General features: G+C 46.3%; 3 protein-coding genes across 3 annotated transcripts in view; 2 read left to right on the top strand and 1 right to left on the bottom strand.

The window, feature by feature from the left end:
- Positions 1 to 4,069, top strand: part of LOC134395776 (vomeronasal type-2 receptor 26-like) — a 17,402-nt gene extending 13,333 nt beyond the window's left edge. The window contains exon 6 of the mRNA XM_063121938.1: positions 3,159 to 4,069. Coding sequence (XP_062978008.1) covers positions 3,159 to 4,069 — 911 coding nt within the window. The remainder of the gene's footprint in view (positions 1 to 3,158) is intronic.
- Positions 4,070 to 15,132: 11,063 nt separating this feature from the next.
- Positions 15,133 to 22,255, bottom strand: LOC134395775 (vomeronasal type-2 receptor 26-like). The gene is made up of 4 exons (XM_063121937.1): positions 22,100 to 22,255; positions 21,295 to 21,522; positions 16,474 to 16,477; positions 15,133 to 16,043 (listed from the first exon to the last, which is right to left on the bottom strand). The coding sequence occupies exons 1-4, from the start codon at positions 22,253 to 22,255 to the stop codon at positions 15,133 to 15,135; spliced, it is 1,299 nt and encodes a 432-aa protein (XP_062978007.1).
- Positions 22,256 to 43,488: 21,233 nt separating this feature from the next.
- LOC134396447 (major histocompatibility complex class I-related gene protein-like) lies at positions 43,489 to 63,706 on the top strand. The gene is made up of 7 exons (XM_063122948.1): positions 43,489 to 43,537; positions 50,460 to 50,729; positions 52,937 to 53,209; positions 56,163 to 56,447; positions 60,727 to 60,807; positions 63,504 to 63,536; positions 63,626 to 63,706. Exons 2-7 carry the CDS (start codon positions 50,495 to 50,497, stop codon positions 63,682 to 63,684), a joined length of 966 nt encoding a protein of 321 aa, XP_062979018.1. The 5' UTR covers positions 43,489 to 43,537; positions 50,460 to 50,494; the 3' UTR covers positions 63,685 to 63,706.
- Positions 63,707 to 71,362: the final 7,656 nt, after the last annotated feature.

Raw genomic sequence — 71,362 nt, 5'->3', positions numbered from 1 at the left:
GTGAACACCTTTTTATTCTCCCAGCATTTTAACAGTCTATAAATTAATTTGAACTTGCTGTTTTAAATTTGTATTTTAAATTTTTATTTTTGCATTGCTGCTGTTTTTATCTTGGTTGTGCTTTTATATTGTATTTTATATTATGGTTTTATCTTGTTGTTTTATACTTGAATTGTCTTAATTTTGTAAACTGCCCAGAGAGCTTCGGCTATTGGGCGGTATAGAAATGCAATAAATAAATAAATAAAGATTCTCCTAGAAATGTTTGGTGAAGGATTTTTTTAAAAAATCTGGATCCTTTCTGGTTTGTTAGATGTGTAGTATCCATAATGAATTTCACAAAGTTGTTACAAATATGTCTTCGAGGATGGACTCACTTAGCTTCATCCCACCAGCCTTAAATTTTGCTGTTGCAGCGAAATCTACGCAAAAGACTCAAGTGACACCGACATTATAGTCTAATTGTGAAGGACTCAGATGACGTTGACTATGTACTGCTGTGATTGCATTTCTTCCCCCCTTATAGTGAAATATTTTGGAGCGGGGAAAGTCTGGTTCTTCCAGGCATGCGAAAACACATCGCTCAAATTACATGTGTTTTCATCCATAATTTTCAATGCGCTGTACTGTGGACGTGTTTTCAAGGGGTGGTATTGCTGATGAAGGAGAGGGGTAAACAAATTCAAATCCTTTCCTCCTCGTGGTTCTGAACTCCCTTGCTCCCTCCTGGCAGGGAACCAGGAGTGGCGAAATCCCCCAGCCGAACAAGCAAAAAGCAGCAGCAGCAATCCTCACCCACATATATACAAATCAAGCAGACAGGACATCAAGGGAGGAAAGGAAGGTGGGGGAGAGACTCTTTCGATCTGTGTATGTTTTTAACCATTTTCCACTGCAAAGGAACAAGTTCTTCAGTAGGTCAGTAAGAGCACTCTTCAAAGCAAGACAAGGCGGGTCAGTTTCACCCAAATGTCTTGTCAGTTTCAAGCAAAGTCCTTTGGCTGCTTCTTAATCAGTGTGTGTGTGTCCGTCTGTCCTTTCCTTTGAGCATGTGAAGCTGAGTGGGGGGTGGCAGGAGACACAAACAAGGGGAAGCATAGAATCATAGAGTAGCAGAGTTGGAAGGGACCTACAAGGCCATCGAGTCCAACCCCCTGCTCAATGCAGGAATCCACCCTAAAGCATCCCTGACAGAGGGTTGTCCAGCTGCCTCTTGAAGGCCTCTAGTGTGGGAGAGCCCACCACCTCCCTAGGTAACTGATTCCATTGTCGTACTGCTCTAACAGTCAGGAAGTTTTTCCTGATGTCCAGCTGGAATCTGGCTTCCTTTCACTTGAGCCCGTTATTCCGTGTCCTGCACTCTGGGAGGATCGAGAAGAGATCCTGGCCCTCCTCTGTGTGACAACCTTTGAAGTATTTGAAGAGTGCTCTCATGTCTCCCCTCCATCTTCTCTTCTCCAGGCTAAACATGCCCAGTTCTTTCGGTCTCTCTTCATAGGGCTTTGTTTCCAGACCCCTGATCATCCTGGTTGCCCTCCTGGAAACGTTCTCTATGGGGGTTTCCTGCATCTCCCCACCTTTTTCTTTTCTTTTTTTTAACAGTGGGGGAGTCCAGTTTTTATTGTGAGCCCCCACATGGGAAAGGATGGCTTAATCCTCTCACTAACTGTGATTTCCCTCTCAATTTCTCTGTAATTGGTGGTCCTGGTGCTGCATTTGAACTCTCCTCCGCCGTACACTGGGAGTTGAGATGGCCACTTCCTACCTCGTTTTGCTCCCCGACTCCAGCCACCCCCCTGGTTTTTTTTCCCTTTTCCACCCACCTACATTCAAAATAAATTACAAACTGCCCTGAGAATGAGGTACAAAAAATGGAATCCCCTTTCACGTGGACAGAAAACTTTCAGGAAATTCCGGAGGTTTTTCCTTTCTTACATCCTGGAAATAAAAAGATACTTCTGTTCTATATCCATATCCAATGGTGATGCCTACCTGTGAGAAATTGTTGGAGAAATTCTGTGAAATTGCCTCCTCCCACAAATTTCTCTGCACACAAATAGAATGGAGAATTATGAAAGTCCCCTTGCGCACAGCTCTAGCCCATTATTCCTTGTGAGTCCACGGAATAATGGGCTCACATGGAATAATGGGCTCAATATACTGGAAGCCAGATTCCAGCTAGACATCAGGAAAAACTTCCTGACAGTTAGAGCAGTACGACAAGGGAACCAGTTACCTAGGGAGGTTGTGGGCTCTCCCACCCTAGAGGCCTTCAAGAGGCAGCTGGACAACCATCTGTCAGGGATGCTTTAGGGTGGATTCCTGCATTGAGCAGGGGATTGGATTCGATGGCCTTTGTGAACCACCCAGAGAGCTTCGGCTATTGGGCGATATAAAAATATAATAAATAAATAAATAAATAAATATAAATAAATAAAGGACCTTTCCAACTCAACTGTTCTATGATTCAATGGAATATAATATATAAATATTTGTTTCAGACGCAAGACTTACATTTTCGTCCTAAGAAATAGGGGAAATGTCATAGATGTCACCTTTAATGTAGCCAGGCTGAGAGTGGTACTGCTGTTAATAACTGTGTGTGGTACGTGTGGCTGTATTCCCTATCTCTTCTCAATCCTCCCAGAGTGCAGGACATGGAATAACGGGCTCAAGTTAAAGGAAGCCAGATTCCAGCTGGACATCAGGAAAAACTTCCTGACTGTTAGAGCAGTACGACAATGGAACCAGTTACCTAGGGAAGTTGTGGGCTATCCCACACTAGAGTCATTAATTTAAGTTTAGCTACACTGCTATTTGAACAACATGCAAAACAGCCTTATTCTGATTCAAACTATGGTCCATCTATCCCCAGGGCAGTCTACCCTGACTAGAAGGGGTTCAGTGACTTGGGAAGAACACCTCACTGCCCTTGTTGCCTTCCTAGGTGCAGACGCCAAGCATGTCCTCCACCAATGAAGTGTTATCCCTTGCCAATTCTGCCATATTTGGTCACTTCAGGTATCTTCCATCCACTGTCATTGGGCTTTTCTGGCTGTCACCCTGAAAAATGTATTTGATGAAATGCAACTGAATACCCACTACTATGAATGCAATATTAACATTAGTTACATTGATGTCATTTCCCTACTTTTCAGATGCGGATGATTGTACCAAGTGCCCAGAAGATCAGCATCCAGACAAGAACCAAGTTCAATGTGTCCCCAAGACTATAACTTTCCTTTCCTATGCAGAATATCTGGGGATCATCCTGGCTTCCATTGCCCTGTTCTTGTCTTTAACCACCATCTCTGTGTTAGGAATCTTCATTAAGTTCCTAGAAACTCCCATAGTCAAAGCCAACAACCGGGACCTCTCCTACATCCTCCTCGTCTCCCTCCTGCTTTCCTTCTTATCCTCCTTCCTCTTCATCGGCCGGCCAAGGAAAGCCTCCTGCCTCCTCCGACAAACTACCTTCAGCATCATCTTCTCACTTGCTGTCTCTTCTGTGTTGGCCAAAACCATCACTGTGGTGTTGGCCTTCCTGGCCACTAAGCCAGGGAACAGGGTGAGAAGTTGGCTGGGGAAGAGTTTGGCCAACTCTATTGTCATTTCCTGTTCCAGTGTCCAAGTTGTCATCTGCACCATCTGGTTGGGAACTTTCCCACCATTCCCAGATTCTGACATGCACTCCCAAGCTACAGAGATCCTACTGCAATGCAACGAAGGGTCTGTTGCTATGTTTTACACTAGCTTTAGCTACATGGGCTTCCTGGCTGCCATCTGCTTCACGGTGGCTTTCCTAGCCAGGAAGCTGCCCGGATCCTTCAATGAAGCCAAGCTGATCACCTTCAGCATGCTGGTCTTCTGCAGCGTTTGGGTGTCCTTTGTGCCCACCTACCTGAGCACCAAGGGGAAATACATGGTGGCCGTGCAGGTCTTCTCCATCTTGGCCTCCAGTGCTGGGCTCCTGGGCTGCATCTTTCTTCCCAAGTGCTACATTATTGTACTAAGGCCTGATCTAAATACAAAGGAGCATCTCATGATGAAAACTAAAGATGGCATATGATTCTTATTTATTAAATATTACATTCATATTCTGGTTCCCTCCCCCCTCCTTTTCTGTCTTGGGAATCTGTGCCCTGTATGGCAATAGTGATTAACCAGCAATTTCTTCCAGCGGGAACCAAGGATTACTATTAGAACCTATCTCTCTTTCCTTTCAAAATGAATTCATGAAGGTGAATGCAGAGTAAAGCAACAATAATAACAACAGAGAGATGCAATGGGCCTGTTCAGACAACACGCTAAGCCATGGTTTGGCTGCTACCCTTTTGAAGTAAATGGTTAGTGAGTATGTTTAAACTGTGGTTATGTAGCTACCATGGTTAGGAATGGTTCACATGACGTGCAAAGTCATGGTTCACATGATATGCTAAGCTGTATTGTTTAGCTCAAAATGCCTTACCACCATGGCTTAGCATGTCATCTGAACAGAGTCAGTGTTTAATTCCCAATATATTTGGGTTCCCAACGTCTTAGGAGAGACTTCTTCTATGACGGTCAACTGAAGGTTAAACGGAATGTCACAAATTGTGGTTGCTTACAACTTACCCTTCATGCACCCACGCATTTCCGGGGTCTTTCAGTCCCAAATCCAGATGGGGAGGATGGAGTGCAGGAGACCAGCAAAGATGGTCCGTGTTGTTCTGGTCCTGTGAAATATCTGGGCCTTACTGTATTTATTTATTTATTTATTTATTTATTACATTTTTATACCGCCCAATAGCCGAAGCTCTCTGGGCGGTTCACAAAAATTAAAACCACAGTAAAACACCCAACAGTTTAAAACACAATTACGAAATACAGTATAAAAAGCACAACCAGGATAAAACCACACAGCAAAGTTGATATAGGATTAAAATACAGAGTTAAAACAGTAAAATTTAAATTTAAGTTAAAATTAAGTGTTAAAATACTGAGTGAATAAAAGGTCTTCAGCTGGCGACGGAAGCAGTACAGTGTAGGCGCCAAACGGACCTCTCTGGGGAGCTCGTTCCACAACCGGGGTGCCACAGCGGAGAAAGCCCTCCTCCTAGTAGCCACCTGCCTCACTTCCTTTGGCAGGGGCTCATGGAGAAGGCCCCCTGTAGATGATCTTAAGGTCTGGGTAGGTACATATGGGAGGAGGCGTTCCTTCAGATAACCTGGCCCCAAACCGTTTAGGGCTTTAAATGTTAATACCAGCACTTTGAATTGGGCCCGGACCTCGACTGGCAGCCAATGAAGTTGTAAAAGGACTGGCGTAATGTGATCTCGCCGGCCAGTCCCTGTTAATAACCTTGCTGCCCTGTTTTGCACCAGTTGAAGTTTCCGGACCGTTTTCAAAGGCAGCCCCACGTATAACGCATTGCAGTAATCCAAACGAGAGGTTATCAGAGCATGGATAACTGTAGCTAAGCTATCTCTGTCCAGATAAGGGCGCAGTTGGTATATCAGCCTGAGCTGATAAAAGGTGCTCTTTGCCACTGAGTTCACCTGTGCCTCAAGTGACAGTTCTGGATCGAAGAGCACCCCCAAACTACGGACCCGATCCTTTAGGGGGAGTGCAACCCCGTCCAGGACAGGGCAAACATCACCTCGCCGGACAGAAGAACCACCCGCTAACAGTACCTCCGTCTTGTCTGGATTGAGTCTCAGTTTATTAGCCCTCATCCAGTCCATTACCGTGCCCAGGCACTGGTTCAGAACAGCCACTGCCTCACCTGGGTTTGATGAAAAGGAAAGGTAGAGCTGGGTATCATCCGCATATTGATGACACCTCAGTCCACATCTCCGGATAACCTCCCCCAGCGGCTTCATGTATATGTTAAACAGCATAGGGGATAAGATAGAGCCCTGCGGAACCCCATGGCTTAGGTGCCACGGCACAGAGCAATAATCCCCCAGCACCACCTTCTGGAATCGGCCATCCAAGTAGGAGCGGAACCACTGCAACGCAGTACCTCCAACTCCCAGCTCAGACAACCTATCCAGAAGGATACCATGGTCGATGGTATCGAAGGCCGCTGAGAGGTCTAGGAGAACCAACAGGGTCGCACTCCCCCTGTCTCTCTCCCGACAGAGGTCATCCCACAGGGCGACCAAGGCAGTTTCCGTTCCAAAACCAGGCCTGAAACCCGATTGAAATGGATCTAGATAATCCATTTCATTCAAGAGTGCATGGAGTTGTCCTGCAACCACCCGCTCAAGCACCTTGCCCAGGAAAGGGATATTAGCCACCGGCCTGTAGTTGTTAACATCCTCCGGGTCCAGATTAGGCTTCTTCAGGAGTGGTCTAATTACCGCCTCTTTTAAAGAGGCCGGCACCACTCCCTCTCTCAAGGAGGCATTTACAACCTCCTGGACCCAGCCGGCGATCCCCTCCTTATTTGATGTAATGAGCCATGAGGGGCAAGGGTCAAGCACACAGGTGGTCGACCGGACTTGGCCAAGCATCTTGTCCACATCCTCGGGCCTCACTAACTGAAACTCATCCAATAAAACTGAACCGGACGGCGCTCTGAACACCTCTACTAGTGGAGCTGCATTAAGTGTGGTGTCCAATTCATGACGAATCTGAGCGACTTTATCTTCAAAGTGCCGTGCAAATTTGTCACAGCGTGCTACCGAGGGTTCCACCATCTCTCGCCCTGGCCCAGAGTGTAACAGGCCGCGAACCACCCGGAAAAGCTCCGCCGGACGACACTGAGAAGACGCAATGCTGGTGGAAAAGAACTGCCTCTTTGCCACCCTCACCGCCACAGAGTAGGCTCGATAGTGAGCTCTAACCCGTGTTCGATCAGACCCAGCACGAGTCTTCCTCCACCTGCGTTCTAGCCGTCTCCCCTCTTGCTTCATCGCCCTCAGCTCAGGTGTATACCAAGGAGCTGACCGGGCTCTGCTCAGAGGGAGAGGACGCTTGGGCGCGATCGTGTCAACCGCCCGAGTCATCTCTGCATTCCACAGAGCGACCTGGGCTTCGACAGGCGCACCGGCCATATCAGCAGGAAAATCCCCCAGAGCCCTCTGGAATCCATCGGAGTCCATTAGCCTCCGGGGGCGGACCATTTTAATAGGCCCCCCACCCTTGCAGAGGGGAAAGGCCGCCGAGAGTCTAAACCTCAGTAGGAAGTGATCTGACCATGACAAGGGGGTAGATGTTAGTTCCCCCACTTCCAGATCACCATCCTCCTGCCCAGTCGAGAAAACCAGATCAAGCGTGTGTCCCTTTGCGTGTGTTGGGCCGATGACATGTTGAGACAGCCCCATGGTTGTCATGGCAGCCATGAAGTCCTGAGCCGCTCCGGATACAGCAGCCTCGGCATGGAAGTTGAGATCCCCCAGAACCACCATCCTGGGGGTCCTCAACACCAGGTCCGAGACAACCTCCGTCAGCTCAGGCAGGGAGACTGTGGGGCAGCGGGGTGGACGGTACACCAGCAGAATCCCTAATCTGTCTCGAGTACCCAACACACAGTACAGACACTCCAGACCAGCACTCGACTGAACAGGAAGCCTAGAGAGGGAGATTGTATTCCTATAGACCACGGCAACCTCCCCTCCCCAGCCCTCGAGTCTGTGCTGGTGCTGCACCGAGTACCCAGGAGGGCAGAGCTGGGTGAGAGCAACCCCTCCCAGTTCCCCCACCCAGGTCTCAGTGATGCACACCAGGTCAGCCCCCTCATCCACAATCAGATCATGGATGAGAGAGATTTTGTTTTGGACTGACCTGGCATTCAGCAGCAGCACCACCAGACCCGAGAGCAAGCTGATAAGGCCGCCAGGAACCATCTGGTTGGGGGAAGGACTAGAAGAGGGGGTAGCTGTAAGGAATCTGTCCCCTCTTCTCCTCATCTGGCCTGTTCCTCCCCCAGCACCATACCTCCCCCTACCCGTGACCACAGTTATGCAGGCACCCCCATATTCCCCAGAGCTCCCCAGGCACATATTAAAAATTATTTAAAAATTGATTAAAAGTTTTTTGAAAAATTGCTGTTGGTTGCTGGTCGGCTGGTGTTCTTCAAAACAGGGTGGCTCCTCTGTGCGACGCAAAGTGCGGCGCCAAGTGCGCACTCGGTGCCGCACTCTGCGCGTCGCCGAGGCGCTGCCTCTGGCCGGCTGGAGCTTTACCTGTAAGCAAGGCGGGGCACTAGTCAGCAGATGTTCAGCAGCTGGGGGAAAGAGACTGCAGAGCCCAGGCTCCTGCAGCCCCAAGGTCTTCTCTCCCCACTGCAAGCAGCAAGCACACCCCACTGCAAGCAGCAAGTATTGCTAAAGTAATCCTCTATGAGGTGACTCTCACCTTTATTATGTAAGTTGACCCATGCCTTTATTGGGTGAGTTGATATTGAGACATAGATGTCACCTTTAATGTAGCCAGGCTGAGAGTGGTACTTCTGTTAATAACTGTGTGTGGTACATCATGGCCTGCTCCTGTTGGACTCTTCCCCCATCCCCACAGGGCAAACTGTCATCTTGGCCCTGTGGGGAAGAAGAAAGAGCAAGGGGACAGGAGCAGGCAGAAGAAACATCATGGCCTGCTCCTGTTGGACTCTCTCTCTCTCCTCCCCCACTCCCTCCCTCCTGAACTCCTGTTCCTTGTGTGTCATGTCTTTATTAGACTGTAAGCCTGAGGGCAGGGACTGTCTTTTTTGCTAAGTGTAAGCCGCTCTGAGAGCCTTTTTTGGCTGAGGAGCGGGGTATAAATATGATAAATAAATAAATAAAAAAAATACATGTGGCTGTATTCCCTATCTCTTCTCAGTCCTCCCACAGTGCAGGACATGGAATAACGGGCTCAAGTTAGCCAGCTTCCAGCTGGACATCAGGAAAAACTTCCTGACTGTTAGAGCAGTACGACAATGGAACCAGTTACCTAGGGAGGTTGTGGGCTCTCCCACACTAGAGTCATTCAAGAGGCAGCTGGACAACCATATGTCAGGGATGCTTTAGGGTGGATTCCTGCATTGAGCAGGGGGTTGGACTCGATGGCCTTGTAGGCCCCTTCCAACTCTGCTATTCTATGATCAGGAAAAACTTCCTGACTGTTAGAGCAGTACGACAATGGAATCAGTTACCTAGGGAGGTTGTGGGCTCTCCCATACTAGAAGCCTTCAAGAGGCAGCTGGACAACCATCTGTCAGGGATGCTTTAGGGTGGATTCCTGCATTGAGCAGGGGGTTGGACTCGATGGCCTTGTAGGCCCCTTCCAACTTTGCTATTCTATGATTCTATGATTCTATGATGGCTGCTGCAGGTAATGGTGAGAAATGTGAAATCAGGTTTGGTGAGGGGGACTGTTTCAAAGGTTTTTAAGAGGCACAAAGAAAAAGTGCAATTTAGTGGCATGGGTGGGGAACATAATGATTTTGAGCAGAAATCAATTGCTAAATTTGTTAAATTGAAGTATTTTTTGTAAAACAGTGCCTTTTCCTTCTGAAAGGTACACACAGAGACTTGCATAGAATATGAGAGCTTCGGCTATTGGGCGGTATAAAAATGTAATAAATAAATAAATAAATAAATAAATAAATATGAAGTTAGACAATTGAGCTCACAAACCTGAACTCACATTTTTTGGGGGGGGCGGCGAAGTGATTTTGGGAAGATGCCATTTGAAACGAACGAACAGTGTGCCACTTACCAGTTCTTTCAAACTACAATCCCCAAAATTACCAAAACTGTTTTATCTACACCAAGCATCTCAAGATCCAAAGCAGTCACGGCTTGCTCCTGCAGTAGGCAGGCTGGTGGAAATCTCAATGAAGACAGAGAATGAATATTTTCCTTTCAGACTCCAAACCCTTTCTATTGTAACCAAACACCTCCTCTTAAAAAGCAACCCCACAAATCTTGCAGCATGCCTGCTGTTAGAAAACTCAGTGTGATGCTGAATGGATTTTTTGGTTTCATTCATGATGAGAAATGTAAATCATCATCATCATTTTCATCTGCTCTTTGCCTTGGAATTATCTGGTAACCTTTAACATCTGTGGAGCATTCGATCTTCCATAGCTGAGATTGGCTGCTTCTAACCCCATCAAATAATTTCCGAGTGGAGACGGCCCAATCGGAGCTTCTAACATCTCTGAAATTATTAAACCATTTTGTGTGTGTGTGGTGTGGTTATACATCCACACCAACATCCAGAAAGCAGCCAGTGTGGTGTAGAATCATAGAATAGCAGAGTTGGAAGGGGCCTACAAGGCCATCGAGTCCAACCCCCTGCTCAATGCAGGAATCCAGCTTAAAGCACCCCTGACAGATGGTTGTCCAGCTGCCTCTTGAAGGCCTCTAGTGTGGGAGAGCCCACAACCTCCCTAGGTCACTGGTCCCATTGTCGTACTGCTCTAACAGTCAGGAAGTTTTTCATAGAATAGTAGAGTTGGAAGGGGCCTACAAGGCCATCGAGTCCAACCCCCTGCTCTATTTATTTATTTATTTATTTATTTATTTGTTTATTTATTTATTACATTTCTATACCGCCCAATAGCCGGAGCTCTCTGGGCGGTTCACAAAAATTAAAACCATTCAAAGTATAAAACAACAGTATGCAGTGTGGGAGAGCCCACAACCTCCCTAGGTAACTGGTTCCACTGTTGTACTGCTCTAACAGTCAGGAAGTTTGTGGCTAAAGTGTTGGACTGGGGACCGGGAGATCTGGGTTCTAGTCCCCACTCGGCCATGGAAACCTACTGGGTGACTTTGGGCCAGTCAAATCCTCTCAGCCCAACCTACCTCACAGGGTTGTTGTTGTGAGGATAACATGGAGAGGAGGCAGATTATGTACGCCACCTTGGGTTCCTTGAAAGAAAAAGGTGGGATATAAATGTAATAATAATAAATAAATAAAATACTTAAAACATGTTCAATAGTCAGGAAATGTCTGAAGCACTAAAAGGCAGCATGACAGTTAAAGCTGCAGGAGCTATACTAGAGTGGCCAGATTTAAAAGAGGGCAGCTTTAACTGTTGTGATGAAGAGGGAATTTCACCAGGTTCCCCATATATACAAATGACACATGCATAAATTCCCTTTTCTGTGCAACTGTTAAAGATACAGGAGCCCTGTCCTCCTTTCCATAGGGTCACCCTAGTGGTAAGGAAGCACCATTTGTGACATTGCACAATATCATGATGGATCATGGGGCATGTTAGATAAGGCATCACGCTTAGCGTCCTATTTCCTGGCTTTGTGGAGTTTGGACTAAGGTGAGAAAGAATTCTTGTCTGGCCTTTTAAGCTAGCAAGTTTTTTGTTGATTGACTCTATATACCGTATTTCTTCGACTGTAAGATGCCATTGATTGTAAGACGCACACTAATTTCAGTACTACCAACAGAAAAAAAACCCTAAGACACACCCGCGATTCTAAAACGCAACCAATTTTTAGAGGTTTATATGTGTCTTAGAATCAAAGAAAGAGGGTAGTTTACCACTTAAGAACATATGCAAATAATTTACATTTTTGAAGAGAGAGAAAAACCCTTTGAAAACAAACCAGCAAGTATAAGTAATTATGAAAAAAGCAGGTCAATTAAATCACTTATAAACTATTCCGTCAGACACTGATGTACCCAAAATCATACAACAGTTTTAAAAATGCAAAACTTCCTTAAATTCTTCAAAGCTTCCGACTGATACTCAGACCTCTCTGCTTCTAATTCACCACCGTAAGGTGAAATACTACTACCAAAGTAGTTCAAGGGAATATTTACTAAATAAATTATGTACTTCAGTCTCAGCAGTTAAGGAGAGAGATGTTATTTCCCCCTTTTCCTACATTGATCCCCTTATCACTTACAGAGCATTTAATGTGTTTCACTTCTGTGTCTGTAGTGATGTTTGCTTGTGTATACCTGATTTAGCTACAATCCTAAATCAGGAACTCCTGAACCCAGAGGCTGCTGGTCCCTATGCCTCCTCATTGTCCAATCTTGCTTTTTTGCTAGACAGGCTCTCCAATCTCCTACCCTCCTTGCTCTCTGGAACGCCCAATCTCCTACCCTCCTTCCTCTCTGGAACGTCCAATCTCCTACCCTCCTTCCTCTCTGGAATGCCCAATGACCTACCCTCCTTGTTCTCTGGAACGCCCAATCTCCTACCCTCCTTCCTCTCTGGAACGTCCAATCTCCTACCCTCCTTCCTCTCTGGATTGCTCAATGTCCTACCCTCCTTGCTCTCTGGAACGCTCAATGTCCTACCCTCCTTGCTCTCTGGAACGCCCAATCTCCTACCCTCCTTGCTCTCTGGAACGCCCAATCTCCTACCCTCCTTGCTCTCTGGAATGCCCAATGTCCTACCCTCCTTCCTCTCTGGAACATCCAATGTCCTACCTTCCTTGCTCTCTGGAACGCTCAATGTCCTACCCTCCTTGCTCTCTGGAACGCCCAATCTCCTACCCTCCTTCCTCTCTGGAACGTCCAATCTCCTACCCTCCTTCCTCTCTGGAACGTCCAATCTCCTACCCTCCTTCCTCTCTGGAACGTCCAATCTCCTACACTCCTTGCTCTCTGGAACGCCCAATCTCCTACCCTCCTTCCTCTCTGGAACGCCCAATCTCCTACCCTCCTTGCTCTCTGGAACGCCCAATCTCCTACCCTCCTTGCTCTCTGGAACGCCCAATCTCCTACCCTCCTTCCTCTCTGGAACGCCCAATCTCCTACCCTCCTTGCTCTCTGGAACGCCCAATCTCCTACCCTCCTTGCTCTCTGGAACGCCAAACTCCTACCCTCCTTGCGCTCTGATATTGGAAGTACCATTTAAAGCTTCATCCCACGTACCTGCTTCCCTCGGATTATCCCCGTAGTGCTAAGCTTTCACGGTTGGTGTTGTTATTGCTACCAGGCGACAGCGATCCTTTGCATACCAGGAAGTGAGTTTAAGGGGGGAAATGTAAAAAAATCATTAAAAAAAACCAACGGATGACCCAATTCAATTCAAATTTGGTATGCTTAAAGCTCTCCCTAATTACTGTGCCAATTTTGGTGTCTTTAGCTTTAAAGCTTACGCAGATATAAACATTTCTTTAAAATCCTGCTCCTACACCCCGGCGGTGGCTTGGAAGGTATGCTCAAAAACTAGTGGCAAAATATGGTGAATCTTTTGGCTTTATTGCACAATTAAGGCAGGATGCCTGGGAGTATTTCACAATCAAAGCAGATTATAAGGTGGAAAACTTCTGAGTCCTTTGCATGCAATTCGCAGGAATTGGACAGCATAATACTGATGAGAAAAAGCTCATAGACATCAGGACTAATAGCCATTGATGGCCTTCTCCTCCAGGAATTTATCCAACCCCTTTAAAAGCCATCCAAATTGGTGTCCATCTACATTTTGTGGTAGAAAATTCTATGTGCTGTGTGAAGAAGTCTTTCTTTTTATCTGTCCTGAATCTCCTATCAGTTAGCTTCATGGGATGGCCCCGGTTTCTTGTATTATTGGGAGAGGGAGAAAAAGAATGTCTCCCTGTCCACATCAGGGGTCTGGAAACAAAGCCCTATGAAGAGAGACTGAAAGAACTGGACATGTTTAGCCTGGAGAAGACAAGATTGAGGGGAGAAATGATAGCACTCTTCAAATACTTAAAAAGTTGTCACACAGAGGAGGGCCAGGATCTCTTCTCGATCCCCCCAGAGTGCAGGACACGGAATAACGGGCTCAAGTTACAGGAAGCCAGATTCCGGCTGGACATCAGGAAAAACTTTCTCACTGTTAGAGCAGTACGACAATGGAATCAGAGGCATTCTAGAGGCAGCTGGACAACCGTCTGTCAGGGATGCTTTAGGGTGGATTCCTTCATTGAGCAGGGGGTTGGACTCGATGGCCTTGTAGGCCCCTTCCAACTCTGCTATTCTATGATTCTATTCTATGATTCTATGAAAAACTGTGCCAACTCTCACATATGTCCTGGACTGTTGGACACACACCTGACAGAGGGTTGGCTGTTCCCCGAGCTGGTGGCTCATGCCAAACTGCAACAGCTTTGGGAAGGGGGCTCCCACCAGTGGCAGTTTTAGGGATCATAGCGAGAGAGCCGGAAAAACCGTGGCAAAAGCAGTCAGCGGTATTCCTGAATAACTGAGGGGTTGTCTCTAGATCCCCGTGGGAGTAGGTGAATGTCCCTATCTAGACAGGGATAACCTGGCTTCAGTCGTCCATGCTCTGGTAACCTCCAAGTTAGATTACTGCAATGCGCTCTATGTAGGGCTGCCTTTGAAGATGCTTCGGAAGCTGCAGCTCGTACAAAATGCAGCGGCCAGATTGATTTCGGGAACCAGAAGGTTCGACCATATAACACCTGCTCTGGTCCGCTTGCACTGGCTGCCTGTATGTTTCCGAGCCCGATTCAAGGTGCTGGTTTTGACTTATAAAGCCTTACATGGCTTGGGACCACAATACCTGATGGAACGCCTCTCCTGAAGTGAGTATACCCGGTCTAAACTACTTGGGGCCAGGATACCTGAGAGAGCGCCTTCTCCCCTATCAACCCGCCTGATCATTGAGGTCGTTGGAGGGTATGCTCCTGGTGGTTCCACGTGGGCCTGTGGCCTGATTCGAATCCACCAAGAGAAGAGCCTTTAGTGTAGTGGCCCCTTCCCTGTGGAACTCTCTGCCCCTGGAGGTCAGGCAGGCTCCAACACTAGGCTGCTTCTGGCGCCTCCTGAAAACATCACTGTTTTGATAAACCTTCCTCAACTGACTAACCACTGTTTTATTGGTTCTTTTGTTTTTAAATTTAACAATTTTATAAATGTTATAAATAAATAAATTACACAAATAAAGCATTGATGTTAAAGGCCCCGTATTTTAATTATCCTTGACTAGTATTTCATAATGCATGTGAAAGGAAGGGAGATAATAATAATAATAATAATAATAATAATAATAATAATAATAATAATTTTATTTCTAATAAATTGATTTGTTACTTTAGTAGCTTCTAATAGCTTACATTCCCAAGACAGGCATGTGGATTTCATAACCCAATAGCTTTGCCTATTGAGCAGTATAGAAATGTGAAATAAATAAATAAAATCAATAAATAAAACTGCTGTGCTGGAAACTGTCTAAATGTAAAATACATTAAGAGTCAGATGCTGTCTTTTTCCCCCAACATGAGATGCTCCTTTGAATTCAAATCTGGCCTCAATATAATAATGTAGCACTTGGGAAGAAAGATGCAGCCCAATAACCCAGCACTGGAGGCCAACATGGAGAAGACCTGCACGGCAACCATGTATTTCCCCTTGGTGCTCAGGTAGGTGGGCACAAAGGACACCCAAACGCTGCAGAAGACCAGCATGCTGAAGGTGATCAGCTTGGCTTCGTTGAAGGACCCAGGCAGCTTCCTGGCTAAGAAAGCCACCGTGAAGCAGATGGCAGCCAGGAAGCCCATGTAGCCAAGGGCAGCATAGAACATGGCGACAGACCCTTCGTTACATTGCAGGATGATCTGTCCAGGCTGGGAGTGCATGTCTGAATCTGGGAATGGAGGAGACATGACCACCTGGATAATGCAAATAATAACTTGGACGCTGGAACAGGAAAGGACAATGGCGTTGGTCAAACTCTTCCCTAGCCATCTCCTCACCCTGTTCCCTGGCTTTGTGGCCAGAAAGGCCAACACCACAGTGATTGTTTTGGCCAACAGTGAAGAGACGGCAACTGAGAAGATGATGCTGAAGACCGTTTGTCGGAGGAGGCAGGTCGCTTTCCTTGGCCGGCCGATGAAGAGGAAGGAGGACGAGAAGGAAAGCAGGAGGGAGATGAGGAGAACGTAGGAGAGGTCCCGGTTGTTGGCTTTGACTATGGGAGTGTCTAGGAACCTAATGAAGATTCCTAAGACAAAGCCTGTGATTAAGGACAAGCATAAGGCACAGGAAGCCAGGATGATCCCCAAATATTCTTTGAAGGACAAGAAGGTCATAACCTTGGGTATACACATATTTTGTTCCTTGTTTGGATACTGATCTTCTGGACATTTGGTGCAATGGTCTGCATCTGAGGAGAAGGAAGTGATTTCAGGGTCACTAACATCAAGCATACGTCTGTAATGGTAAAGTGTTCAGTAATATTCAAGTTAGTTACCCGCAAACACAATTTGCAGAGAAAAAGAAATCTTACAAAAGGCTTAGACTGCACTGTTTAAAACAGTCTAAGGCTTTAGCTAGACCTAAGGTTTATCCCGGGATCGTCCCGGGGTTGTCCCTGCCTGCTCCCGGGACTGTGTGTCATTTACACGAACAGGGATGTCCCCGGGATGATCCCGGGATAAACCTTAGGTCTAGCTAAGGCCTACGTGTTTACATCTTATATCTTTTCAAAACATTCATAAACACAACTTGGTGTAAACTCCAGGACGGACCCTGTGACGTCCTTGTTCTGATTCATCAATGATTTGAATCTCGAGGTTTGTCAATGGGCCACTAACCTTTCTGCAGGGCAAGGTAAGTGAGGGTGGTTAAATTGTGATTATGTAGCCACCATGGTTAGGGAAAACTGCCCGACACACAACATGCCAAGTCATCATGATTAGTTCAAAATGTTTAACCATCATGGCTTAACGTGTTGTGTGAACAAGCCCAATGTCTAAAGTATGGCATCTGGGGATGCAGTGCCTATATCTGTCTCACAATTGTCCACACAGCACACAGAGGACATGTGGGTGTTTAGAATGGCTTTGGGCTCCTTTAGCGTTGACTGTGAAATTATTTTCTAATTAATTAATTTATTAAATTTATATACCGCCCCATAGACGAAGCTCTCTGGGTGGTTTACAAAATGCTGTGACTATCAGAATCATAGAATCATAGAGTAGTAGAGTTGGAAGGGGCTATAAGGCCATCAAGTCCAGCCCCCTGCTCAATGCAGGAATCCACCCTAAAGCATCCCTGACAGATGGTTGTCCAGCTGCCTCTTGAAGGCCTCTAGTGTGGGAGAGGCCACAATCTCCCTAGGTAACTGGTTCCATTGGCGTACTGCTCTAACAGTCAGGGAGTTTTTCCTAATGTCCAGCTGGAATCTGGCTTCCTTTAACTTCAGCCTGTTATTCCATGTCCTGCACTCTGGGAGGATCGAGAAGAGATCTTGGCCCTCCTTTGTGTGACAACCGTTTAAGTCTTTGAAGAGTGCTATCATGCCTCCCCTCAATCTTGTCTTCTCCAGGCTAAACATGCCCAGTTCTTTCAGTCTCTCTTCATAGGGCTTTGTTTCCAGACCCCTGATCATCCTGGTTGCCCTCCTCTGAACACACTCCGGCTTGTCTGCGTCCTTCTTGAATTATTAAAAGTATTTATTTAGTTTTATCTGTTGGCCATTGTAATTTTTGCCCTTGTAAGCCATCTTTATGGGGGCAGGTTGCAATGGAAAACAACAGTATATCTCTGTATATAAAAGCCCAGAGGCCTCATCCAAGCCACTTATGCAAATAGGAGAGAAGGCAGAGGCAGTGGATTGGCCTACTGGTTGGTGATGCCACAATGACATCGCCAACCAGTAGGCCAATCCACTGCCTCTGCATTCTCTCCTATTTGCATGTTTAAAAATTCTGAGCTCACAGGGCGTTCTATGGAAGTACCAAGAAAAACAACTGCCATCTAGGGAAGTTCCAAGAAAGAAGGCCAGGGGGCGCCTCCAAGCCACTTCTAGGTTTTGCCCTCTGGCGCCATCTAGGGACATTTCTCGGAACTGTGGCCTTCTAGGGAAGTTCCAAGTTCCGAAGAAAGCTCACTGCCAGGAGTTTCCGGCCTAGCAGAGGGGCCAGAACCCACTAACTTCCTCACCAGACTGCTCCTCTACACCTGTCGTATGACAGGATTTTTTGCTAATATATATATTTCAATAAATTAATTCTGGAGTACCGGCCATTCATGTAAGCCCCTGGGCATGCCAACTGAACCCCTATGGTCAAAGTTTTAAAACTCTCTGAAGATGGCTGAGTTGCAATTTCACCAAGGCCAGGCGTTCCTTCTGGAGTCACCCACCTTCCTGAGTGGAGATGGTCCCTTCTGCACACATAGAACAGGTATAGCAGCAAAGGGGCTTTCCTTCCAGAATCACCTTGGTGGATCCAGGGTGACAGCTTTCAGTACACCTGGAACGAGGAAGGGTCTAGCCGAAAAGACAAGTAGATCAAGCAAACTGTGTTAGGTGCTGTCCATAGACATGAGTCATAGAGGAGGGAATTTTTCATTGGGACTGCCAGTCCCAGCTCTGGATATATTTATTTATTTATTTATTTATTTATATTTATTTATTACATTTATATACCGCCCCATAGCCAAAGCTCTCTGGGCAGTTTACAAAAGTTAAAAACAGTGCACATTAAAAAGTATAGAAAATTTAAAACCATCAAAAACATTCAAACAACAGTATAAAAACAACAGTATAAAAAGCATGGTATCCATTAGAAACAGCAGTTCTGGGGTACGTTAAAAACAAACAAACTTTTCATTGTTAAATGCTGTTAAATGCCTGGGAGAAGAGAAAAGTCTTGACCTGGCACTGAAAAGATAACAATGTTGGCGCCAGGCGAGCTGCATCGGGGAAATAATTCCATAATTGGGGGGCCACCACTGAAAAGGCCCTCTCCCTTGTTGCCATCCTCCGAGCTGCCCTTGGAGTAGGCACTCGGAGGAGGACCTTAGATGTTGAGCGCAGTGTACGAGTAGGTTCATGTCGGGAGAGGCGTTCCATCAGGTATTGTGGTCCCAAGCCGTGTAGGGCTTTATTCGTTAAAACCAGCACCTTGAATTGGGCTCGGAACGTATAGGCAGCCAATGCAAGCGGGCCAGAATCGGCGTTATATGTTCAAACCTCCTTGTCCCAGTTATCAACCTGGCTGCTGCATTTTGCACAAACTGCAGCTTTTGAACTGTCTTCAAAGGCAGCCCTGCGTAGAGTGCATTGCAGTAATCTAACTTGGAGTTTACCAGAGCATGGACAACTGAAGCCAGGTTATCCCTGTCCAAATAGGGGCGTAGCTGGGCCACCAACCGAAGTTGGTAGAAGGCGCTCTGTGCCACTGAGGCCACCTGAGCCTCAAGTGACAGAGATGGTTTCCTGTAGGGTGACCAACTGTCAGGATTTCCCCGGATTTGTCCTTGTTTTTGTTCTTTCCATGGTGTCAGGGGGGATTTTCTATAATTTTCAATAATGTCCTGGAATGACACACCTTCCTCTTTAAGGCTGCCATTAGCATGGCAGGAGGGAGTGACATGCTTTCTTGAGGCACATCATTCCCCCACCCCGAGCTCCAATTGAGGTCTTAAAGGGGAAAGTGGGTCATTTGTGGACATTATAGAAAAGGCCCCAATTGGAGTGGATGGTGGTGGTACAGAATGAAATCCTTTCCCCTCCTCCACTCCAATCGGGTTCTTTATGGTGGCGGGGGAATAACGTACTTTCTGCAGGACTCAGAAAGCTGCTTCCCCACTCACACACTAGGTGTCCTCTTTTTTGGTTTCCCAAATATGGCCACCCTAGTTTCCTGCTACCAAGTAATCTAATTCATTTTCTTTTGTCCTTGGAGCTGTTTGAAGATGATGTTTTTGACACCCATCTACATGGAAAGGACAGAGCGGTGACACTTGATACAGTGTGGCTTCAGACCCTTCCTTCTCCAATCCAACACTCTTAACCACTACACCACACTTTTTAGAGGATGTGTAATATTTTGAAAGACCTTCTAAACTGTGCATCCTCCAATGGCTAATGAAATCCCATGTGGGCCACCTACACAGGAGGAAGACAATATATAACTGGACTATCAGCTTCTACTGTAACGTTCAACCTGTTCATCGCCCATGCAAAGATGACTGTCCTGGAGTTCCGTACAGCTGCATGCACCGGCCGCCATTTTGGAAAGGCCATGTGTACCCTAAACAACTCCAAGGGAAAGTGGAGAGAGAGCATGGACCACAGTTTCACAAGCATGGCATGAAACAGTTCTGGGTGTGTGGGGGAGTAATGGGAATAAGAATTAAAGAGTCCTGTATGAGCTAAAGGGTCTATAACGATGGGCTCTCACAGGCCTTAGCTAGACCTAAGGTTTATCTCGGGATCGTCCCGGGGTCATCCCTGTTCATGTAAATGACATACAGGGGATCCTGAGAGCAGGCAGGGATGACCCCGGAATGATCCCAGGATAAACCTTAGGTCTAGCTAAGGCCACACAGAGACATTCTAAGTCCTCACTGAAAAGCACCCTCTCATTCTGCATGGAGTCAGGCCAACTTGCAGATTTTTTTTTAATTTTTATTTTTTTTTAAAAAAAAAGGGCAATGCAATTTGCACAAATTACTCGTAATACAGTTGTAATTGGTGCAAATCTGCAAAGGAACAAAATACAAAACCAAAAATAGCCCACTCCAAAGATCCTAGATTATGAGAAGAAATCCCGGCCAGGTCTACACTGAGCAGGATATAACATAGAATCATAGAATCATAGAATGGCAGAGTTGGGAGGGGCCTACAAGGCCATCGAGTCCAACCCCCTGCTCAATGCAGGAATCCACCCTAAAGCATCCCTGACAGATGGTTGTCAGCTGCCTCTTCAATGCCTCTAGTGTGGGAGAGCCCACAACCTCCCTAGGTCACTGATTCCATTGTCATACTGCTCTAACAGTCAGGAAGTTTTTCCTGATGTCCAGCTGGAATCTGGCTTCCTTTAACTTGAGCCCATTATTCCATGTCCTGCACTCTGGGAGGATCGAGAAGAGTTCCTGGCCCTCCTCTGTGTGACAACCTTGTAAGTATTTGAAGAGTGCTATCATGTCTTCCCTCAATCTTCTCTTCTCCTTCTTGAATTGTGGAGCCCAGAACTGGACGCAATACTCTAGATGAGGCCTAACCAGGGCCAAATAGAGAGGAACCAGTACCTCATGTGATTTGGAAGTTATACTTCTATTAATGCAGCCCAAAATAGCATTTGCCTTTCTTGCAGCCATATCACACTGTTGGCTCATATTCAGCTTGTGATCTACAACAATTCCAAGATCCTTCTCGTTTGGGAAATGGTTTGAAAACACTATATGGATTGTGTCCTGGGCCCCAACAGTTGTCACTACCCTTATGAACGATTATAAAGCAGTAGTGTAGATCCTGCCCCTGGCTTGGATTGCAAAGGCAAGTCACGTTGGGGGCACCACGAGAATCTATTGGATGCCCCAAAGCCCAGGTTCCACAGTGATGGACATCCCTAGAAACAGCCGTTCTTAAAAGGCAATAAAACAAAACAAATGGTTTTCCTCACCTGATGAAACTTCCTGGACCACACGGTGGCATCTTGGTCAATGGTGAATTTCAGGGCTGGGGTTCCTTGTCCATCAATAGTCCCAAACTTCACTGCCCGAAAAGACTTATTTGGAAAGGCCACCCAGTTCACACTATCGAATTTGGCTGCCAGTTCCCCCTTCTCATCCAGATACACTCCATCCATGGAAGAATTGTAGAAGTGTGGGTTTCCAAGGAAAGGGTGAACCTACAATGGAAGAGGAAACACCAGTATGTGTGCGGGGTGAGGTGGGGGAAACAAAGTTGAATATCTCTGCTGGAGGCGTCATCTCTGGCCATAGCTAGACCTAAGGCTTATCCCAGGATCATCCCAGGTTCGTACCTGCCTGAGCGCTGGATGCCCTGTGTGGCACTTAGGGCCTTGCTAGACCTAGCAGATAATCCGTGTGGGAGGAGGGGCCAGGCCGCACTAGAAGTAGTGCGGCCTGTAGGCCCCGTCCACACATAAGATGCGACGGGGCCGTGGGAAGTCCCGTCGCGTCCTCCATTTTCTTTCCCCCCTAAAGGGCCATGTGCGCAGGAGCGCACCAATGAAAAGGTAAGTACTTTTTTTAAAAAAAAATTAAAGGGTTCCCCACTCCCCCTGCCCGTCCCCTGTCCCCGCTCGCCATGCCCTGTCCCCCGTCCAAGTCCGCCATGCCCTGTCCCCTGTTCCTGTCCCCGATGCCCGTCCCCACTCACCATGCCTGTCCCCGTCCTTCTTCCCCCCTGTCTGCCAGGCCCTGTCCCTGCTCGGCATGCCCATCCCCGATGCCTGTCCCCACTCGGCGGCCTGCCCATCCCCATCCCCGAAGCCTGTCCCCGCTCGGCATGCCCATCCCCGTCTCCAATGCCTGTCCCTGCTCGGCGTGCCCATCCCCATCCCCGATGCCTGTCCCCACTCGGTGTGCCCGTCCCCGATGCCGGTCCCTGCTCGCCATGCCTGTCCCCATTCTTCTTCCCCCCCTCTCCTGCCAGGTCCGGTCTTTCCCCTAGCCCCCATCTCTCCTGCCCAATGGAGCGCTGTGCTCAGTCTGTGGCTTCTCCCAGCCACTCGCGAGTAAGCGAGCAGCCGGGAAAAGCCACGGACCCTGCTAGACTTTCCACAGCCCTGGCCTCAGTCCGGGGCTGTGGAAAAGCTGGGCCATAACCGCATCTGGTTATCCCGGGTTAAGGGAGGACTGGATGCACAGGAGGGAGACTGGGCCTAACTCCTCGTCTAGCAACGGCCTTAGATGAACAGGTTTGACCCCAGAACAATTCTGGGATAAACCTTAGGTCTAGCTACAGCCTCTGTCTGTTGGAGTTCACATCTCCAAGGACTTGGGACCTTGCAGATGGATGACGGATCCCTCTCTCTATTAGCAGATTTGCAACTGGCCTGAATTCCCCTATTGATGCTTCAGTCTACATTTCATTTTTTACACCCCGTGATGATATGCCCACAAGGGAATCTGGGAAGCAGGCAGAGACAATCCCTCCATGTTCCTGGGATAATCCTTAGGTATAGAAAGGGCCATTGCTATTCCATGTTAACAAACCACAAAACTGAATAACTGATTGTCAAAGTGAAGGAAAAGGGATACCTGCCATGGCTGTACCCTTCGCAGTCCCAGTCTGTCTCCACCGTTCATCACCCTCCACTTGGATCTGGATGAATGCGCAGCACTTAAAGCACGTGCCACCGCTTGGATGAGGTTGTAGCTGCCGTAGTTGTCCAGAGACAGAGTTTTTTCAACCATCTCTTTGGGCAAATCCTCCAGCATTTCCTTTTCTTTGCACCTTTCCTTCCCTTTCACAGTCCACACAGGCTTTGAATAAGCACAGTTAAATGCTTTCTCCCCAAACGCCAGCATAGGATAGAAAAATGTCTCCCAATTGTCATAACTGGCTCTTTTGTTTATATGGATTAAGAAGGAAAAAAATCCACGGAGCTGCTGGGAAGACAAAATACTGTAAGATAAATTCAAGGTGAGGTCCCATAAAGCTGTTGTGATCCACACTTTCCCCACAATGGGTTTTACATAAATTTCAACCGTGTCTTGCAAAATGCGGATTATACTGTAGAATAGGCGAATCTCCCCATAGTAAATGAATACATTGACTTTGTTCCATGCCCAAAAGGTTTCCAGAGGTGGTATCTCAGATTTCAATGCCTTTTCTGAAATGCTGAGTGAGAAGGCTGCACAAATAGAATGCCTGATGAGCACGGGGGTCAATGTCCTCATGAACCTTCCTCCATTGTCATTGTCCGGAGCAATGAGACCGATCCACGTCCATCCAAAATGCAGGAGCAGTTGGACAATCCCTAGATACTGATGTTCTTCTTTGGGGACCATCCGGTAGACAAAAGGGAACTGAGTTTTATCATACAGAGCTTGAGAAACAAAACCAAAACTGACCTAGTAAGGAATGGAAGAAATTATTATTGTTGTTATTATTATTATTATTATTATTATTATTATTATTATTATTAGCAAAAAAGCCCGTCATACAACAGGTGTAGAGGAGCAGTCTGGTTAGGAGGTTAGTGGGTTCTGGCCCCTCTGCTAGGCCGGAAACTCCTGGCAGTGAGCTTTCTTCGGAACTTGGAACTTCCCTAGAAGGTCACAGTTCCGAGAAACGTCGCTAGATGGCACCAGAGGGCAAAACCTGGAATTGGCTTGGAGGCACCCTCTGGCCCTCTCTCTTGGAACTTCCCTAGACGGCAGTTATTTTTCTTGGTAGATGGCAGTTGTTTTTCTTAGAACTTCCATAGAAGGCCCTTTGAGCTCAGAATTTTTAAACATGCAAATAGGAGAGAATGCAGAGGCAGTGGATTGGCCTATAAGTGCAAATCAGAAAGAACATGCTAATAGGAGAGAAGGCAGAGGCAGTGGATTGGCCTACTGGTTGGCGATGTCATTGTGGCATCACCAACCAGTAGGCCAATCCACTGCCTCTGCCTTCTCTCCTATTTGCATAAGTGGCTTGGAGGAGGCCTCTGGGCTTTTACATATATATAGATTATTTATTAGATTTATATACTGCCCCAGAGCCAAAGCTCTCCGGGCGGTTTACAAAAGCGAATTAGGCCATAGCTAGATGGGTCTTTATCCCAGGGAAAACACCGGGATTGTCCCTGTGTGTCCACATGATGCACAGGGGATCCCTGGGAGCTCGCTCTCCACTTTGGTCCCAGTTTTTTGAACCCGAGACCACGGAACGTGTGGCTGGTTGCTGCGGTTTGACCTGGTTCCTCGTGATTCGCGTATGGGGTGCAACGCTCCTCAGGAGTGCTGTGCCTTTCGGGGGTACGGTGGGGGAGCGGGGAATATAATCTAATCTTTTTAAAAACTTACCTTTTGCGCACGAGCGTTCGTGCGCTGCTGCTCCTTTAAAAAATAAAAATGGAGGGTACGACGCCTGTCCTTCTGAGGTTGTAAGGTGTGATGTGTAAATGAAGGAAGGATCTCGTGTTAAACACAATGCGAGATCTTCCCTTCTCCATCGCGGGATTAAAGGTATGTCTAGCTAAGGCCTTAACGTCATAACCTCAGCAAAATCACGAAAGTATTATTATTATTATTATTATTATTATTATTATTATTATTATTATTATTTATTTATATAGCACCATCAGTGTACATGGTGCTGTACAGAGTAAAACAGTAAATAGCAAGACCCTGCCGCATAGGCTTACAATCTAATAAAATCATAGTAAAGCAATAAGGAAGGGAAGAGAATGCAAACAGGCACAGGGTAGGGTAAGCAGGCACAGGGTGCAACTGACCACTTATTTGAAACAAAATAACAGGTTACACTATTGAATTGGCAGAGTAAACCCATTTGAAGTCAATTAGAATTACTTATAGTCTCCAGAGAATGACAGGCCATTTGGAATTGACTTTCTAGGAGGAATCTTATTTATTTATTTATTTATTAAATTTATATACCACCCCATAGCAGTTTACAAAAGTTAAAAACAGTGAACAGTGAATCTTCCTTTCGCCTCATTGCTAGGAGTTGAACAAAACAAAAATATTTGCTAAATTGTAACACCCCATTTAATATTCAGAAGGGGAAGATATATTTGGTAAGTAAAAAATAATAAAATAATAAAAATCCAGAATCAAATATAAAATATTACAGGAGGCAAAAGAAAGAAGAGGCCTGGATTTATTGGATTTGAAATTTTGTTTCTTTACCTGTTGCTTGATATGGATAAAAGAATGGATATTGGTGAAAAACAAAACAGAAACAAACTTCAAAGTGATCTTGATAGGCTGGAGTGCTGGGCTGAAAACAACAGAATGAAATTTAATAGGGATAAATACCAAGTTCTTCATTTAGGAAATAGAAATCAAATGCACAGTTACAAGATGGGGGATACTTGGCTCAGCAATACTACAAACGAGAAGGATATTGGAATTGTTGTAGATCACAAGCTGAATAGGAGCCAACAGTGCAATATGGCTGCAAGAAAGGCAAATGCTATTTTGGGCTGCATTAATAGAAGTATAGCTTCCAAATCACGTGAGGTACTGGTTCCTATCTATTCAGCCCTGGTCAGGCCTCATCTAGAGTACTGAGTCCAGTTCTGGGCACCACAATTCAAGAAGGACGCAGACAAGCTAGAGCGTGTTCAGAGGAGGGCAACTGGGATGATCAGGGGTCTGGAAACAAAGCCATATGAAGAGAGACTGAAAGAACTGGGCATGTTTAGCCTGGAGAAGAGAAGATGGAGGGGAGACATGATAGCACTCTTCAAATACTTCAAAGGTTGTCACACAGAGGAGGGCCAGGATCTCTTCTCGATCCTCCCAGAGTGCAGGACACGGAATAAGGGGCTCAAGTTAAAGGAAACCAAATTCCATCTGGACATCAGGAAAACTTCCTGACTGTTAGAGCAGTACGACAATGGAACCAGTTACCTAGGGAGGTGGTGGGCTCTCCCACACGAGAGGCCTTCAAGAAGCAGCTGGACAACCATCTGTCAGGGATGGTTTAGGGTGGATTCCTGCATTGAGCAGGGGGTTGGACTCGATGGCCTTGTAGGCCCCTTCCAACTCTGCTATTCTATGATTCTATGATTCTATGAAAAGACTATTGGAATTTGAAGGATAACACGCACAGCTTTGCAGCTTGCTTGCAAAGCTGCAGATTGAAAAAGTCAGGGAATTACCTCAACTTTTTCAATTTGAGCCATGTCAGTATGTCTCTTCCATCATCTGACGTTGCTCCAGGGCCAATCCAGGGGCGGTCCATGGTGGAAGACGACTGGTGATTGGCTCCAGTACTGGATTGCCACCCAGTAATACTGACTCCCTCCTTGGTATCCGGACTACCTGATGCCACCCCGGGAGAGGAAAACTTTGAAAGCATTCAAAAATGGTACCTGGAGTGTGTCATGGGCCCCAACAGTTGTCAATACCATTATAAATTGTTATTAAGTAGTAGTGTAGATCCTGCCAAGGATGTAAAACCAAGGTCCTTTCTACACCTAAGGGTTATCCCAGGAAAATGGAGGGATTGTACCTGCCTGCTCTGGGGATCCCCTGGGTGGCATTTGGGTGCACAGAAACGACCCCGGGACGATCCCGGGATATAGGGCTCCTGTAGACATGCCCCAACTTTAAGCCTCCAAAAGAACTATTGTCTACCTCCAGACTAAGTTTTAGTCTACTGACTAATTCCAAGCAGCCCTTTCAACTTCTTTGGAGACATTCTACAGTTAGGATAACCATATGAAAAGGAGGACAGGGCTCTTGTATCTTTAACAGTTGCATAGAAAAGGGCATTTCAGCAGGAGTTCATTTGTATATATGGAGAACCTGGTGAAGTCCCCTCTTCATCACAATAATTAAAGGTGCAGGAGCTACACTAGAGGGACCAGATTTAAAAGAGGGCAGGGCACCTGCAGCTTTAACTGGGGTGATGAAGAGGAAATTTCGCCAGGTTCTCCATAAATACAAATGACACCTGCTGAAATTTCCTTTTCAATGCAACTTTTAAAGATACAAGAGCCCTGTCCTCCTTTTCATATGACCACCCTATCTACAGTGGAGTTATATTCCCCAGTATCTCCACCCTACCCCACCCCATTCATACTTGTGGGATTTTGTAGATACTTGACATGGTTGAAATATCTTTGGAAATGTCAGAACCGGCCCCTTCAATTATGGCCAACGGGCTGCTCCTTCTTCCACAGCTGTAGTTTGGAATGTCCTTATGCCCAGTGGACAGGAGGTCAGCCATGGAACTGTAGGTCATTCCTTGATCATAATAGTTGTCATAGACATCGTAGCCCAGGGTGATGTTGGGTAAGAGTTTGGGATTCTGGCTGATCTCACAAACAGCGAACAAGAAGGACAGGATGTGCCAATATTCTATGTTTCCTTTCCTGAAATAAAATATATGTCTCACCGTGTCGAATTCCACACAATCCATTGGGAGATAGTCTTGTTGCGAGGGAAATGGCCATTTCTCATTAAAGACAAATAAATGCACATAGGGCAGTCCTCTCATGGAGAGGGCATAACCTTGGAAGAACTAAATCAAAGAGAAATAGAAGAAGAGAAGATTGAGGGGAGACATGATAGCACTCTTCAAATACATAAGAGGTTATCACACAGAGGAGGGCCAGGATCTCTTCTCAATCCTCCCAGAGTGCAGGACACGGAATAACGGGCTCAAGTTACAGGAAGCCAGATTCCGGTTGGACATCAGGAAAAACTTCCTGACTGTTAGAGCAGTATGACAATGGAACCAGTTACCTTGGGGGGCTGTGGGCTTCCCCACACAAGAGCCCCTCAAGAGGGAGTTGGACAACCATCTGTCAGGGATACTTTAAGGTGGATTCCTGCATTGAGCAGGGGGTTGGACTCGATGGCCTTAGAGTAGGGTGGCCATATGAAAAGGAGGACAGGGCTCCTGCATCTTTAACAGTTGCATAGAAAAGGGAATTTCAGCAGGTGTCATTTGTAGGCATCTCACACCTGGTGAAATTTCCTCTTCATCACAACACTTAAAGATGCAGGAGCTATACTAGAGTGACCAGATTTAAAAGAGGGCAAGGCACCTGCAGCTTTAACTGCTGAGATGAAGAGGAAATTTCAGCAGGTTCCCCATATATACAAATGGCACCTGCTGAAATTCCCTTTTCAATACAACTGTTAAAGATACAGGAGCCCTGTCCTCCTTTTCATATGGTCACCCTACCTTAGAGGCCCCTTCCAACTCTACTATTCTATGATATTCTACTATTATACCACCCAGAGAGCTCCGGCTATTGGCCGGTATAGAAATGTAATAAATGAATAAATAAATAAATGATTCTATGATTCTAGTAGGGTGACCATATGAAAAGGAGGACAGGGCTCCTGTATCTTTACCAGTTGCATAGAAAAGAGAATTTCAGCAGGAGTCCTTTGTATGCATATCACACTTGGTGAAATTTCCTCTCCATCACAACAGTTAAAGCTGCAGGAGCTATACTGTGATCAGTTTTACAAGAGGGCAGGGCACCTGCAGCTTTAACTGTTGTGATGGAGAGGGAATTTCAGCAGGTTCCCCATATATACTAATGACACCTGCTGAAATTCCCTTTTCAATACAACTGTTAAAGCTACAGGAGCCCTGTCCTCCTCTTCATATGGCCACCCTAATTCTAGGCAGCCTGAGATTTATATGGGCTGCCTATTTGCCATTTTGACAATTACGTTGGAGCGGGATGAAATTTTACTTGGAAAAGGTACTCTCTAAGAATCAGTCCAGCCAGCCATGAAGGACACACCTGTCTTCCATTACAGAAGGAGTGGTGTCAGCAATATCTATCAAAGCCCTTCCTCAGCGCAATGGAAAAGAGACTAAGACCACAGCTAGACGTAAGGTTTATCCTGGGATCATCCGGGGTTCGCTGCCGCCTGAGCACAGGATTCCCTGTGTGTCACGTAGGCCACAGCTAGACCTAAGGTTTATCCTGGGATCATCCAGGGTTTGCCCCTGCCTGAGCACTGGATCCCCTGTATGTCACCTAGATGAACAGGTTTGACCCCTGGACAATCCAGGGATAAACCTTAGGTCTAGCTATGGCCTCAGAGCATCATCAGTTGGAAGGAAATCATGCTTCCTTACCATCACACGGGGGAAGAAATTGGAAATCAACAATGACCACATGGCCCATTCAGTGGGTGTTATTATCATGCCAGGAAATGGCAGAATATTCCGTTTAAAAAAACGTCGGATTTGGTGGGGTCTGTTTTGTGATGGAGAAAAGTCCAGAAGGAGGGGGAGTCACACAGGGGGAGGGTGGCATCATCAAAGCACCCACAAACATTGGTAACTGGGCTTTAACAAGTACATGATAAAATGCTCATCTGATGATGCTCTAGAGAATAATATATTTATTTGCATCAGCTGCAGGGCATGGCTACCAAAACATCATACATAAAAAACCCCGGAATGAAAATATCAAGCTAAAAACAATAAAAATGCTTGCACAGTCCTAAAATCCGTCAAATATGAAATACCACTGAACACATAACGTTTCCAAACTAAAATGTGTAAGAAGTATTAGGACCCAGGGCACCACAGTAGTCCTTATTTTATGGCAGACACCACATGTATTGCCAACTTTAGAGACTACGTGTAACTTCTTATTAGGAAGTACCATAAAGAAAATGCCCAAGTTGCCAATGGATCCAACCTATATTTTTGTCTGCAAGTTAAAGGGGGGAAACATTTATTTGTTTGTTTATTTATTTATTATTGCATTTAAAACCCACCTTTTTTCCCCTGTAAGGAACCCAAGTTCATAATCCTCCTCCTCACCATTTTTATCCTCACAACAACAACCCTGTGAGGTAGGCTGGGCTGAGAGTCTGTGACTGGCCCAAAGTCACCCAGTGGGTTTCCATGGCCAAGTGGGGACTAGAACCCGGCTCTCCCGACTCCCAGTCTGACACTCTAGCCACTGTGCCACCCTGGCTACACCACGTTACATGTGCTATCCTCTGTCAGCAACTCGATTTAAATGTGAGGTGCTTGTTTTTCATTGTAAATAAATAAAGGATTTTAAAAATAAATAAAAGGAACTTTAACAATGTTTTCAATTGCACATCGGATCTGGTTGCACTTACTAAAGAATAGTTAAAAAGACATCTAGTAACATTCACAATCTTAATAGGAAGCTGAGAGAGAGAGAGGCCTTAGCTAGACCTAAGGTTTATCCCGGGATCATCCCAGGGTCATCCCTGTTCATCTAAGGCCATAGCTAGACCTAAAGTTTATCCCTGGATCGTCCAGGGGTCAAACCTGTTCATCTAGGTGACACACAGGGGATCCAGTGTTCAGACAGGGGCGAACCCTGGATGATCCCAGGATAAACCTTAGGTCTAGCTAAGGAGAGAGAGAGAGAGAGAGAGAGGGAGAGAAAGAGCGAGCACAAAACAGCAGAATTGGGTCTAGACAAACAAGGAAGGACCATCTGAATCACAGTCAGCATTTGTTGCAAAGCAAAGAGGATGTTTAAAATTATGCTTGAAATCCTGAAATGTCCAATAATATGTTTACCTGCCCTGTACCTGTGCGCTGAGGAAATGCACTCGTTGAGATCATAAAGCAACCTCTGTAGACAGCAACATCTGGAGTCAGGTTCAGGTTGCACACCACTACATCTGTCAACATGGAATGACTTACCCATAAAGTCTGGTGTAGGGGGGCATGTAGAAGATGGGTGGTTTAAACAAAACAGGCACTGCAGCAATGACCCCACTAATCTGGTAGTCTCCTGGTCTGTACCAGTTCAATGGTGCATTTGGGTCCATTCTCAAAGACAAGGGACATTTCATCTTCAGCATCTCAGATGTGGCATTAGGCAGAAGTAACAGCAGCAACACCAGGCCCATTCTGAGTCTGCCTGCTGCCCCCACCTTCCTCATGACCGTTTGCTAGTGGCAAAATATGCAGCTTGAGCTTTGAAGCCAAAGTCGTCTCACCAGACCTCACCAGACCATTTCACGACAGAGAAGGCATCAATCCAGGGAACATCAGCGTATCCACTGTCCACTCCCAACCTCAGTCTAGACCCCTCCAGTGGCACAGCACAGAATATTTATGTACCACTCAGTTTAGGTAGACTTTCAAGAAAGTCATGGTGTTTATGTCACTAGACTCAAAGTTGATCTCTGGGGCGGAAATATCCCTTGAACTTTGGCAAGAAGCGGGAGAAATAACTATTATTATAAAAATTATAAAGGGAAAACAATATCACCTCTGCAACCAGTTGGTTTCTTTGTAGAGCACCAGGTGCAGAACTAGAGGAAAACATGTTTTTGAGAACTCACTAATGTGGTCCCATATTCGGACATGGATCAGAGCTAAAACAGACCTTACTTCTTTTCTTCTTTTCATTTCTACTTGACAGTAGGCACAGGACCCCCAATGTACCCTAGCCCCCATGTTGAAGTTGTGGTCCAGACAGGGACCCCTATATATTTTTTAATTTTTTAAATTTATTTTTATTTATTACATTTTTATACCTCCCAATAGCCGAAGCTCTCTGGGCAGTTCACAAAAATTAAAACCGTAATAAAACAACCAATAGTTTAAAAACACAATTACAAAATACAGTATAAAAAGCACAACCAGGATAAAACCACACAGCAGAAATTGATATAAGATTAAAATACAGAATTAGAACAGTAAAATTTAAATTTAAGTTAAAATTAAGTGTTAAAATACTAAGAGAATAAAAAGGTCTTCAGCTGGCGACGAAAGGAGTACAGTGTAGGCGCCTGGTGGACCTCTCTGGGGAGCTCATTCCACAGCCGGGATGCCACAGCAGAGAAAGCCCCTATAACTTCCGTAGAATAAAAATGAAGGAAAAAATGTAACTGCTAGGTACGGTAAAGTCTGTTTTGGCCCACTTTGGCAAGGAAGCCCTTGACCTGGCCGGTACTGTAGAAAAGATAAAGGTTAAAACACGCAACATGGATCAGTTAGTCTGAAGACTATGATCACATAAAGCTGTCTTCCATTAATCACGCCACTAATCAGAGAGGAATTGAGTGTGACTACTCCATCTCTGTGGCAGTGCATTGCTCTCAGTTCCCAAAATCCATCATGAATTTTGCTACTTGTTGTTTACGATAGTCCAAGGAAAATGTCTTGCGTTTCTTCCATCAAAGAATGGTGTTCCCACATGATAACTGTATACACAACATGAGTTCCTGCAGACTGTAGCTCAATCCATACCTCCACTACCAGGTCTCGAAAGGAACCCAACCAACACAGGTGGAAGTTGGAGACATTGCTAGCTTTTTTGTAATTCTTCAATCCGATACTCACTTAAAATCATAGAATCATAGAATAGTAGAGTTGGAAGGGGCCTCTAAGGCCATCGAGTCCAACCCCCTGCTCAATGCAGGAATCCACCCTAAAGCATCCCTGACAGATGGTTGTCGAGCTGCCTCTTGAATGCCGCTAGTATGGGAGAGCCCACAACCTCCCTGGGTCATTGGTTCCATTGTCAGACTGCTCTAAGAGTCAGGAAGCTTTTCCTGCTGTCCAGCCAGAATCTGTCTTCTTGTAATTTGAGCCCATTATTCCGGGTCTTGCACTCTGGGAGGATCAAGACTTATCTGGGGATAAGCCCCCTCAAAATCAGTGGGACTTGTTTCTGAGTAAATATGTATTGCATTGCCTCCTTGAGGGCTAACTTAGCTGAAAAGTGACTAATACGAAATTTAAGTTAAAATGTGGCTTTTCATCAAGGCCTTTGAAGGCTAAATTTGCCTAAAAGCTGTTGATAATTTTAATTGTTTTATTGCTTTTAAACTGTCTATTGGTTTTAGCCTGTTGGTGGTTCAATGCAGTTTTAGCTGTGTACATTATTTATTGTTTTATACTGTTAAATTGATTTTATCTGTCTACCACTGTCTCCAGTCCAGACGTCAGATGCGACAGGCTGCAGGAAAGCCCAGTTGCAGCCTCCATTTTTTTCTTCCTTAAAGGGCCAGGTGCGCAGGAGCGAACCATCGGCAAAGTTAGGTTTTTTTTTAAAAAAAATAAAGGGTTCCCCGCTCCCCCTGCCCCCGATTCCCCCCTGGCCGTGATCCCCCCACCCGCAATCTTCAATCCCCCCCGCAATCTCCGATCCCCCCCCACACGATCTCCTATTCCCCCCATCCCCTGCGATCACCAATTCCCCCCATCGCCCCGGCTCCGGTTTCCCCCCATCTCCCTGGCTCTGGTTTCCCCCCCATCTCCCTGGCTTCGGTTTCCCCCCATCTCCCTGGCTCCGGTTTCCCCCATCTCCCTGGCTCCGGTTTCCCCCCATCTCCCTGGTTCCGGTTTCCCCCCATCGCCCCACCCTGCCCTGATGGCTGCAGCGCTCCTGTGGAGCACTGCATGCCACCCGCCGCTTTCCCCCTGCTACTCACGAATAAATGCGGTAACCAGGAAAAATGGTGGAATGGGCTACATACCCGTGGTCTCAGGCTCAGACCAAGACTGTGGGAAATACCAGGCCACAACCAGTGCCGGTTATCCCGGGCCAAGGGAGGGTTACTGTGGCGTTACACCCCACAAGTCAATTCCAAATGTATGTCTGCAGTGTGTAAGTCTGTGGTTTTTAGAATGTTGGCCTGAGTGGGCGGAGTTAGAATGTCTTGGGAGGGGGGAGGAGTGATATATAAGGGAAGGACGGAGGGGATGGAGAGTTCTTGTTCTTAGTTCTTTTCAGGAAAAGCTTTTCAGGGAGACTTATTAGGTACTCTTAGAGTCTGTAGTGCTCTCTGTACTTATGGTACTTAAACTCTGGGAAATTTGAGAGTCAGTGTAGTGAGTGGTGTCTTTAGAGTGTGGTGTGCACGTAGTGGAAGTATATAATTCGATACTGATAATAAAGAAAGTTCAAGAGTGATTGTGTGAGAAAAAGGAAAGCGTGAATGTGAGAGTGACAGGATTGTATGGAAGGTTTCAAAAAGGTTTTTAAATGTTGTTATTTGAAACAAAGCTTATGAACTTTTAAAAATAAATTTTCATAGAATCATAGAATCATAGAATAGCAGAATTGGAAGGGGCCTACAAGGCCATTGAGTCCAACCCCCTGCTCAATGCAGGAATCCACCCTAAACCATCCCTGACAGATGCTTGTCCAGCTGCCTCTTGATGCCTCTAGTGTGGGAGAGCCCACAACCTCCCTAGGTAGCTGATTCCATTGTCGCACTGCTCTAACAGTCAGGAAGTTTTTCCTGATGTCCAGCTGGAATCTGGCTTCCTCTAACTTGAGCCCCTTATTCCGTGTCCTGCACTCTGGGAGGATCGAGAAGAGATCCTGGCCCTCCTCTGTGTGACAACCTTTTAAGTATTTGAAGAGTGCTACCATGTCTCCCCTCAATCTTCTCTTCTCCAGGCTAAACATGCCCAGTTCTTTCAGTCTCTCTTCATAGGGCTTTGTTTCCAGACCCCTGATCATCCTGGTTGCCCTCTTCTGAACACGCTCCAGCTTGTCTGCGTCCTTCTTGAACTGTGGAGCCCAGAAGTGGACGCAACAAACAAATTTGATTGTTTGTTTTAAAACTACCACAAAAATCCCACGTGTCTGTTTGGCGTTTATCATCTTAAGTTTACACATTCAGCACCCACTCTGACAATCATTCACCTCAGCAGATATAACTCACAGCACAGTATTATATATATTAAAATCCTTCTCCATTTTAAACCCCTTTCTCCACATAGTTTGGAGGAAGGTGGGTTTTATCCCTTGCCTCAGGTGTATCAAGCAGTGGTGCTTGGCTTGAGCAGGGAGTAGCCTCGGCCGGGTCTGGTGTTCAGAGCCTGTGTCGCCCCATATTAAGTGGTGGCAGATGGGAGGTCTGGTGTTCAGAGCCTGTGTTGTGGCAGTTACCCCTGCCTGAGCCTGGGATCCCCTGTGTGTCATCTGGACGCACAGGAGCCGGTCTGGGGCTCGCACAGGCTACTCTGTCATCTAACAAGGCCCTTCCTCTTGCCTTCTTTTTGCTCCACCCATTTTAGTCTGAGATGTACTCTAGGATCGGCTAACTAGGGTGACCCTATGAAAAGGAGGACAGGGCTCCTGTATCTTTAACAGTTGCATAGAAAAGGGAATTTCAGCAGGTGTCATTTGTATATATGGAGAACCTGGTGAAATTTCTTCTTCATTCCAACAGTTAAAGCTGCAGGAGCTTTGCCCTCTTTTAAATCTGGTCACTCTAGTATAACTCCTGCAGCTTTAAGTGTTGTGATGAAGAGGGGATTTCATCAGGTTATCCATATATACAAATAGCATCTGCTAAAATTCCCTTTTCAATGCAACTGTTAAAGATACAGGAGCCCTGTCCTCCTTTCCATATGGTCACCCTAGGCGAACCTGCCGGTGCTCTCTCCTTCAGAAGAAAGTTGGCTTCCCACTTTGTAAATTTAGTCTTTTTTAACCTCAGAACTTACACCAAATTAGGTTCGAAATACCCCAGTGGGTAACCAGTACTAATCTAAACAGACAAACATTGAATCCCAGCCGACAAGCATCACCACAGACATGATTGTAAATAAGAATCTATTTATTGTAAAAACTGCAAAATTAAACAAATTGGCATGGTGGTTATATAAGTATACAATCTCTCTCTGTGGTTACAAGAAAAGAGAATCAAATGCAAATACAAGATTGAGTTAGGGTGACCCTATGAAAAGGAGGACAGGGCTCCTGAATCTTTAACAGTTGCATAGAAAAGGGAATTTCAGCAGGTGTCATTTGTATATATGGAGAACCTGGTGGAATTCCCTCTTCATCACCACAGTTAAAGGTGCAGGGGCTATACTAGAGTCACCAGATTTAAAAGAGGGCAGGGCACCTGCAGCTTTAACTGTTGTGATGAAGAGGGAATTTCACCAGGTTCCCCATATATACAAATGACACCTGCTGAAATTCTCTTTTCAATACAAGTGTTAAAGATACAGGAGCCCTGTCCTCCTTTTCAAAGGCTCACCCTACAGACCAGTCAGTCTGACATCCATCCCTGGGGAAATTCTGGAGCAGATTATAAAGAAGTCAATCTGTAAACACCTTGAAATCAATGAAGTGATTACTAGAAGCCAACATGGATTTGTCAGGAACAAATCCTGTCAGACTAATTTGATCTCATTTTTTGATAGGATAACCTCCTTTGTGGACTGTGGGAATGCTGTGGATGTCATATATCTTGACTTCAGCAAAGCTTTTGACAAAGTACCACATGACATTCTGATTAACAAACTAGCTAAAAGTGGGCTAGATGGAACAACTATTAGGTGGATTCACAGTTGGCTACAGAATCGGACTCAAAGAGTACTTATCAATGGAACCTTCTCAAACTGGGGAGAGGCAACGAGTGGGGTGCCGCAGGGCTCAGTCCTGGGCCCAGTGCTCTTCAACATTTTTATTAATGATTTGGACGAGGAGGTGCAGGGAACGCTGATCAAATTTGCAGATGACACCAAATTGGGTGGGATAGCTAATACCCTGGAAGACAGAAACAAACTTCAAAGTGATCTTGATAGGCTGGAGTGCTGGGCTGAAAACAACAGAATGAAATTTAAGAGGGATAAATGCCAAGTTCTACATTTAGGGAATAGAAACCAAATGCACAGTTACAAGATGGGGGACACTTGGCTCAGCAATACTACAAACGAGAAAGGTCTTGGAATTGTTGTAGATCACAAGCTGAATATGAGCCAACAGTGCGATATGGCTGCAAGAAAGGCAAATGCTATTTTGGGCTGCATTAATAGAAGTATAGCTTCGAAATCACGTGAAGTACTGGTTCCTCTCTATTCGGCCCTGGTTAGGCCTCATTTAGAGTATTGCGTCCAGTTCTGGGCTCCACAATTCAAGAAGGACGCAGACAAGCTGCAGCGTGTTCAGAAGAGGGCAACCAGGATGATCAGAGGTCTAGAAACAAAGCCCTATGAAGAGAGACTGAAAGAACTGGGCATGTTTAGCCTGGAGAAGAGAAGATTGAGGGGAGACATGATAGCACTCTTCAAATACTTAAAAGGTTGTCACACAGAGGAGGGCCAGGATCTCTTCTTGATCCTCCCAGAGTGCAGGACACGGAATAACGGGCTCAAGTTAAAGGAAGCCAGATTCCGGCTGGACATCCGGAAAAACTTCCTGACTGTTAGAGCAGTGCGACGGTGGAATCAGCTACCTAGGGAGGTTGTGGGCTCTCCCACACTAGAGGCATTCAAGAGGCAGCTGGACAACCATCTGTCAGGGATGCTTTAGGGTGGATTCCTGCATTGAGCAGGGGGTTGGACTCCATGGCCTTGTAGGCCCCTTCCAACTCTGCTATTCTATGATTCTATGATTCTAAGTACAAGAATTGCAATTGCAAAAGCAGGTATTACAAATGTAGCTAGTAAGTTAACGGCTTGAGCTTCTAGCATTTTTATGACTCCTCCTCATTATCCACTTCTGTTTACTATTTGCAGTTTAAAGCTAAACTAAACACCCTTTCGACTATTCTAAAACATTGCAGTTAATCCTCCCTACACTTTCTCTTAGCTTACTATCTAAATCTAAAAGCTATGCTGAAGTTCCTCTGGGCATGTAAAGAGTAAAAGCAGAAGTCAGAGAACTTCTAAGACTTGGAAATAATTTCAAGTTCCAGCTTCAGAAAATAAATCTAAGTCCCAAGTCCCAACTTTCAGGGAGATACTCTATGTCTCAAAGTCTTAAAATTGTAAAGAGATCCATAATTACCCAGCTCCTTCAAGTCCCAGTCCGAGGTGAAGTTGAAGAGAAAAATTAAAAAATTCTGTCTTACAGCTCTGCTACCTGTGCTTTTATACACTTGTTCTGGCTCAAAGGTGGAGGTCAATGAGTGATGAGACCACCATCTCCCAATCACAATTGGCATGAATAAGTGATTAGCCACCCATTCACCAATCAGAAGTTAGGTTTCTCTGCCTCCCCAATATCTCAAGTGTTATATTCGTGGGGTCCTAGAAAACATGGCTGCCATCTGGGCGTCTTATCTTGATTGGCGTATTAATATCTATCATATCTTCTTTGAACTCGTGTTCTTCTCCAGACGTATTCAGTCATATCTCAGGTTTGCTCAGTATTATTCTTATCATGTTCAACTTCGCGTGAGGACATTTCTTATCAGCAGGTGTTACCACAAGACCTCAAAATAATTTTCCCTCCTAGTGGACATGAAGAAGCCCTATGAAGAGAGACTGATAAAACTGGGCATGTTTACCCTGGAGAAGAGAAGACTGAGGGGAGACATGATAGCACTCTTCAAATACTTAAACGGTTGTCACACAGAGGAGGGCCAGGATCTCTTCTCGATCATACCAGAGTGCAGGACCCAGGGGGATTCCACACGTCGTACTGAGGCCGCTTCCATGCGGCCCCAGTGCGATGTGAAAGCGATCGTGTAACTTGCCTGGCGAACAGACGAAGAAGAGGCGTCCTTGCCGCCGCCGCCGCCACCCATCTACTTCCTCGCCATTAGGAATCCACCATAAAGCAACCCTGACAGATGGTTGTCCAGCTGCCTCTTGAAGGCCTCTAGTGTAGGAGAGCCCACAACCTCCCTAGGTCACTGGTTCCATTGTTGTACTGCTCTAACAATCAGCAAGTTTTTCCTGATGTCCAGCTGGAATCTGGCTTCCTGTAACTTGAGCCCGTTGTTCCGTGTCCTGCACTGTGGGAGGATCGAGAAGAGATCCTGGCCCTCCTCTGTGTGACAACCTTTTAAGTATTTGAAGAGTGCTATCATGTCTCCCCTCAATCTCTTCTCCAGGCTAAACAGGCCCAGTTCTTTCAGTCTCTCTTCATAGGACTTTGTTTCCAGATCCCTGATCATCCTGGTTGCCCTCCTCTGAACACGTTCCAGCTTGACTGCGTCCTTCTTGGATTGTGGAGCCCAGAACTGGACGCAATACTCTAGATGAGGCCTAACCAGGGCCGAATAGAGAGGGACCAGTACCTCACGTGATTTGGAAGCTATACTTCTATGAATGCAGCCCAAAATAGCATTTGCCTTTCTTGCAGCCATATCGCACTGTTGGCTCATATTTAGGGTGACCAAACGTCCGGATTTACCTGGATATGACCAGAAATCCCACCCCCCAAGCGGAATTCGGGGGGAGATTTCAGAATCCCCCCAAATGTCCGGGAAAATCGGGGCCCTGGCCCAGGCCTGCGTCCCCCAGGGACACTCTCCCCTTCTCTTCTATGGTGGCGCAAGCGCGCCAGCACAGAGGAGAAGGCCGGCATCACTGCGGGGGAAGGAGCTGGGAGACCCATTCTCCGAGAAAGCTCTTCAAAGTTCCTCTTCTCTCCTCTGCTCAGCTAGGAGTCAGGAAACAGAATGGGATGTCTCTTGCCTCTGCATTTGTGTGGAGACAGCTGATCCCTTCTTCTCCCCTGTTTGGATCACTTACAGTCCTTTGACACCGATTCTGGTGACAAACTGAGCCAACAGTTGGCGATGTCCCATGTGGTGATGGTTGGGCTCATCTCAAGATCAAGGACCACACAAAGCCTCAGAGATCCCTTCAATACATGGAGTAATCTGACCAGGTAGCAGATCTGAAACAAGATGGAGAGATGGGTGGGTGAGGAATTATCTAGAAGGACAAGAAATTACCAAAAGCCTCCAGAGGGAGATCTGAGCTCCAGCCATCAGATCTGCAGGACATCCTTCCACACACAGACCATTGCCTTGAACCAGCACATGGCTCCTGAGATTTCATCACATTGACTTCATCCCAGATAAGATTCACACTGTCTCTTGTTTTCTTCTTTCTGCATCCTGAAGACCCATGCTGTCAGCAGTCATTGAAGCCCACACGTGTGAGGCAACAGAGACAGAGTGGACCCTCCTCTGTGTTGTAGATTCTCCTTTGTGCTTTGGGGATGTCTTCTTCATTCCCAACAAGCTAGCTGTATCCTATCCCTATTGACTGCTTGATGCTGGGATGACTTGGGCCTTGCATTCTGTCACATCCATCCCAAAGACACTTTTACACTAGAAGGAAGACTGTGGACTGGATTTATATGGAATTGCCCAGAGAAACATTGGGCTCTCATTGATTTCCTTTCCAAGGGTTATAGTTACGTTGCCAACACTTGATGGTAAGCAGTTCGTCAAGACAAAAGTAGCGACTTCCCTCTTTTTGTCCTGTAAATAATATCTGAGTCAGGCTGGAAAGTCCTGAGGTGGCCACAAAGGAGCTGGCATCAACCCAAGACTCTCTCTCTCTCTCTCTCTCTCTCTCTCTCTCACTCTCTCTCTCATGTGATCATTTTAACAAGTGTCAAATTGGTAAGCAGATGAATAATTATCTTTCTCAAGAAGTTATGAAAAGAGCCTGCTCCATTTCTCTCTGTATTTATTCAAAGCCAAACTTTAAAAGGTGTGTGTGTAGGGGGGGGGGGGCTTTTCTGGCCATGCCAAATGATACAACGTATCCAAGGTGTGTGCACAAAATTCTGCAGGACTGAAGATCTCCCCCCTTTTCCATGGATGACCTATAACACTTTGCTGCCATAAATAAAAGACGAAGAGTTATCCCTCCACACACACACAAAAGAGCCTTCCCACTTACCAACTGGCAGAAGAATCTTACCTCAACCCTGGACCAGGGGGTCAGCAAGCCGGGCCATGGCAAACACAGCTCTGTCCATCAAGACAGAGGGCCTTGCTAGACCTACCTGGTAATCCAGTGGGGAGTAGGGGTGATGCCGCGCTGCAGCTAGCACAGGCCGTCGCCCCTAGCTAGACGTAACACGCTACGGGGTAAGGGAAAGCCCCGTCGCGTCAGCCATTTTTAAAAAAATTAAAGGGCCATGTGCGCAGGAGCACACCAACAAGAAGGTAAAGCTTTTTTTAAAATAAATAAAATAAAGGGTTCCCTGCTTCCCCTGCCCCCGATTTCCCCCAATGTCTGATGCTCCCCTGCTCGCCAGTCCACTCCCACCCACTCTCCCGCTTGCTCGCCCCCCACTCACCCCCACTCACTCATCTACTCGCCCCCCCCGCTCACCTGCTTGATCGCCCGTCCACTTGCTCACGTGCTGCTCCCCCACTCGCCCACTTGCTTGCCTGTCCGCTCACACACTTCCGCTCGCCCGCTCACTCGCCCGTCCACTCACCCCTCCGCTTGCCCCCCAGACCCCATCTCTCCCCCCCCCCCCGTGATTCCCTCACCCCCGGCCCGATGGGCACAGCACTTAGCTTCTCCCGGCTACTTGCAAGTAAGCCGCGTAGCCAGGAAAAGCCGTGGAAACTGCTAGACTTTCCACAGCCCCAGGCTCAGCCCGGGGCTGTGGAAAAACTGGTCCAAAAGTGGATCCGGTTATCCTGGGTCAAGGGAGGGTTTAGCCCGGCCTGACCCTGGGATCCCCTGTGCATAATCTGCATGCACAGGGGTGAGCCTGGGTTTCAGCCCGGGCTAAACCCTCATCTAGCAACGGCCAGAAAATATAGAAGAACAAGTCTTTCAGAAGAAGGATCAGCATGGCTTCTGAAAAAGTAACTCCTATCTCACTAAGGCCACAGCTAGACCTAAGGTTTATCCTGGGATCATCCAGGGTTCGCCCCTGCCTAAGCACTGGATCCCCTGTGTGTCACCTAGATGAACAGGTTTGACCCCTGGACGATCCAGGGATAAACCTGAGGTCTAGCTATGGCCATAATGTTTAGTGTGCGGGAGTGAGAAATTTGAGTGGGGTATTAGGCAGTCAAATACCTTGAGCCAGCTCGGCTTATACAGTGTGAGAAAGGCTGTTGAACCGTGGAAGAAGGCCAGGAATTTGCCACTGTGGCCTCCATATTTCTAATTATTGAAACAGAATTGCTTGCTTCTCTATACAGTCATTAGATAATCCCTTGCACCAGCATTTCTGTTCCAAACTATAATCCCAGATCCGTACAGCTTTCACTTGACGCACAAACAACGGTGCTTTTTCATCCTAGAATATCCCCAGTGCTGTGATCTGTGTTTAGCACCCTGTAGAGAACAGAGAAGAGACCCTGTGAGTCCCTTTCCTGGTGGACTTCAGACCCCATCTATCTAACTCCAGCCACATGAGCCCCTCAGACCATTCCAGGCTACCCCACCATCACACCAAGTCTCCTGCCTTTAATGATCCCTCCCTCCCCAAGTCTGGGTGATGGTGAGAATCACTGAGAGATCAAAACACCGGGAGGGAATCTACACATCGTACTGAAGGCGCCTGTGTGCGCCTCCAGTCCGCCCTCAAAATGATGGTATAGACGGAGAAAGAAGAGACGGAGGAAGAGGCAGAGGAGGCGGCGGCTGGGGAACCGGCCACGTCCTTGCCGCCGCCACCTCCTCCCCGCCGGCCTCCTGCTGCCGGGGTAAGAGCCACCTGAAACTCTTTGTGTAGATCCGGCTAGCAAAGAGCGGGGGTAGGAAGAGGCATTTGCTAAGGGCCCGGATCTCTGCGTGTGTGTCTGTGTGTGTGTGTGTGCGCGCGTGTGTCTCCAGCCTGCTTCCTCCGCCACCCCCTTCCACGCAGCCACTTGGTGTGGCTGGGGATCTCCCCCGCACGCTCCTTGGAGAGGCAAACTGTTGCTGGCAGCGGAGGGCGAAGGGGAGGAAGAGGCGGTGGCGGCGGCGCGCACTGCGTCCCGGCCTTTCCCGCGGGGAGGGATTTCTCTCTCTCTCTCTCTCTCCTGTCTTCCTTTGAATTCCGCGATCCATTGTCCTCCTCGCTCTCGCTCAGGGCTGCTCAGGCGACACACACACACACACACACACACACACTCCCGCCGTGCCGGTTCCCCAGCCGCCTCCTCCTCCACCTCTTCCTCCATCTCTTCTTTCTCCGTCTACACCATCGTTTTGAGGGCAGACTGGAGGCGCACGCAGGCGCCTTCACTACGACGTGTAGATTCTCTCCAGATTGTCTAGCACAGAGTCTTGATTTTTCAGGCAAGTTCTACCCAGCAACTGTTAAAATGCAAATTTTCCCTATTGGTTCCCTCTTGGCCAATCCCAAGCCTCGGGGGGGGGGCTGCTCCAAACTTCTCCTTGCCTTGATGCCAGCCCCACTCAGCCACTTCCGAAGGATCACAACGAGAGATCAGCTCCAGAAACAACTTGCATGCCAAAAACACACACCATGCTCACTGGTTGTAAGCTCTCCAGGCATCTCTTGCTGTATCCATCTGTTTTTCTGCTTCTGGGAGGATGCTTTGGTGAGTACAGATGGGTGGGGAGGGGAACTAAGGACCCTTCTTTCTAAGGAAGCCATCACTTGCCCTCAGCAATACCTCTTGACCCGCTAATGAAACGGAGGTGGAAATCGTGGGGGCAAACCGGGGGGAGGAGGGGTGAAGTAGGTGTGATGGAGCCCTAAGTCAAGTCTTGCACTGGCTGCCTGTATGTTTCCAAGCCCTATTCAAGGTGCTGGTTTTAACCTATGAAGCGTTACACTGCTTGGGATCACAATACCTGAAGGAACACCTCTCCTGACATGAACCAACCTGTACACTGCGCTCAACATCCAAGGTCCTCCTCCGGGTGCCTACTCCGAGGGAAGCTTGGAGAATGGCAACAAGCGAGAGGGCCTTTTCTGTGGTGGCCCCCCAATTGTGGAATGACGAGGCTCACTTGGCGCCAACGTTGTTATCTTTTTGGCACCAGGTCAAGACTTTTCTCTTCTCCCAGGCATTTAACAGCATTTAACAATGCTAAGTTTGTTTTTTAATGGACCCCAGAAATGTTGCTTTTAAATGGATACTGTTGTTTTAATATGTTTTTGATGGTTTTTTAATTTTGTATACTTTTAACGTTTACTGTTTTTAACTTTTGTAAACCGCCCAGAGAGCTTTATTTATAAATAAATAAATAAATAAATTCAAATCCATTAAATGCTTTATTTTATAAAAAATTGGAAAACATTAACAAAGGTAGCATGGTGGTTAGATGCATGTTAGAATCCGGTCAAGGAAGCTCGTAGTCTTGGCTTTATATTTGACTCCTCGCTCTCCTTTACTCCTCACATCGAGGCAGTAGCTAAATCCTGTCGTTTCTTCCTGTATAATATTGCCAGGATTCGACCATTTTTGTCTGTCTCTTCTGCCAAGACTCTCGTTCACGCACTGGTTATCTCTCGGTTGGACTACTGCAACCTTCTTCTCTCTGGCCTTCCTTTGTCTCACATCAGTCCGCTGGTCTCTGTCCACGACTCTGCCGCTAAGATCATCTTCTTGGCCCGCCGCTCTGACCATGTCACTCCACTTCTGAAATCTCTCCATTGGCTTCCAATTCACTCCAGAATCCAATATAAACTTCTCCTGCTGACCTTCAAAGCTCTTCACGGTCTAGCTCCTGCCTATCTCTCCTCTCTCATCTCACACTATCGCCCCACTCGTGCTCTCCGCTCCTCTGATGCCATGCTTCTCGCCTGCCCAAGGACCTCCACTTCCCTTACTCGGCTCCGTCCTTTTTCTTCTACTGCCCCTTACGCCTGGAACGCTCTTCCAGAACACTTGAGAACTACAAACTCAATCACTGCTTTTAAAACTCAGCTAAAAACTTTTCTTTTCCCTATAGCCTTCAAATATTGAGTTTGTTCTGACTCTATACTGTTAGCTTCACCCTACCCGGTGCCTGTTTACACTTCCCTGTGCCTGTTTGCATTCTCCTTCCCTCCTTATTGTTTACTACAACTTTATTAGATTGTAAGCCTATGCGGCAGGGTCTTGCTATTTACTGTGTTATCTGTACAGCACCATGTACATTGATGGTGCTATATAAATAAATAAATAATAATAATAATAATAATAATAACAATAATAATAATAATTCTATTATCTGCAGTGAAAGGGAATGTAACATAAATATGAGATTAATTTGATTATCCTTTTAATCGAAATTTAGTTAGGCTCTCAAGCCCCGGAGGCACTTTTATTTTGACCACCTACCTTTTACTTTTAAGCTTTGGTTTTCCTCCGCGAGTTTCTCCATTGAACGGCACAGGCCTGCTAAGTGTAATTCTTCACATCCCCAGAGAAACTGTGTCATGCTTTCGCTTAGCTTTTTGCATTCAAGGAATGTGCAGGAGGAAAAGGGATAGTCAGCTATTCTTGCAGGTTTTAGTTGAGTTTTGAACTGCAAATAGAGGGTGCAGGAAGTAGCTGAGGAGGAGTAGAAACCAAATGCACAGTTACAAGATGGCTCAGTAATACTAGAAACAAGAAGGATCTTGGAATTGTTGTGGATCGCAAGCTGAATATGAGCCAACAGTGCGATATGGCTGCAAGAAAGGCAAATGCTATTTGGGGCTGCATTAATAGAAGTATAGCTTCCAAATCACGTGAGGTCCTGGTTCCTCTCTATTCGGCCCTGGTTAGGCCTCATCCAGAGTATTGCATCCAGTTCTGGGCTCCACAATTCAAGAAGGACGCAGACAAGCTGGAGCGTGTTCAGAGGAGGGCAACCAGGATGATCAGGGGTCTGGAAACAAAGCCCTATGAAGAGAGACTGAGGGCGTTACTAGACGAGGCTCTAGCGCGCGTTACCTTCCGCAGTCACGTCGAGGCTTCCAGATGACGTTCACAAGGATCCGCCGTTATCCTGCGGTGAAGCCTCTTTCTCCCGACTTTAAAAAAGTGAGTTCTAGTGCGCCTTTTCCTGCCGTCCCGTGGTAATTCGGAGTACGTGTGGGAGGATGTGAGGTCACTGCGGTCCGCACTGGGCAGGAAAAGGCGTGCTAAGGGGGAGTGGTCAGCGGCTTCGGTCAAGCCGCGTCCGCCATTTGCGTGCAGTCCGCCAGCTGGGGCAGCGCGGCAGAGCGGCTTTTTTTTTTTACTCCCCCAGTGACAGTTTGCGCAGGAACGGAGGAACGGAAAAGTGGCTAGTGTGCTCCTGGGGTGTGTGGGGGATGGGTGGGGGATATGCGCCTGTTCTAGTGTTTGTTTGTTTTTTACTCCCCCAGTGACAGTTTGCGCAGGAACGGAGGAACGGAAAAGTGGCTGGTGACTCCTTGTGGTGGGCAGCTACCGTGGCCGCATAATGGCGGTGCTGTACGCTGCCTGTTAGTGTGGGTACCAGGCTGGCAGAGGGCAGAGCTGTTTGTGGGCTGCTGCCATGGCTACAGCCAGATGTGGGTTGGCTCCTTGGGATGGGGCAGAGGGCACAGAGGTGGTCATCGCCGCCGACACCTCAGAGACATGATGGGAGATGTAGGCACAGAGTGCCCATGCAGACGATTGACCTCGGGTCATATTACACCCGCCACGACCAGTGATCAGGAAGTGAGTGCATCAATGTTGACCCTCAACAGCACCAGCAGCACACCAGCTGGCGGCGGCATCGCTGACGGCTGCGCAAGTTTGTGGTCTTTCGGACGTGCGCAAACCGTGCAGCGAGCGAAAAAAAAAGCCGCGGCAATCAGGCCGGTGTGGCTGCGCAACCGTGCTCGCGGCGGCAGCAGCACAACAGGCGCAAACTTCCGCCACAAATCGAAGGCAGGTGTGGAGCATGAGGCGTCACGGCTGAATGGGAAAATCCGCTTTCACCGCTCCTCAACGACGGAACACCTGGTAGGTCTAGCAAAGCCCTGAAAGAACTGGGCATGTTTAGCCTGGAGAAGAGAAGATTGAGGGAAGACATGAGAGCACTCTTCAAATACTTCCGGCTGGATTCCGGCTGGACATCATAAAAAACTTCCTGACTGTTAGAGCAGTACGACAATGGAATCAGTTACCTAGGGAGGTTGTGGGCTCTCCCACACTAGAGGCCTTCAAGAGGCAGCTGGACTACCATCTGTCAGGGATGCTTTAGGGTGGATTCCTGCATTGAGCAGGGGGTTGGGCTTGATGGCCTTGTAGGACCCTTCCAACTCTGCTATTCTATGAGTCATATTTTTCAAACAACCATGTTTGAAGCTCATTTTCTTATCTCACAACCTTCATCAATTGCAATTCTTCTCTATTCTAGAAGATTAGGGGTCCCTAATATTTTGGCCCCTTTCAGAGTAGCGTCTCTAATATTTCCCCTTCACACTGAGAGCTTTGCTAGACCTGCCGGCTTACACCGGTGAGGAGGCGGGGCCGAGGCGCGCTACCGTTAGTGTACCTCCCCCAGGCTTCCAGATGGCGGAGACGCAGGGAGGACGCAAGCCCTGCGTCGTCCGCCATTTTTTTTTTGTTTTGTTTAAAGGGGCCGCGTTTGGCCCGAAGACTCCGGAAAAGTTAAAAAGTGGCTTTTTTACTTTTTTAAAAAAAACGGGGGGGGGGAAGGATGAGAGGGGGGCATGGGGGGAGGGCGGGTGCGATCGCGCCGCCGCCGCCCGAGCAAGCAGGTGAGCGGCACTTGCCCGGGCAATGCCTGGGATGGGGCGGCATTGCCCGGGCAAGCACCGCTCGCCTGCTTGCTTGGGCGGCGAGCGGTGCGATCGCACCCGCCCTCCCCCCCATGCCACCCACCCTCCCATCCTTGCCCCTGCCAGCCTTCGCACACCCCCGCCGATGGGCACAGCGCTCTTATGAGCGCTGTGCCAGGTCCGCGGCTTTTCGTGGCTCCTCGCGAGTAAGCGAGGAGCCGCGAAAAGCCGCGGAAGTCTCCACACTTCCCCCAGCCCCGGCCTGAGGCCGGAGCTGGGGAAAAAGCGTGCCATAAGCACATTCGCTTATGGCGCGTTGGAGAAGGCCTCAGCGCGGCCTGTCTCCGGATTAGATTGTAAGCCTATGCAGCAGAGTCTTGCTATTTACTGTTTTACTCTGTACAGCACCATGTACATTGATGGTGCTATATAAATAAATAATAAGAAGAAGAAGAAGAAGGCGCGCTAAGGCCTCGTCTAGGAAGGCCCTGAGTCTTCTCTGCAAGTATTTTACCATTGACATTGGCCATGTTTGACGTCATTGGTCAGTCCTTGCATGCCAGACTTGTTCAAATCACTCTACCTTGAGCAAACTGGAGGTTGGATTTATTTTTAAGGATACAAGACAGTTCTAAGGAACAGAATCAGTAGGTATCCTCTTTTCTTTTAGAAAGTAGAGTAATAATGAAAACACTGTCTTTATTATTATTATTATTTATTTATTTATATAGCACCATCAATGTACATGGTGCTGTACAGAGTAAAACAGTAAATAGCAAGGCCCTGCCGCATAGGCTTACAATCTAATAAAATCATAGTAAAGCAATAAGGAGGGGAAGAGAATGCCAACAGGCACAGGGTAGGGTAAAACTAACAGTATAAAGTCCGCACAACATCAAGTTTTAAAAGCTTTAGGAAAAAGAAAAGTTTTTAGTCTTGCGAGAAGGTTGTTAAACAAATGCGACGTACTTGGCCAGTTTGTGGGGGACCGTTACTTATTTCCTGCAGCTGCTCCTTCCCACACTTCCTAGTTTCTTGTTTACACATCGCTGAAGAGCACCGAAAGCACCGGAAAAAAACCACAGCTTCCTGCACAAGCATTCCCCAAAGGCTCAGACTCATGGGGGGGCGGATATATATGCAGGAGAACTGAGAGAGGATGTGGTCTAGAAACTCTGTTCTGTCTTTCTCGCTGTCCTTGAACTCTGTTCTCAGTATGGAACTGGTGGCACCTAAGAGCTCATCTACACCAAGCAGGATATTCCACTATGAAAGCGGTATATAAAAGGCAGGAGCCGCACGACTGCTTCATAGCGATATTGAAGTGCACTGACAACTGTTGGGGCCTGTTGACACAGAGCATATACTGCTTTCATAGCACTTTCATTGTGGAATATCCTGCTTGGTGTAGGCGAGCCCCAGGAACCATCTTCAGGTCTTGTGTTGGGAAAGACCCACCCCCCCACTCTGCTTTCTTGGCATGAGGAAACCTAATGCAAAGTAACTGGTAAAAAGCTGCATAATCTAGGGTGACCATATGAAAAGGAGGACAGGTCTCCTGTATCTTTAACAGTTGAATTGAAAAGGGAATTTCAGCAGGTGTCATTTGTATATATGGAGAACCTGGTGAAACGTCCTCTTCATCACAACAGTTAAAGCTGCAGGAGCCTTGCCCCTTTTTTAAATCTGGTCACTCTAGTATAGCTCCTGCAGCTTTAACTGTTGTGATGAAGAGGGAATTTCACCAGGTTCTCCATATATACAAATGACACCTGCTGAAATTGCGTTTTCTATGCAACTGTTAAAGATACAGGAGCCCTGTCCTCCTTTTCATAGGGTCACCCTAGTCATTCCCCCACCACCAGGCTAATGGTGGCTGCCATTAGCGTGACAGGGGAGGAACTATGCACTTTGTGGAGGCCCTGGAAAGCACATTTCCCCCTCTTCCACTCCAACCAGGGTTTTAAAGCCCTATGAAGAGAGACTGAAAGAACTTGGCATGTTTAGCCTGGGTAAGAGAAAATTGAGGGGAGACATGATAGCACTCTTCAAATACTTGAAAGGTTGCCACACAGAGGAGGGCCAGGATCTCTTCTCGATACTCCCAGAGTGCAGGACACGGAATAACGGGCTCAATTTAAAGGAAGCCAGATTCCAGCTGGACATCAGGAAAAACTTCCTGACTGTTAGAGCAGTACGACAATGGAATCAGTTACCTAGGGAGGTTGTGAGTTCTCCCTCACTGGAGGCCTTCAAGAGGCAGCTGGACAACCATCTGTCAGGGATGCTTTAGGGTGAATTCCTGCATTGAGCAGGGGGTTGGACTCCATGGCCTTGTAGGACCCTTCCAACTCTGCTATTCTATGATTCTATTATTCTATGATTTAAGGCACTGAGTGGAGTATTGTGTGTGTGGAGGGGGTGGAATGACGTTCCATCTAGAAATTGCATCATTCTCACCACCACCACCATGCTAATAGCAACCTTAAAGGTAGAAGCATGTTATTCCTGAACATTTTAGAAAATTACAGGAAATCCCCCTGCCGATACCCGGGATAGAGCAAAAAAACAGACAAATCTGGGGAAATCCTGAGAGTTGGTCAACCCCAGGCCATACTTGCATATATTAATTGGAGCTTCTAGATATATTCTTAGCTAATGGTGGGTTAAAGGAGTCTCTTCCTGCCTTCTTGGATGAGGAAGGATCATGGTAAAGGGGGATGGTTTTCGGAGGTGGTTTGGGGTGTCCTTGACTACAACCACTCATCTCTGCCCCCTCTTTTTTGCAGGCTTCTCTTCACATTCCTTGCACTTTTTGGTGGTAATGTGGGACTCTGGCCAAGGGGCACCGACATTTCTGCTTTCGGCATACCTGGATGACCAATTTTGGAGTTATTACGACAGCAGCACGAAGCGGGCCCTTCCTCGAGGACCCTGGATAAAGAAAGCTGAGGAAGACCCCTCCTTTTGGGACATCTACACTGAGCAAGCATCACGTGTGGAGCTGCGTCACAGGCGTCACCTGCTCGTCCTGGGGAAACACCACAACCAGAGTGAGGGTGAGTTAAGAGTAGGACGGCATGGATCCATTGAGGTTCCTCCCAGGAGATAGGGAGAGGCAGCCATGGTGTAAGTGTGTGAGTAGGGGGGAGTTGTCCCATTTTCAATCCACACCCTCCCCCTTTCCTAAATTTAACCAATGAAAATCTTGGAGGGGAGTGTGTTCTCTCTGCCATCTTGCAAGTCACATGAGGAGGGCCAGGATCTCTTCTCGATCCTCCCAGAGTGCAGGACACGGAATAACGGGCTCAAGTTAAAGGAAGCCAGATTCCGGCTGGACATCAGGAAAAACTTCCTGACTGTTAGAGCAGTGCGACAATGGAATCAGCTACCTAGGGTGGTTGTGGGCTCTCCCACACTAGAGGCATTCAAGAGGCAGCTGGACAACCATCTGTCAGGGATGCTTTAGGATGGATTCCTGCATTGAGCAGGGGGTTGGACTCGATGGCCTTGTAGGCCCCTTCCAACTCTGCTATTCTATGATTCTATGATTCTATGATGGATGAAGTAAGCAAGTCCGGGTATGGTCTTAAGCTCTTAGTTGATGCTGCATCATACTTAGGGTGACCATATGAAAAGGAGGACAGGGTTCCTGTATCTTTAACAGTTGCATAGAAAAGGGAATTTCAGCAGGTGTCATTTGTATATAAGGAGAACCCAGTGAAATTCCCTCTTCATCACAACAGTTAAAGGTGCAGGAGTGATACTAGGTGACCAGATTTAAAAGAGGGCAGGGCACCTGTAGCTTTAACTGTTGTGATTAAGAGGGAATTTCACCAGGTTCTCCATATGTACAAATGACGCCTGCTGAAATTCCCTTTTCTATGCAACTGTTAAAGATACAGGAGCCCTGTCCTCCTTTTCATAGGTCACCCTAATCATACTTGAATATTATACACACTCATTTGTTTCTCTGGGCCAAAACACATTTTCATTTTTAACGTATACCTTCTCCTTTACGACATTGTGTGCTTGTAACACAATTTTACGTGTACGCATTTTAAAATGTACACATCCTTCTCCCATGGATAAACCACTTCTGTGCATATTTTATTTTTTTATTTATTGCATTTTTATACCGCCCAATAGCCAAAGCATTCTGGCCAGTTTACAAAAATTAAAACCGTAGAAACTATTCAAAATATAAAACAAACAGTATAAAAGCATAATATAAAATACAATATGAAAACACAGCCAGGATATTTATTTATAATGTTTATATCATGCCCTATATCATTAAGATCTCAGAGCGACGAACAGAGAAAAACATACAGTATAAAACAATAAATATGCACAGTTAAAAACAAATTCAACCATGAACCAAGTTAAAACAATATATAATTTGAAAGCAGTAAAAACAGTTAAAACAGTTAAAACAATGTACCAGTGAGTTTAACCATCAAAGACTTTGTTAGAAAGCCATATTTTTACTTGGCCTCCAGGGCGTCATAGCTTAGCGTGACCATACGAAAAGGAGGACAGGGCTCCTGTATCTTTAATATTTGTATTGAAAAGGAAATTTCAGCAGGTGTCATTTGTATATATGGAGAACCTGGTGAAATTTCCACTTCATCACAACATTTAAAGCTGCAGGAGCTATGCTAGAGTGACCAGATTTAAAAGAGGGGAGCTTTAACTGTTGTGATGAAGAGGGAATTTCACCAGGTTCTCCATATATACAAATGACACCTGCTGAAATTCCCCTTTCAATACAACTGTTAAAGATACAGGAGCCCGGTCCTCCTTTTCATAGGGTCACCCTATCGTAGCTCAGAACCTTCATGTCATGTATGGCTGGGCATCCCCTTAGCAATATATTCTACAACACTGCTATCTGCTAGCTTTGTGGAGCCCAGAACTGGACGCAATACTCTAGATGAGGCCTAACCAGGGCCGAATAGAGAGGAACCAGTACCTCACGCGATTTGGAAGCTATACTTCTATTAATGCAGCCCAAAATAGCATTGGCCTTTCTTGCAGCCATATCGCACTGTTGGCTCCTATTCAGCTTGTGATCTACAACAATTCCAAGATCCTTCTTGTTTGTAGTATTGCTGAGCCAAGTATCCCCCATCTTGTAACTGGGGGATACTTGGCTTTACCAGGGCTTCCGGAAACAGGAGCCCTGGTAAAGTTGTGGTAATTTCGCCAGGTGTAGAAATGCCCTGGATGTGTTCTGAGCTCCTGCCTTCTGTGTTTCTTTAAGGGGTTGTCATCTGGCAGAAGAGGTTCGGCTGCGAACTGGGCGAGGACAAGAGCAAAAGAGGGTATGACCGGTGCGGCAACAAAGGGAGGGATTTCATGACCTTTGACTATGAAGCCCTCACCTGGATTGCACTTGATGCAGATGCAGAAGTGATGACCAGGGTGTGGAATGCTGACCCAGCCTTTATCCAGAAAAAGATTGTGCAGCACGAGGACTGCATTCAGATGCTGCAGCGACTCTGGGAATATGGGAAGGAAGCTGTGCTGAGAAAAGGTGAGGATGAGACATGTGCAAGGATGTGGCGGTGGAATGATGGTTTAAGGAAAGGGTAGCAACTTCTTCACCCACCCACCGATCCCTGCACAAATCCTGGCCTGAAGGCTTCATCTGGTCATGACTGTGGTTTATGCGTAATGTGAATTAGGTCCTGTTTCTCTTCAGAAGTTATACTCATCAGAAGGTTTACTAATCCCCATCAGTTGCTGGGGAACATGGGCAGGAGGGTGCTGTTGCTCTTGTGTCCTGCTTGTGGGTTCCTGGTTGACAGCTCTTCTACACCAAGCAGGATATTCCACTATGAAAGCAGTATATAAAAGGCAGGAGCCACACTTCTGCTTTATAGTGATACTGAAGTGCACTGACAACTGTTGGGCCCCATGACACATGTACACCATGCAGGATCTAACACTAGGGTCTGGAAACAAAGCCCTATGAAGAGAGACTGAAACAACAGGGCATGTTTAGCCTGGAGAAGAGAAGATTGAGGGGAGACATGAGAGCACTCTTCAAAGACTTAAATGGTTGTCACACAGAGGAGGGCCAGGACCTCTTCTCGATCCTCCCAGAGTGCAGGACAAGGAATAATGGGCTCAAGTTAAAAGAAGCCAGATTCCAGCTGGACATCAGGAAAAACTTCCTGACTATTAGAGCAGTACGACAATGGAATCAGTTACCTAGGGAGGTTGTGGGCTCTCCCACACTAGAGGCCTTCAAGAGGCAGCTGGACAACCATCTGTCAGGGATGCTTTAGGGTGGATTCCTGCATTGAGCAGGGGGTTGGACTCGATGGCCTTGTAGGCCCCTTCCAGCTCTTCTATTCTATGATTCTATGATTCTATGAAAGTGGTATGAAAGCGGCATATGGTCTGTGCCTTATGGGCCCCAACAGTTGTCAATGCACTTCAATACCGCTATAAAGCACTCGTGTGGCTCCTGCCTTTTATATACTGCTTTCCTAGTGAAATATCCTGCTTGGTGTAGATGAGCCCATAGAATCATAGATTAGTCCAGTTGGAAGGGGCCTTTATGGCCATTGAGTCCAACCCCCTGCTTTAATGGTTAAATTCACCAAGCTCACACATTGTTTTAATTCTTTTAAATACTAGACTGGTTTTCACTTGATTAATGGTTTAATTTGTTTTTAGATGTGTATATTTATTGTTTATATTATATAATTTTATCTGCCCTGAGATCCTAGTGATATAGGGTGGGATACAAATGTTTTAAATGAATAAATAAGTTCATTTTGATAGTTTCCCATCCTCTGGGCATTAGTATCGAGACATCCAGGAGCATCCAGGAGACATCCAGGAGCTGGACAACCATCTGTCAGGGATGCTTTAGGGTGGATTCCTGCATTGAGCAGGGGGTTGGACTCGATGGCCTTGTAGGCCCCTTCCAACTCTGTTATTCTATGATTCTATGATTCTATGTGCTTTGTAGAGCTTTATCACACCAGCGTTATACTGTGCAATCACTGCGAATTGCATGCAAAGAACTCCAAAGTTTTCCAGCTTATAATCTGCTTTTATTGTGAAGTACTCCCATGGGCTGACTGTGAAGGACTTCATGGACCAGCGTGGGCTGGTCCATGAAGTCACGAAGAGTCGGAAGCGACTGAACAAATAACCAACAACACTCCCATGCATCCTGCTTTAATTGCATCCTGCTTTAATAAAAGCAAAAGACTCGCCGTATTTTGATGCTAGTTTTCGAGCGTATCATCCGAGAGGCCACTGGGGTGCAAGAGCAGGATTTGAAGAAAAAATAAACAAATGCTTACATCTGCGTAAACTTTAAAGATAAAGACATCAAAATTGGCACAGTGATAGATATTAATGAGAGCTTTAAGCATAGCAAATTTGAATCGGATTGGATCATCCGTTGAGTTTTAATGATTTTTTTTTTTTTTTACATTTCCCTCCTTAAACCCATTTCCTGGTATGCATAGGATCTAGCCGCCCGGTAGCAACAGCAACAACAATGCCTACAGCTTAGCACTGTAGGGATAACTCGAGGGGAAAAGGTACGTGGGATGAAGCTAGTAGCCTGGCTTTGTTCCTACATTGTTGTGGAAACTATTTTTAGGCGCTATGGGGGCTATTCTCTGTGTTGTGGTTCCTGAGACGACATAGAATCATAGAATCATAGAATAGCAGAGTTGGAAGGGGCCTACAAGGCCATCGAGTCCAACCCCCTGCTCAATGCAGGAATCCACTCTAAAGCATCCCTGACAGATGGTTGTCCAGCTGCCTCTTGAAAGCCTCTAGTGTGGGAGAGCCCACAACCTCCCTAGGTAGCTGATTCCACCGTCGCACTGCTCTAACAGTCAGGAAGTTTTTCCTGATGTCCAGCTGGAATCTGGCTTCCTTTAACTTGAGCCCGTTATTCCGTGTCCTGCACTCTGGGAGGATCGAGAAGAGATCCTGGCCCTCCTCTGTGTGACAACCTTTGAAGTATTTGAAGAGTGCTATCATGTCTCCCCTCAATCTTCTCTTCTCCAGGCTAAACATGTCCAGTTCTTTCAGTCTCTCTTCATAGGGCTTTGTTTCTAGACCTCTGATCATCCTGGTTGCCCTCTTCTGAACACGCTCCAGCTTGTCTGCATCCTTCTTGAATTGTGGAGCCCAGAACTGGACGCAATACTCTAGATGAGGCCTAACCAGGGCTGAATAGAGAGGAACCAGGACCTCCCATGATCTGGAAGCTATACTTCTATTAATGCAGCCCAAAATAGCATTTGCCATTCTTGCAGCCATATCGCACTGTTGGCTCATATTCAGCTTGTGATCTACAACAATTCCAAGATCTTTCTCGTTTGCAGTATTGTAGTTTGTAGTATAGTTCTTCAAGGGAACATCTATTGTTCCCTTGAAGAACATCTGTCCAGTGTTATCTGTAACATTGCCTCGCGTCCATGTAAAGACCATCCTTGGCCTTTCTGCAGAGCCCCCGGCAGTGAAGGTGTCACGCAAGGTGAGCTACGACAGCCTGGAGACCCTCACCTGCCGTGCCCACGGCTTCTACCCCAAAGAGATCAATGCCACCTGGAGGAAGGACGGGAAGCCTTGGGAGCAGGAGACCTCTTCTGGCGGTGTCGTCCCCAACTCAGACGGCACCTACCACACTTGGATCAGTGTCAAGATTGAACCCAAGGATAGGGACCGCTACTGGTGCCATGTGGAACATGCTGGCCTGTTGGAGCCTCTGGATCTGCCCAGGCAGGAGTCTGGTGAGAGACTGGGGGGGGGGCGTTGGAGAGCACTGGCTCCTGTGTGGGTGTGGGTGGGTGTCAGATGCTAGGAGGGAAGGAAAGAGAAACTAAAGAAAAGCCGGTGTGGTGTAGTGGCTAAAGTGATGGACTGGGAGCCGGGAGATCCGGGTTCTAGTCCCCACTCGGCCATGGAAACCCACTGGGTGACTTTGGGCCAGTCACAGACTCTCAGCCCAACCCACCTCGCAGGGTTGTTGTTGTGAGGTTAGAAATGGAGAGGAGGATTATTTATGCCACCTTGGCTTCCTTGGAAGAAAAAAGGCAGGATATAAATGCATTAATTAATTAATTAATTAATTAATTAAAGCCTAACAAACCCCAAGGGCAGTCTATGTGTAGAGGATGCCCTCCGGTTTCGGTGGATTCGCACCCCGTTGCTTAGATGACGCAGGTGCGGGTGTGCAGCCACTGTGGGGCTTCCCCTAAATGCTGCATGTTGAAAAAGTCAGGGATTTACCCTCACTTCTTCCAAAGGGTGCGACGTCAACACAACTCTTCCACCGTGTTACGTCACTCCGCGGCCAATCCAGGGTCAACCTCGTGGGTGGAGCCTGGTGGAAAGTGTCCAGCGATTGGTCTCCTTCAACCAGGAAGAGTCCAGGGGTGGCTCCGGAACCTAGATGGCCACCCAGAAACTCCACAGTCCCTCCTCGGTGTCAGGATTACCCGCCAATGCCGCAGGAGAGGGAAAGCCCAGGGTTGAAGAGGGAGGCGGCGTCAACCCAGTGCTGTAGAGATAGCCCCCAATCTTTTCATTTATTTATTTATTTTTATTCATTCATCCCACCTAATAGCCAAAATTATCTCAATATGTACGTATGGGTGCTTATGAGTGTAGCTCCTATCTCCTTGCATTGAAGGCAGGCTGGGAAGTGGATGTTACTCCTTGTAGCCGTTTGCCTAATCTAACCTGGTAAACATTTTAGGATAATCAGTCTAATTAAGCAAACCTGCAGTTGAGTTGTGATAGATGATGATGATGTTTGATGATGATGATGGTTTATTGCATTTATATACCGCCCCATAGCCAAAGCTCTCTGGGCAGTTTACATAATATTTAGACACTTAAAAACAATATACAAAAATTAAATTCCAGATAAACATACAAGAACGTATTCTCCCTTATGAGCCTGCCCGTGCTTTGAGATCTTCTGGAGAAGCCCTTCTTTCAGTCCCACCTTCTTCACAGGCGCGCTTGGTGGGAACATGGGAGAGGGCCTTCTCGGTGGCTGCTCCGGTGCTCTGGAACTCTCTTCCTGGAGAAGCTAGGCTGGCTCCCTCCTTGATGGGCTTTCGGAAGCTGGCTAAAACTTTTTTGTTCCAGCAGGCCTTTGGAGAATAATTCAGCCCTCCATCTATGTTAATGTTTTATAATTTTGTTGTGTATTTTTTAATTGTTTATGGTTCTGTTTCCCTCCCCCCCTCCCCATGTATATTTTAAACTTTGTAAGGCCGCCTTGAGGCCCAGCATTGGGCAAAAGGCGGGATACAAATAATAATAATAAGAAGAAGAAGAAGAAGAAGAACAACAACAAGTAAATAAAACTATGAGCCTAAAAACCAACCCCCAGGTTCGTCTCATATTGCTAAATTCCTGGGAGAAGAGAAAAGTCTTGACCTGACACTGAAAAGATAACAATGTCGGCACCAAGTGGGCCTCGTCAGGGAGATTGTTCCACAGTTGGGGGGCCACCACAGAAAAGGCCCTCTCTCTTGTTGCCATCCTCTGAGCTTCCCTCAGAGCAGGCACACAGAGGAGGGCCTTAGATGTTGAACATAGTGTTTGGGTAGGTTCATGTCAGGAAAGGCATTCCGTCAGGTATTGTGGTCCCAAGCCGTGTAAGGCTTTATAGGGTAAAACCAGCACCTTGAATTGGGCTCGGAAACGTATAAGCAGCCAATGCAAGCGGGCCAAAGTCGGTCTTATATGCTCAAACCTTCTAGAAGGCACTCCATGCCACCGAAGCCACCTGAGCCGCAAGTGACAGAGATGGTTCTAGGAGAACCCCCAAGCTACTTCCAGGCTATATCTGGGTTCAAGCAGATATGGTTTTCTGATACAGAAAAGGACAGAGTCATTCACAGACTTTATAATTACCTGCTCATAGACTGTATTTTAAAATATCTCTGAGAATAGAAGATTGAGGGGAGGCATGAGAGCACTCTTCAAGCACTTGAAAGGTTGTCACACAGAGGAGGGCCAGGATCTCTTCTCGATCATTCCATAGTTCAGGACACCGAATAACGGGCTCAAGTTACAGGAAGGCAGATTCCGGCTGGACATCAGGAAAAACTTCCTGACTGTTAGAGCAGTACAACAAAGGAACCAGTGACCTAGGGAGGTTGTGGGCTCTCCCACACTAGAGGCCTTCAAGATGCAGATGGACAACCATCTGTCAGGGATGCTTTAGGGTGGATTCCTGCATTGAGCAGGGGGTTGGACTGGATGGCCTTGTAGGCCCCTTCCAACTCTACTATTCTATGATTCTATGAACAACAAGAAATGTATTTAAGAGAGTTACAGAAAGGAATTGATATCATGGTTTTAGCTGACAAAGGTTAAAACATAAAAAGATAACACATTTCAAAAACATCTTTCTGCTAGCAGAGGTTTGCAAGAAATGACCCTTAATAAAACCTTCCCTTTAACATACTTTTACACATTAACATGACGCATGAAATTATTGCTTACCTTACTTTGACTTCTTACTGTACTCTTTTAATCCCATACTTATTCAAAATGGCTGAATTCCTGTTTTTACTTTTGCTTTCTATGGGAATTTCCCAACTGGTTCTCTATAGTTTATACTTGTGCACGGCACGAACCTTATTGAACTAAGAAAAAAATCTTGCCATATTCTCTTTTCCTCATGTCAAGCTGGCTGCCAGTAATCAAACTTTGGTTCCGACATCCTTTTAAGCTAGTCTTCTTTGATATGTCTGATATTATTGCCTAAAAAGGGCCTACACCGTGAAGTGGGCATAGGGGTCCCACTTTGGGTCTCAGTTTATTGCTTTGGCTTTGATATTGGCCATAGGCATAGAAACATAGAATAACAGAGTTGGAAGGGGCCTACAAGGCCATCGAGTCCAACCCCCTGCTCAATGCAGGAATCCACCCTAAAGCATCCCTAACAGATGCTTGTCCAGCTGCCTCTTGAAAGCCTCTAGTGTGGGAGAGCCCACAACCTCCCTAGGTAACTGATTCCATTGTCGTACTGCTCTAACAGTCAGGGAGTTTTTCCTGATGTCCAGCTGGAATCTGGCTTCCTTTAACTTGAGCCTTTTATTCCGTGTCCTGCACTCTGGGAGGATCGAGAAGAGATCCTGGCCCTCCTCTGTGTGACAACCTTTTAAGTATTTGAAGAGTGCTATCATGTCTTCCCTCAATCTTCTCTTCTCCAGGCTAAACATGCCCAGTTCTTTCAGTCTCTCTTCATAGGGCTTTGTTTCCAGACCCCTGATCAACCTGGTTGCTCTCCTCTGAACACGCTTCATGAGCAAGGAGTGTGCCGGGTGTGCCCAGGCACACCCTAGTGTCTCAAGCAATATGCACTGGATTGAGGGGCCCATTGAGTAGGGATCCAAAGGGGGATTCCAGATGCAGCATGAACGATCCTCCAGCTGTTTCACCTCCGTGCTGAAGAACCCCTATTGTCCCCGGCAGCAGCAGGGAAAAGGAATTGCTCTGCTGGGAGCCTGTCTGTGGGGAGCCATGCTTCAAAGAGGCCAGGAGGAGTACCCCGAAGGCTAATATTGCTTTCTGGATGTTCGTGTGCATGTATTTTCGTAGGCCCAGATTCTGAAGGTTTTCTGTATAGTTTTTTTGATGTGATGCCAGTGACTGATGTGACTTACGGAATAATTTTGACCTTTTCCTGTTGCCATAGTTCTTTGCCTTCCATGGCCAGGGGTGTGTATTTTCCTTTCTTTTCCTCTTCCTTTTCAACAACATTTTTTTCATTCGGTATTGCTATGTCGATGAGGTACGTGTGTTTTCCTTTTTTGTCTACAACCATTATGTCTGGTCGGTTGCAAGGTATTGTTTTGTCAGTATGAATTGTTCTGTCCCAGTATATCTTATGATCTGCATTTTCCAAGATTGTTTTGGGTATGTATAGTATGGTGTAGGTTGTTTGATAAAGTTGAATTATTAATATTATTACAATTCTGTTGGGTGGTAGCAGGGATTCTCTGCTCCCTCCTTCTCTATTTCACTCTTCTTTTTCCATTTCAGCCTCAGTGGGTCGCTTTGTGGGAGTCTTCTTCGGGGTCATGGCTGCCATACTAATGGTGGCTGGCATCATATTTTACAGGAGTAAGTAAGTCGCGGTAAAGGTATCTGAAATCTCAGGCCATGATCCACGAGATAGTTGGTTTCCAGGTTTGTGGAGATGAACTGCAACCAGCATTATACTGACTGCCAATTAGTTTCCAAGCAAGGTACAAAGTGTTGGTTATCACTTTTAAAGCTCTACATGGTTTGGGTCCAGATTACCTGCAGGATCGCCTTCTCCCATACAATCTGCCCTCCACACTCAGGTCCTCTGGGAAGAACTTCCTTCAGTCAGCCAAACCGAGGCTGACAACCATTACCCAGAGGACCTTCTCTTCTGCCGCTCCCAGACTGTGGAATGGCTTACTGGGAGAGATACTCCAGCTTAACAGTCTTCCGGAATTTAAGAAAGCCATAAAGACTGATCTCTTCTGGTAGGTCTACCCAGCCGAATTTTAAGGTGCCTTTTAATAATGTATTATTATTATTTATTTATTTATTTATTTATTTATTTATATAGCACCATCAATGTACATGGTGCTGTACAGAGTAAAACAGTAAATAGCAAGACCCTGCCGCATAGGCTTACATTCTAATAAAATCATAATAAAACAATAAGGAGGGGAAGAGAATGCAAACAGGCACAGGGTAGGTAAACAGGCACTGGGTAGGGTAAAACTAACAGTATAAAGTCAGAACGAAATCAAGTTTTAAAAGCTTTAGGAAAAAGAAAAGTTTTTAGCTGAGCTTTAAAAGCTGCGGTTGAACTTGCAGTTCTCAAATGTTCTGGAAGAGTGTTCCAGGCATAAGGTGTTTTTCATAGAATCATAGAATAGCAGAGTTAGAAGGGGGCTACAAGGCCATCGAGTCCAACCCCCTGCTCAATACAGGAATCCACCCTAAAGCATCCCTGACAGATAATTTTAATCAATTATATGTCTATTATGGTGTTTTGTATTTGAGTTGTACTCTGCCTTGATCCAGAGGGACAGGCGGGTAAGAAATTATTTATTTATTTATTTATTTATTATTTGTGTTGATCTGGTATTGAGAGGGTTAAATGTAAACTGCCCAGAGAGCTTCGGCTATGGGGTGGAATAATAATAATAATAATAATAATAATAATAATAATAATAATAATAATAATAATAATAATATGCTAACAAAATAATGAAGAAGTTCCCTCAAACTGTAAATGATTGATTTGATCAGGAATGGTCTGAGGGTTTTGGGGAGACCTACAAGATGACCCCCTAAAAGGTCCCAGACACCTATTTAACATGACCCTATCATATTCCAGATCCAGGGGGATTCCGCTCCCTTTGAAAGATTAGCCCCATGGTCTGGTTTCCCTCCTTAATCCAGCTTTCTTGTAAGAGGCCCAAGCGCCCTACCTTCTTGCAACCCACAACACGGTTATCCCAAGCCCAAAATACACCCATCTCTTCCCAGGGCAACCAGTCTGATCTCAAGTCCCTGGGATGCTTCCTCTAATTTCCCAACTCTTAAGAACCTTTCCTACCCAGCCAAATGGCATCTTCTGAAGCTGAGACCTGCTTATGGTGGGACTGGTTTGTTGCTATAGATTTAGAAACCGCCTGCATTTTTGGACTCTCCTTGGGTGGGTGGGTCTAAGGTAGGGTGACCAACTGTCAGGATTTCCCCGGATTTGTCCTGGTTTTTGTTCTTTCCATGGTGTCAGGGGGGATTTTCTATAATTTTCAATAAAGTCCTGGAATGACACACCTTCGCCTTTAAGGCTGCCATTAGCATGGCAGGAGGGAATGACATGCTTTCTTGAGGCACATCATTCCCCCACCCTGAGCTCCAATTGAGGTCTTAAAGGGGAAAGTGGGTCATTCGTGGACATTATAGAAAAGGCCCCAATTGGAGTGGATGGTGGTGGTGCAGAATGAAATCCTTTCCCCTCCTCCACTCCAATCGGGTTCTTTAAGGTGGCGGGGGAATAACGTACTTTCTGCAGGACTCAGAAAGCTGCTTCCCCACACACACACTAGGTGTCCTCTTTTTTGGTTTCCCAAATATGGTCACCCTAGTCTAAGGCAGCTGTCATGATGAGATGCTGCACTTCAAAATTTACCACGACACCATTGGAGGAAGGACCTGAGCCAATGGGCTTAAATTTAGTGTGCCCATATGAAAAGGCGGACAGGGCTGCTGCACCTTTCACAGCACCTGGTGAAATTCCCTCTTCATCACAACAGTTAAAGCTGCAGGAGCCCTGCCCTCTTTTGTATCTTGTCCCTGTGGGCAGGGCTCACTCCTTCAGCTTTAACTGCTGTGATGAAGAGGGAATTTCACCAGGTGCTGCATGTGTACAAATGACACCAGCTGAAATGTCCTTTTCTACACAACTGTTAAAGATACAGGAGTCCGTTCCTCCTTTCCATAGGGGCACCCTACTTAAAGTACAGCATGCAGTATGGGGGGGGGGTTGATACCTGGAGATATTTGTGAGGCACCTGAATTGTTGCAGAGGGCAGGACCACAGGCAATGCACCGTGGGTTGATATGAGGAAAGTATTCCAAACAGTACAAAAAACAGTTTCCCAGCAAGCATGTGGGTGGGGGGACTCACTCTCCTCTCAAGGAGACAGGTAGAGCATCTGCCAGGGATGGCTGAGGAACTGAGGACCCTGCCTCACTCCACAGAGAAGGACTGGGTGATTTTTTTGGAGGTACATTACAACTTGGCCTCTCTGGTTCTCTCCCTGCAGACAAACAGCAGGATGGCTGCAAAGGCACATCAAGTAAGTGACCCTCCCCCAGCGATCAAACCCCTCCTTTAAATCCTCTCCAAACCAAAGCCAATGATTCCATTTCATTCCTCTCCTTCTAGCAAGTAATGGTCAGACAGCTCTGGCCGTAGAAAAAGCGAGGGAATCCCATCCTGAATAACAAGAGGATTTCCGCATCTGGGAGAGACTGCTTGGGAAGAGGGCGAGAGCGAGAGAGCTTCATCTCATCAGCGTTATGATGTGCAATCACTGTGAATGGCGTGCAAAGGACTCCCAAGTTTTCCAGCTTATAATCTGCTTTTATTGTGAAGTACTGGATGCATCCTGCTTTAATTGCGCTTCTTAACCAAAAGAAGTGCAATATTTTGCTACTGGTTTTCGAGCGTATCATTTGTCGTTTTCCGAGCGGCCACTGGGGCACAGGACCAGGATTTGAAGAAAAATTATTATTATTATTATTATTATTATTATTATTATTTATTTATATAGCGCCATCAATGTACATGGTGCTGTACAGAGTAAAACAGTAAATAGCAAGACCCTGCCGCATAGGCTTACATTCTAATAAAATCATAATAAAACAATAAGGAGGGGAAGAGAATGCAAACAGGCACAGGGTAGGGTAAACAAGCACTGGGTAGGGTAAAACTAACAGTATAAAGTCAGAACAAAATCAAGTTTTAAAAGCTTTAGGAAAAAGAAAAGTTTTTAGCTGAGCTTTAAAAGCTGTGATTGAGCTTGTAGTTCTCAAATGTTCTGGAAGAGCGTTCCAGCCGTAAGGGGCAGCCAAAGAAAATGGACGAAGCCGAGCAAGGGAAGTAGAGGCCCTTGGGCAGGCGAGAAGCATGGCATCAGAGAAGCGAAGAGCACGAGCGGGGCAATAGTGTGAGATGAGAGAGGAGAGATAGGAAGGAGCTAGACCGTGAAAAGCTTTGTAGGTCAACAGGAGAAGTTTATATTGGATTCTGAAGTGAATTGGAAGCCAATGAAGAGATTTCAGAAGTGGAGTAACATGGTCAGAGCGGCGAGCCAAGAAGATGATCTTAGCAGCAGAGTGGTGGACAGAGACCAACGGACTGATGTGAGAAATTAAACAAAAGCTTAAATCTGCGTAAGCTTTAAAGACAAAGACATCAAAATTGGCACGGTAATAGATATTAAGGAGAGCTTTAAGCACAGCAAATTTGAATCGGATTGGGTCATCCATTTTTTTAAATGATTTTTTTACATTTCCTCCCTGTTGCTACCAGGCGGTTAGATCCTTTGCATACTAGGAAATGGGTTCATTTCCTAGTATGCAAAGGATCTAACCGCCTGGTAGCAACAACAATGGTGACAGCTTAGCACTGTAAGGGATAATTTGAGGGGATGAAGCTCAGAGAGAGACCAGCTACTCTCAGAGCTCCATCACACCAGCGATTTAACACACTCCCACCATGTCTGGGGTCTGGTTTTGCAGCGCAGGACTCACATGACGTCGTCCCTGACCTCCACGCATCTCGCCTCTTTTCCTCTGTTTTGCATATTATTTTGGGGTGGGGAAAGCCTGGATTATATTTCCCAAGAGGATTTAATGCACCCTTAAGCCTCGGTGTATTGCCGTCCTCTTGTTTTTTCCTTTGTTGGGGGCATGTGCTTTGAATGGACTCTTGCTGAAGAAAGGGGACGGGGCGGTTCTCCTCCTCCAGCACACACCGTGTCGAATGAATGGAATTGTGCATACTCAGTTGAAGGGGCTTTTTACTGCTCCCACCCCCCACCCTCATTGCCTGCAGAAACAGAGCAGGGGGGAAGGAGTCCACACCCCATCAGAGTACCACAACCAATGAACTGGAGGTGGAAGAAGGATAACAGATTACTGGACACAGGCTATCAGGAACTTCAAGGAGCTGCATGGGGACCATGTTCCCTCAGGTATTGGGTCTAATAGGCCACACCTCTAAAGATGGAAGGTCCTGCTTAGGTAGGGTGACCCTATGAAAAGGAGGACAGGGCTCCTGTATCTTTAACAGTTGTATTGAAAAGGGAATTTCAGCAGGTGTCATTTGTATATATGGAGAACCTGGTGAAATTCCTTCATCACAACAGTTAAAGCTGCCCTCTTTTAAATCTGGTCACTCTAGAATAGCTCCTGCAGTTTTAACTGTGGTGATGAAGAGGGAATTTCACCAGGTTCTCCATAGATACAAGTGACACCTGATGGAATTCCCTTTTCTGTGCAACTGTTAAAGATACAGGAGCCCTGTCCTCCTTTTCATAGGATCACCCTAGCTTAGGAAGGTTAAGTATCCCCAAATATAGGAAGGCATTTTCTTTAGCAAGGCTTAATGTTCTCTGCTCCAAACCATTAGATGGCAGATTTAACAAAATCCCAATGAATAACAGATGCTTCCTCTGTAACAACAATGAGCTGGAGTCCATCTTGCATGTTCTGTTCTACTGCAGTTACTACCAAGACACCTAATAGGCCCCAATAGACAGTTTTTCCCTTGAGTCTCTTAAGATTATCTTACTCCAGGGTGCCAATAAGTCAATTACTGAGCAAGTGGCCAAATTTCAGAAACTGGCTACTCTCACCAGATCACTCGTGATTGTTTGATCATTACTTTTAAATTTGCTGATTAGCGCTTTTATAGGTATTGTATCCTTCCTTTTCTATAAGCATGCATTGATTACTATGTATGTATTTCACATGTTGTATTAATGGTCTATGGAGTGTAAATAAAGATGGATTGGTTGATTGATTTTGATTGATTAGCTACTCAAGTTAAATGCACCTACAAACCTTTTGGGGATTGCATTCACACATATAAACACCCACCCATGAGGAATGTGCAGGCAGCCTCCTGGATTTACTCAAAGCCTCTCTCCTTCCAGCCTTGGTCTCCTTTTCCACTAGACTCCCCCTGACAAACTCCTGTTTGCTCCCCCTGTTCGCTCGCTCTTGCTCTCTGGGAGCTAGCTTCCTTTTGTAGCTTCTAGTCCAGTTGGGGCTGCTCCTCTTCTCTGCTTCTGCTCAGCTTGGAGTCAGTAAACAGAATGAGACTCCCTGCCCACTCCGCTGCTAATAACAATCAGACCGCACCCCTTCAGGCCCTGCAGCAGTTCTCAGGACATGCCCCTTGACTCAGCACTCCTGAGCACATGGCAAGCACACGGTCTCTTTGAATAGGCAGCCTCTCTCCTCCTAGCCTTGGTCTCCTTTTCCACTATACTACCCCCTGACCCTTTTAACTACCCCTTGATTCTGTTTCAATTCATACATCCTACACTACTTTTCCAGTCCTAAATACCTAAGTCATTATGACCTCTATTAAGGGAATTTTTAATAATATCCAACCATAGTGGCAACGAACTGTGGTGTCTTCTGACTGCAACTGTAGACAATGGCTACTCCAGGCAACTTTTATACATGTTTAAGTGATGATGATGATTTCGAAACAGTTGTTATTGTAGTCATTGTCATCCTCCTTTTCCTCATCATCCTCATCAATGACTTCTCAATTTTTATAGCATCTTTCACCCCAAAAGCAGAAGGTATCTCTCAGCCTCACTCACAACGCAGGGTTGTTGTGAAGTTAAAATGAGAAGGAGGGGAAACTATGTATCCTACTTTAAGCTGCTTGGAGAGAATAACACAAATAAATAAATAAATAAATAAACAAACCCTTCCAGGAATGTGGGGTTTAAGCTGTAGACATAGGGTGACACTATCTAACTCCAGTCACATGAGCCCCTCCGACCATTCCAGAGTGCTCCATCATCACACCAAGGCCACAGCTTGACCTAAGGTTTAACCTGGGATCATCCAGGGTTCGCCCCTGCCTGAGAACTGGATCCCCTGTGTGTCACCTAAATGAACAGGTTTGACCCCTGGACAATCCAGGGATAAACCTTAGGTCTAGCTATGGCCCCAGTTCCCTGCCTTTGATGATCCCTCCCTCCCCAAGTCTGGGTGATGGTGAGAATCACTGAGAGATCGAGACACCAGATTGTCTAGCACAGAGTCTCGATCTTTCAGGCAAGTTCTACCCAGCAACTGTTAAAATGCAAAATTTCCCGATTGGTTCCCTCTTGGCCAATCCCAAGCCTCGGGGGGGGGGCTGCTCTGAACTTCTCCTTGCCTTGATGCCAGCCCCACTCAGCCACTTCTGAAGGATCACAAGGAGAGATCCGCTCCAGAAACAGCTTGTGTGCAAAAAACAAAGCAAAACATCATGCTCACTGGTTGTACGCTCTCGGGGCATCTCTTGCTGGGTTCATCTGTTTTCCTGCTTCTGGGAGGATGCTTTGGTGAGTACTGATGGGTGGTACTTCTTTCCAGGGAAGCCATCACTTGCCCTCAGTCTAACAAGGGTGAGATTCGTGGAAAGAGGAGAACATGAACTTCTCCTCCTGCCCGTGTTCCTCAGCAATACATCTTGAGTTACAAGGAGCAGGAATTCCTCCGCTTGCTGCTACTTTTAGCTTTTGCATAGACACATCATTGCTGCCAGAAGAGAACCCTGAGAAACACCCTTCGATTCCTGAACTGTTGATGGCAAAGGCGAACTGGGAAGGGTGGCTGCCAGACCACCTGTAGTTGTAGACCCATTTGTGGAAAACCCTGATGTGGATCGGAGACTTCTCTATAGGTGTTAATATTTTTTTGTTCCGTGCTTTATTTTCTCTTCTGTTTAGTGAGGTTTAGTTCAGATTATTTGTACTGTTTTATCGTATATATTTATTTATCTACCATGTATTTATCTGCCAATGCTACGGTTATTGTAGTTTTTGAATCGTGTCGCATTTATTGCTGTTTGTTTCCTTGTAAATTGTAGGTATTGTTGTCCATTTGTTACGGTGTGAGCTGCTTTGGGCACAATTGTGCGGAAAAGCGGTATACAAATAAAAAGAGATAGATAGATAGATAGATAGATAGATAGATAGATAGATAGATAGATAGATTTGTTGTTTATTCGTTCAGTCGCTTCCGACTCTTCGTGACTTCATGGACCAGCCCACGCCAGAGCTTTCTGTCGGCTGTCGGCACCCCTAGCTCCCCCAAGGTCAAGTCTGTCACCTCCAGAATATCATCCCTCCATCTTGCCCTTGGTCGGCCCCTCTTCCTTTTGCCTTCCACTTTCCCTAGCATCAGCCTCTTCTCCAGGGTATCCTGTCTTCTCATTATGTGGCCAAAGTACTTCAGTTTTGCCTTTAATACCATTCCCTCCAGTGAGCAGTCTGGCTTTATTTCCTGGAGTATGGACTGGTTTGATCTTCTTGCAGTCCAAGGCACTCTCAGAATTTTCCTCCAACACCACAATTCAAAAGCATCTATCTTCAGATAGATATTAATGTTGAATTCAGTGGGCACTATGTTGTACTGGATGAAATGCTAAACGTTAGAACATAGGAACATAAGAAGAGCCCTGCTGGATCAGACCAAAGGTCCATCTAGTCCACCACTCTGTTCACACAGTGCCCAAACAGCCATCGGCCAGGGATGAACAAGCAGGACATGGTGTAACAGCACCCTCCTGCCCATGTTCCCCAGCAACTGGTGCACACAGGCTTATTGCCTGTTTCGGAAGCTATATTATTTGTTCAAGAATGAAGTGTAGCACCAGGGCTGGTGCCAGACTATTTTGCGCCCTAGGCAAGGTGAGCTACTTTCACACACACACACACACACACACACACACACACACACACCCAAAAATGCCAACTTTGATTTTTAAGAACATATGTTTCCTGGAAAAAAATAAGCACAAAACTTGAAACTGCTAAATTTATTTTAAAGTGCAAGAAATACATCATGCCAATTATAGCAAACAAATTGGAAAGGAACGTCTATGGATCTAAAATGCATTATTTAATTGGAATATCACCTCCAAATCACACACCCCCAAGTCACACGCTTATGCACATGCACACTCAGCATCACTCACTCTAAACAAACACACGCATGAACACATGCATTCACTCAAAGACCCCATGCATCCCATTCACCCATACATTCTCTCTCTCTCTCTCTCTCTCTCCGGGCATGTTCCAGAAGTCCGAATGTGAAGCCACCCCACCCCAGTGGGTGTGGAGCGCTATCTCGCCAGCCCAGGCCCAGCTGAATCCTCGGGCCGGGCCAGCTCACAGCTAATGCATGTGAGCGCTGCACTGTGCCGGGTGCCCTTCTTAGCTTGGCGCTCTAGGCAGCCACCTGAGTGGCCTCTATGGTAGCACCGGACCTGTGTAGCACAAAGATCAACTCCTACGGGTTGCCCCTTTGATGACTGTAAGACCCCGAACTCAGAGATGTATGATTCTCCGCTGCAGCACTGAAAGACCAGAGGAGACGACCTTCACCTTCCAATCTTCCTGCTCTGGGTTTTCCACTAGACGATCTTTTATGCCCATCTAGCAGAGGTGGAGAGGAGGAGGGTGGTGGAGGTGCATCATCTTCAGCTTTGCGCTCTCCTCTGTTCCCTGACTACCGAAACACCCCTCTTTCCCCCATCACCAGAGTCAGCTTTCAGATCATAGAATCATAGAATAGCAGAGTTGGAAGGGGCCTACAAGGCCATCTAGTCCAACCCCCTGCTCAATGCAAGAATCCACCCTAAAGCATCCCTGACAGATGGTTGTCCAGCTGCCTCTTGAAGGCCTCTAGCCCACAAACTCCCTAGGTAGGAAGCAGGATGGTGCAGGTCTGGTGACTGCAAAGAAGGGGGATGGCAGGAGGTTTCAGATCTCTGATCCCCACCCCTTTGAGGTTAGAACGAATGCAGTCTCCAACCGCAAAGTTTGGAATCTGAACGATCCTTTGCCCTCTCAGATTCTGTCTAGGGGGCTCCAGAACTGCTCCCAAACTCCTTTAATTGTTTGTATATTTTCATAAATTAGCACGTATTCGTTGCGTTATGAATATGTTTTCTCTGTGGCACCCCGCTTGTGGAATACCCACCCATTGGAGGGTGTCAAGTTAAGACCTGGCTTTTTAACAAAGCCTTTGATGGCTAAATTCACCAAGTCTGTACATAGTTTTAATTGTTTTGTTGCTTTTAAAGTTTTTCTACCAGTTTTAGCTCGTTAACTATTTTATACACTTTTAGCTGTGTACATGATTTGTGTTTATGTTGTTCTGGTTTTATCTGGGCACCACCCTGAGGTGGTGATATTAGGCCGGGATCGAAACGTTTTAATAATAATAAAAAATTAAAATAAATACATTAATCTGCAATGAGAGAAGGTATTTTGGAAGAAAGGCAGGCTTGCAATCCAATTAATTGACAAAAATGTTGGTGCCTGGTCCTGCATGCATCTATGCATGTGCAAAGTGGGGAACTTGGGTGCAAGCTTTGTATACAGTCAAGAGTATAGTCAGGTGGTGCATTGCTAAGGGAAGGACATGGTCGACAGCCCTGGGCCCTAGCTGACAGAGTGAGCAGGTAATTCAACAGACCCGAGGAACTAGCCCAATTGGTGGGCCCCTTTCTAATTGTGTAGCCGTGGCTCCTTTTGTAAACCAGTTGGTGAGGCCAAAAAATTTTCTGTTTTATTTGCATTGCATAACGATGTGTGTGATTGATTATAAATGCTGAGTATGGTGTTTTTGAATTATCTTTCAGCGTCATACTGAGGAAGAATCTTCGAAACGGCTATTTGTACCGGAATACTATATATATATATATATATATATATATATATATATATATATATATATACACGCTTTATGCGAATGTTCAGTATATGTATATTAGGAGTTTATATTGCAGGCTTTGTTGTGAATGTTGGTTTGAACATCCTAGAAATATTGTTGATGTGCCTGTTCTTTGTACAGTTGTAAAGTTTTTGAATTAATC

This window comes from Elgaria multicarinata, chromosome 3, assembly GCF_023053635.1.
Source record: "Elgaria multicarinata webbii isolate HBS135686 ecotype San Diego chromosome 3, rElgMul1.1.pri, whole genome shotgun sequence".
Lineage (NCBI taxonomy): Eukaryota > Metazoa > Chordata > Lepidosauria > Squamata > Anguidae > Elgaria > Elgaria multicarinata.
Note: the sequence above shows the minus strand (reverse complement) of the source record. Positions and strands in the feature narration are given on the sequence as shown.

What these genes read in the sequence shown, in the direction of transcription:
- LOC134395775 (XM_063121937.1), bottom strand. Translation starts at nt 22,255, where the DNA reads ATGGCGAGCAGGGACCGGCATCGGGGACGGGCACACCGAGTGGGGACA. An exon ending in GGGGATGGGCAGGCCGCCGA is followed by an intron (nt 21,523 to 22,099) that starts GTGGGGACAGGC and finishes CTTCCATTGTAG; the next exon opens with GTTCACCCTTTCCTTGGAAA.
- LOC134396447 (XM_063122948.1), top strand. Translation starts at nt 50,495, where the DNA reads ATGTGGGACTCTGGCCAAGGGGCACCGACATTTCTGCTTTCGGCATAC. An exon ending in TCTGCCCAGGCAGGAGTCTG is followed by an intron (nt 56,448 to 60,726) that starts GTGAGAGACTGG and finishes TTTCCATTTCAG; the next exon opens with CCTCAGTGGGTCGCTTTGTG. An exon ending in TGGCATCATATTTTACAGGA is followed by an intron (nt 60,808 to 63,503) that starts GTAAGTAAGTCG and finishes CTCTCCCTGCAG; the next exon opens with ACAAACAGCAGGATGGCTGC.